This window comes from Marmota monax, unplaced genomic scaffold, assembly GCF_021218885.2.
Source record: "Marmota monax isolate L192 unplaced genomic scaffold, Marmota_monax_Labrador192_F-V1.1 WCK01_AAM20220418_F8-fsc00024, whole genome shotgun sequence".
In the NCBI taxonomy this organism is placed as follows: Eukaryota; Metazoa; Chordata; class Mammalia; order Rodentia; family Sciuridae; genus Marmota; species Marmota monax.
Genome location: NW_026695224.1, coordinates 8,162,883 through 8,234,430, shown reverse-complemented (window position 1 = coordinate 8,234,430; position 71,548 = coordinate 8,162,883). Strand labels below are relative to the sequence as shown.

General features: G+C 49.1%; 2 long non-coding RNA genes across 3 annotated transcripts; one reads left to right on the top strand and one right to left on the bottom strand.

The window, feature by feature from the left end:
• Window positions 1-21,972: 21,972 nt before the first annotated feature.
• Window positions 21,973-39,942, bottom strand: LOC124086572 (uncharacterized). Its single transcript, XR_006849837.2, has 3 exons — window positions 39,833-39,942; window positions 25,125-25,430; window positions 21,973-23,375 (listed from the first exon to the last, which is right to left on the bottom strand). It is a non-coding gene; the product is annotated as an uncharacterized LOC124086572 (long non-coding RNA).
• On the top strand, window positions 39,170-40,503 carry LOC124086571 (uncharacterized). 2 transcript variants are annotated; one of them, XR_006849836.2, is made up of 3 exons: window positions 39,170-39,311; window positions 39,810-40,024; window positions 40,369-40,503. It is a non-coding gene; the product is annotated as an uncharacterized LOC124086571 (long non-coding RNA). The 2 variants fall into 2 exon arrangements; XR_006849835.2 differs by lacking the exon at window positions 40,369-40,503 and adding an exon at window positions 40,126-40,337 and having other exon boundaries at window positions 39,171-39,311.
• Window positions 40,504-71,548: the final 31,045 nt, after the last annotated feature.

Genomic DNA, 71,548 nt, shown 5'->3' with positions numbered 1-71,548 from the left:
GTTCTGTTTCTCCCACCTGAGGGAAAAAAAAAAGGTCAGGGGTGAAGCTTTTTGGCAAAAAAATAAAATAAATTTACCAAATCATTTTTTTGGTACTATTTAATGAGACTTTGTACCAGCTGAGCATAAATCTATCAGGAGGAGAGGACTCTCTACATCCCAGGGACCCCCCTGGTCGTCCTGCGACCTGAGTGGGCATGAACGGTAGCGGTGACAGAAGACGGTGAGCAGACCAGGGGAAGGTGGCCTTTCTCTGTGCCCACCAAGGCCTCTTCTCCATCCCACGATGCATTGCGGCATCCGGTGGGCTTAATAAAAGTAAAAGAAGACAAGCCAGGAAACCAGACTTTGTGCCCCTCACGCCCCACAGAGCCGCGTGGGCATCCCTGCCGTGCACTCGGGGGCACTGCCCCCCCAGCCTCAGCCCCCCGAGTTCTCTGCACTCTCTCCTCCAGTTGGACCTGTCCATCTGTGGCTGCTGTTTGCCATGGCCCCCTTGTTGACACTGCTCCAACCACTTAGAATGAACCCCCCCATGGCCACCTTCACCTTGCAGAACCCCAGGACCCCCCTCAAGGGCTTTTCCACCACGTTAGGGATTCATCTCTTTTTCTTTGGCTGGAATCTCAGATTCATCACGTGATCATCTGCCCTGGGTCTTGGGGTCAACGCAGGCCGTAATTCAACCCACACAGCCTGGGGACTTGCACCACCCCTGGGAAGCTTAGGTTTTTCCTCTGTAAAATGGGAATATTAATAGAGGTATCTACGTCACATGGTTGTTGTCTGAGGGTGGAGTGAGATCACGCGTAGAACCTGGGTAGGACCAGGCTCGGCTTACCCAGTGCTGGCCACCATTGTTGGTAGAGGTACATGGAGACCAAGATTCCCACTAGAGCACTGGCAACTTCAAGGCAGGCTCTGAGCCGAAGGCACCCCTGAGTGAGTCCCACTGACAGATTCTCAACAGGCAACCAGTTGTTCCTCTGAACTGCACCTTATATTCTTTTGAGGGGGTTCCGGGGATTGAACTCAGGGGCCCTTGACCACACTGAGCCACAACCCCAGCCCTATTTGTATTTTATGTAGAGACAGGGTCTCCCTGAGTTGCTTAGCGCCTTGCCATTGCTGAGGCTGGTTTGGAACTTGCGATCCTCCTGACTCAGCCTCCCAAGTAGCTGGTTATTACAGGCGTGCGCCACGGCGCCCGGCACACATTATATTCTTGAATGGGGCTGACCCTATTACAATCCATGGACCCTCCCACTTACATGACTCCTCTTGCTGCCCAGGAAAGGGCTCTGCCTCTCAGCCTTCTAGTGCCTGTCCTGTCCTCCTCACTCCTGCCCTCTAGACCAGCTCTCTCCCAACGCTGTCATTGACGTGCTCCTCCCATGAGACTTGACATATCCAAATGCATACGCTGGATTTGAGTTTGTCCGGATTTAACAGATTTGAAATACCGAAGGTTCTCGAAGGAAATGGAGGTCTCCCTGGTTTCTAGAAGCCAAGAAGGGGTGCATCCGGGATACTGCATGAGCACGAGACCCAGGCCCCTTGTGTCCTGTGGCTTTGCCCTCTGTGGCTGGTGTTCCAAACCCTCAGGGCTCTGGAGCCCCTGCAGGGAGTAGGAAGGGACCTCAGCGTGCCCACACCCTGGCAGGACCCATCTCAGAATCATGCATTCTACCGTGCATCATCACGTGTTGGCCATGACTTAGAGACAGGGCCATTCTTAGCTGCCAGGGCCCCTGGCTTACCTGGGGGAGGGTTCTGAGACTGTTGCTGTTTGTTTTCCCAGACAACTGAAGTCACGGGTTCCATCTGAGAAGACGCAAAAGGGCAGGGTGACCGGGGACAAGGAGAAATTTCTATGATGAAACATCTACATTATTATCTCTTTTACTTTAAGCAGATTTTAAGTTACCCAAGTCATACAGGCACTTGATTGAAACAGCCAAATAACGCTGAAAAGGTTTTAATGGAAAAAGATAATTTTTTTTGCCGCTCCAATGCACCTCTCAAAAAGCGTCAATTTTAACTTAGTTTGTTTTTGGTTTTAGCAGTTTCTTCTGGAATTTACATCCACATTTCTAACAAATAATATGGCCATACAGCTTTCTCTTGATTTATTAATTTTAGGCTTTTTCAATTGCCTTTCCACATTGGTAAATAACCATTTTGCTTTCCTTCTCTCAAACACACACACACACACACACACACACACACACACCTGCCCTGTTCCTTTCTCCAAGATTTTCCCACGAGGGTCACATACAATTTTCTAGTTCAAGAAATAACCAGTCTTTGCACAATTGTGGCCAGGCAAATATGATTCACTCTGTGGTACCATCATTATGTTTCTCTTTCTTTCTTTCTTTTTTAATGTACTTTCCCTTGAAATTAAAAAAAAAATCTCATTATCTTTATGTTTTCTTAGTTTTTAAAAATTTCTATTTAAAGTCTTCTCATTCCCTCTTCTTAATCTAAGTATTCGTAGACTCACTATATCAGATCATCTAGGGCTTAATTTTTTTCCCTGCAGACCACACATCCAGAGCCCTGTTCTACTACTCTGGACTGGGTGCCTGTCAGAGCTGTGGTACGGCTGTGCAGAGTACCTCATTCTGGAATCATCTTTGCTTTTTCCTGTGATAGCTCTGTTTCCTGGATCCCAGCTTCCTTAGATGGCAAAGTTAAATCCGTTTCTCACTCGTGGGGAGGACCCCAGGGGAGGTATATTTTTTTTTCATCTGTAAAATGCCTTGATTTTGGCCCCAGTTTAATAAGTTGGCTGTCTATAGCATTCTAGGTTGAAAACTCATTTTCATTCATTTTGCTAAAGGTTGTATCTCCTTCTTCCTAATGTTGCTAGCTATTTGATTTCATTATCCTTCCTGGTCCTTGATGTATGGCACAATTTCATTTTTTTTTCTCTAAGAAAGGTTTTAGGTCTCTGTCTCTGGCGTACTGATGGACCTAAGGTGGGCTTTCAAAATTCAGGGTGGGGCAACCACTATAGCCGAGCCAGGGAGCCAGCAGAGGTGTCTGTCAATGGATGAGTGGATTTATAAATATGGCATATGTATACACAACGGAAATTTATTCATAAAGAAGATGGAAATTACGTCAATTGTGGGGAAATGGATGGAATTTTACGTTAAATAAAATAAGCCAAACTCCGAAAATCAAGGGTCCTCTCTTTTCTCTCGTATGTAGAAGCCAGAGAGGAAAAGGGAAAAGAGGTGAGTTTCATAAAAATCAAAGAGAGACCAAGAGAGTGGAGGAAGGGGTCCAGGGGAAGGAGAAGAAGAGACAAAGGGGAAATTCTGTGAAATGGTATCAGCCAGACTGTACGGTTATATTGTGTGCAAGTACGAATACGTAACAATGGATTCCACCGTGACATGTGACTATGGTGTCCAAATGAAAAATATGGGGGAGGGGGTTCATGGTGCGTGCGAGACTCTGCTTGGATTCTTTTAACCCACATGAGAAAATCCATGTTGTTCAGTTCTGAAGATGTTCTCGGCATTTCCTTGATGATTTCTACTCTTCCATCTTGATCCTCTCTGTTCTTTCTGTCTGGAATGCCCGACTCAGATGTCAGACCTCTCAGCCTCAAAGTTATCATTTAAAAATTTTTCTTTCCACTTTCCGGGGTTTTTTTTGTTTCATTTGCTAAGAGATTTCTCCAACCATCCCTTCCAACCCTTACGCTGAATTTCTGCAACCCTATTTTTGATTGATAGAGTTTTGTTTTTTTTCCTTGTTTAGTCTTAGATTGAATCTTAAAAGGGAGTAGCATCTTGTTCTGGTTTCATGGATGCAATACCTTTCATCTCTCTGCAAATATTGATCATGTTATTGCCATGCTTTCTCTATTCCTTATATTATATTATCTCTATCCCTTATATTATCTCTATTCCTTACATCATCTCTTACCTTAGAATTTCTTTATTTCTGATTTCTTGTTCAGGCCTTGCCTTCCATATTCAGGTTTTCTTTTAATATATGTGAATCCTTTAATCAGTTTATATTTAACAATGCAGCACTACCTTCAACCGATGAATGAATAAAGAAAATGTGGTATTTATACACAATGGAATATTACTTAGTCATAAAGAATAATGAAATTATGGCCTTTGCCAGTAAGTGGATGGATCTGGAGACTATCATGCTATGGTGAATTAAGCCAATCCAAAAAGCCAAAGGCCAAATGTTTTCTCTGATACGTGGATGCTAATACCCAATGGTGAGGGTGTCTAATCATTGGATTAGACAAAGGGGAATGAAGTGAAGGGAGGGGGATGGGAATGTGAAAGACAGTGGAGTGGATCAGACATCACTTCCCTGTTCACATGTGAACACACGACCAGTGAGACTCCACGTACAACCACAAGAATGGGGAGTCACACTCCGTGTGTGTGTGTGTGTGAGGTGTCAAAATGCATTCTACTGTCTGTGGAACTAAAACAAAAAGATGGCAGCACTAAACGATTACAATGATACTGACCGCCTAGAGGGTCCACGTACCCGGAGAGCTCGCTGACTGCTGAGTGTCTAGACGGCCACCCAGATGTTCAGTGTCTTCCCGCCCATGTCCTCTGGTTCTAGTTTCTCCAGGGGGAATCCTCAGCCGTCCACCTCCTACTTACAGGTCACAGCCCAGCGGGGCCTCGGTGACGCCTACCTGCCTTTGCTGGACCCCTTGGTGACGCCTACCTGCCTTTGCTGGACCCACCTGTTTTCTTGCACCCTCTCTGTGCTCCCTCAGTTCCTCTCCTCCAGAGGCTCCCCATTTTGATCTATCACGGCTAAACCTTACAGACTGGCTTCTAACGGCTTCTAAGTTCAGGAGACACGAGTCTGTGTTTTCGTTTTTTCCTTCTTTGGGACATCTGGGAGAAAAGGGGCAGAAAAACATCTTAATTCTGGAAGGTTCTATGTTATGGCTTAATGAACATGAGTGTTTTTATTTCGTTCATTCTCTTTCACTGAACTATGTTTATTCAAAAGGGAAATTTTATATCGTGATGGCAGGTGGGGAAAAAATCAGAAATAAAATCATGAAAATAAAGAGCAAATAGAATAACAGGAACACACGAGAGCCACAGTCATTGGCTGCAGGTCCTGAGCTTGTGGTCTGCTCCCTCTTTGCTGGAGAGACAGGTTAGCACCTAATGGAGAGATGCTGCTAATAGGAAGACCCACTAATGCCAGTTGGAGATTTTTCCCTTTGCTAACAGACTAGAAAAAGAATCCAAAATAGGAATCAGTAGCCTGTAATTCAAGATCCTTCCGCCCCGTATCCCTTACCACCTCCCCTGCAGACCTTTGCATTGCTCAGGTTTGGGCTAAAATTTCATCTTTGCGGAAAGGCCTCCCTGACCACTCCCACCCGGGGTAACTCCAAGTCACATCACACGACCTCTTCTCAGTTCATTGATTAGCACTTCCTGCCATTCAAATGACCCTATTTGTCTGGCTTTATTAGACCTCTGCTAGAATGTAACTTCATGAGACCAAAGACTTTGATCTATTCACCCAAACATCCCACACTTAAACCGAAACCAGTGCACAGTATAGATGCTCAATAAAATCCTATGAATGAATAAACGCATTATTTAAATTTTTAAAATGTCCTACTTCACTCTACCGCCAGGTTTCGCCGCCAGCCCCAGTCCCATGTGACACAAGGAACAGCAAGTCTTAACCTGCGACAGAAACCAAGTTGAAATGCGCTGACAGCCCTCACGCCCGCCTGCAGCACCTCTCTCGAGAGCCAGCCTGTCGCTATGGCAGATGCTGGTCAATTAGGCAGAAATTCTTTCATCTTTAAAAAAAAAGGATTTAAAGACCCAAAGGTACTTTTGGCTGACACAAGTGTAATTAATTTCTTCACAAGACAAAATGGACAGCAAATGAACTCCAGGAAGGTCCAGTTTTCATACCACCAAACTGACAAATGGATCCAGAGCAAACAGAAGACTGACGTATTTTCTTTCCTCCTCAACATCATTCTGCCTGCCGACGTCCTCTGATGCCAGCCCCCTGTAAGCACCTGGTTCTGTGAGTCCAAAAGACGGAACCACTTTGGGCAGGTGCCGAGTACTAAGTCTGACACCTTTCTATGCTCTCCAAGACTGAGCTCGGGAACCAGGTACACAGTGGGTGCTCAATAAATAATTACAGATAATCAGATATAAGTTCCTTCTGTTTCCCTACTTGGTAATCAATCTGCTGACTCTCACTCATTGTGCTTAATGGATTCTCTTTAATAAGGGGTCTCCCTACCCTTGCTTACAAACAGTATCTTCTTCCAGAAATGAAATAGTCATTATTAAAAAGTTGGAACTATTGTCGGGCATTTCCATAAGCAGACGAATAAACACCTTAATATACAAGAAGACGTTTCCGACAGCAGAAGGTACTTCATTTCCTCCCTCATAAACAACCTAGGCTCTTGTTTCAAATAAGGTCAGCACCGGCCTCACCCACAAGCCAGATCAAGAGGTCAGTCGGCCTTCGCGGTGAGCGGTGTGGCTCTGGGCCTCGGGGGCTTCAAGCAGGCCAACTCTTCTCTTTGTGACTAACCGAGGGTCATAGAACTTGAAGAGATACTTCAGCAGGAATATCTACGGACACTGATAGGGCTTTAAAAAAATATTAGCCAGAGCTGGATGTGGTGGTACACAGCCTGGAATCCCAGCAACTCAGGAGGCTGAGGCAGGAGGATCTCCAGTTCAAGGCCAGCCTTAGCAACTCAGCAAGGCCCTAAGCAACTTAGGGAGACCTGTCTCAAAATAAAAAAATAAATAAATAAAAAGGGCTGGGGATATGGCACAGTGTTAAGTTAAGCCCCACTGGGCTCAATCCCCCAGTACAAAAGAAAAAAAAAATAGAGAGAAAGTGAGTTATGGTCCTTCTCCAGTAGAGTGAGTTCCGGCCGTGGAGACAGGGTACAGATTTATTTAAGGTGACTCTGCAGAGCCATGACTTGGCGGACATCAGGAAACGGCGAGTGTTCTCTCTAATTAAGCACTTCCTCCTGGAAGCGAATTTGCTCCTTGCTCTTCTGCATGTGGAGTGTGTGTGTGTGTGTGGGGGGGGGGGCGGGGGTGTCTGCACTGCCTCTGGAGCGTGTGAAATAGGCAGAACAATGAAGCTAATAATAGCTGGCGAAGGTCTGCAAGTGACTGATTCATGTAACTCAGAGCCGGTTCAAAGTGATCCACAGAAGGACCAATCCAACTCTCACTCTCGGCCTCTTCCAGGGGAGAGGAAGGGGTGGGGCCACAGCACACCAGGAATTGCACAGATCCCAAAGCCCGGCTCAGCAGGCTGCCAAAAAATGTCCTGAGTAATTGTTCCCAATGTACTATTATTAGTCCTGATTTGTTCCATTACTATAGAGATTAGCTTCTCTGCCAAGTACTTTAAGGTTAGTCAAAACCTGGGCTTGTGACATTTGTGTCGGTCCCAACAGAAAGTACAATGTTAAAAACCACGTCCTTTTTCAGAGTGGCAGAGCACAGCTCAGCCCTCATTTTTGACATCTGGCAGAATGCTCTTATGACCCTATGTAAGAATCTCAGCAGTTAATTTCTTCAAGAGTTTATTGTCATGAAAAATGTTTCTCTCCAGATACACTTTTACGCCTCCTTTTGATTAGATCATGAGGCGAACCATCTTCTTGGTCTTTTTACTCCATCTACCAGGGAGCTCAGAATTTTACATCTAATATCATCCTAAGGTTCAACAGTGAAATGAACACAAAATAGCCTCAAGATCTGGTTTCCAGACCTGATTCTGTCACTTACACGTTGTGTGCCATCAAAAGTTTAGTGAACACTCTAGGTCGCCCACCTCCCAGTGATGCTTCACTTTTTCTCTCCACAACAAATGTCCTGAATTGCTCAGGTTCTCAAAGGCCATGTGCTCAGGAACGGTAGATCCAATCTAGAGAGTGGGTCAAGAATGATCAAAGTCAAATAGGATACTCCCTTTCTCCTCTGTGACTGCTTTAGAGATGGACATGTGGCCCAGTTAAGGCGACTGAGTCAATATGAGAAGTTTGCTGGTTAGTATGGGAAAAGATTTCCTCAATGAGGGAGAAAACAAAGGAGAAAAATCAGTCCTGTTCCCCAGCCCCTGGGTCTTCCTTCTTTTGGGTGAGGTTTATGGGAATGAAAGAGCTGGAGCAGTGGCAGCTATCTTGGTACCAAATGGGAATGCCAAGAATTTCCAGGGACTCCAATCCTGAAATCAATAAACTTCCTAAACATCCTCTGGAAACTTCTAGGCTTCTTGTTACATAGGACAACAAATGTCCTAAACTTGTAAGCCATTGATAGTTAATCATTCTACTTTTTATAGTCGGAACTATCTTAATGGTTTAAAAAATGTACACCAAAACACTGAAAACCTGTAAAATGCTATCATAATGATGATGTTCATTCCTCAGACAGCTATTCCCCCTTTTGTCCAAAAAGCTTCTTGACCCCTAACTTTAATCTTTGTTTTTCCCATGCTGTTTTCAATGATTTTTATTAAAAATCAGCTTTAGTAAGCCTTGTGATTGTTACACAGTACAGCCACTGTTCATAGAGTACTTACTTGAGCTTGGTCATGTCCTAAGTGCTTTGTGGGGCCTATCTCATTTAATCCAGAGATTAAATATAATTATCCCCCTTTATAGGTAAGTAGGCTGGAGCCCAGAGAGAAGAGAGAACTCGCCCAAGGTCACAAAATCGACAGGCAGAACAGTTGAAACCTGACATCTGGTCCTAGTGACACCAGAGACTGTATGTTCAGCCGGATTCTTGAATACCACTCTTTTGTCCCACAATCAGTCAACCAGTCAATTAACCAATAAAGAGCCTACTTATTAGCACCAGTCCTTTTGAAGACACCCAAACCTAGGAGTGATGTATCTGCCCAGCGATTTTAAGAAGATTCATCTTGGTGTGTGTGTGTGAGTGAGTGAGAGAGAGAGAGAGAGAGAGAGAGAGAGAGAAGTCAAATATGAGATATATATATGGCACTGGGGATTGAACCCAGAGGCACTTCACCACTGAGCTAGATCCCCAGCCTTTTTTTACCTTGTGTTTTTTTTATGAATTTTTTTAATACTTTTTTTTTTTTTTGGTGTAGATGGACACAACACAGTGCGTTTATTTTTTATGTGGTGCCCAGGATCGAACCCAGGTCCGGCCGGTGCGAGGCGAGCGCTCTGCCGCTGAGCCACAACCCCAGCCCTTTATTTTTCATTTTGAGACAGGGTCTCACCTGGTGTGATTTCATCCCTTCTCAGGGCAGGCACTAGGAATTCTTGCTGCTGTGCTTCTGCCATTGAAACGGGTGGCCAGCTGAGAAGGACAGTCAGAACCCAAGCCAGGAGGGAGGAATCCCTACTTCTTGGACAGGAGGAGGAGGAGGAGGAGGAGGAAGAAGAAGGAGAAGAGGCCCGAGTCCACGAGGCCCTTGAGTCAAGTTCACCATCTCCCACAAGCCCCGGGTGATAACTGAACAAATCTCAGAGTCGGTCAAGGTCAGCGGTCAGGGAGCGACATCGCCACGATGCTGACTTCCCCGGGGCTGCTCTGCATAGCTGATGCGCCTCCTGGATACAGGGCTGTGGAGAAGGAGCTCAGACACCCCTGACTCGGCAGGAAACCCTCATCAGCAGGCGCGGGCGTGTTCCAGAAGGTGCTGAGAGGCAGGTTTTCCTGCAGGTTCATCGTCATGCGCAACGCCTCCCCACGAAATGCTTACTTTTCAGCATGTCAGCCTCCATTTCAACCGGGGTGGAGGCCAACCCCGGGATCTGGAGGCCCGACGACGGCGCTGCCTACTGTACCAGGACCACGCCCACACCGTGACGTCACCGCTCCTCGGCCAATCGGCAGCCTGGGAGAAGTGGGAGGGTAGAGACTGCAGGGAGGTCGGACTGAGAGGCTCTAAGTAAGCAAAGGCCACGGGTGAGATCCGGCCTCCTGCCTCCAAAGCTAAGGTCGGGGTCTGTGCCGGGCCAGTCCCCAAAGCAAGGCAAGTGCAAAGAGGGTCTCAAAGCAAAATGAGAGCAGTGGCCTCTCCAGACATGGCCAGAGAAAAACACGGTCAAGGATTTGTGCTGACAATGTAGCAGAGGCACCAAGCCTAAGTGTCATGTATCTGACCAGTGACTTTAGCGAGACTCACCCTATGTGGTTTGTTTCTTTTCTTTTTTCTTCTTCTTTTTTTTAACCACTGAGCTAAAGTTGCCCATGGGGGAGAAATTTCTAGAAGCAGAAGTGCCCGCCCCGAGGATGCTCTCCTAACATGATCTGGTAGACCCGCAGTGTGTGGGTGGAATGGTGACCAGGAAAAAAAGAGGGCCCTGGATAGCTTGCAGGGACACGCCCTGAAATGACGTGTCCCTGCAAAAATAAAATCTCCCACCTGCTTGCTGGATGGGGTCGGTCCAGCCACACCACAGTCTGCTAAAAGGCCCTTCCTCTTTTGAGATGATAAGTCCCTGCCCGGTCCCAGACACCCACCCGGGCTTTTGAACAATGTCCACCCCAACCTTTCCAGCTCTGGTCACCTCTAAAAACTGGGAAAGAGTGCTGGCAGGTCACCTTTCCACCCCCAGGCTGGCCATTTACTGCCTTGGTCCAAAGCATTGCAGGGCACCAGGACCCATCAGGTTCAAAGCCAAGCCTGTTATTCTCTGTTTAGGCCCAGCAAAGGAGTTCTTGTGAGTAATTCATAAAGTGCCTATACTCGGAGGTATTGCACAATCTCATTACCATTAATTTTTGCATATTTAACTGCAGTTTTTAATTAGATGGTATTTTATTATTCATGCACATAATTTGAGTCCAAGTCAGGCTGCTCTCTTGGAGGAGGAAAAAAAAAAAAAAGAAGGTGATTGGGGTGGGGGGAGCTCCTCCTGAATTCAAAGTTGGTGCTGGTGTTCTTTCTTCGCTGGTGAACAGAGCAGCCTCTAAGTCTATAATGGTTCTCTTTTAATTTTGCTAATAGCTATCATGTTATGTACCTTTATAAATTTGTTAGCTCCAGAGTGCTGGGAGTTGGCTCTGTATGCAGTAACTGTAAATAGTTTGCTCTGTTTGGTTTGCACATACAAACTGTTTGCTCAGACTCCTTGATGTATTATTAAAATGGGTAATGGGCCCCTGGGAAACCATCTAGCTATATGCCTTCATTTGCAAAATAAGCCATGCGTTGTTTTCATCTTTCCTCATGATTGTTAATGGCACTGATGATGAGATGGGTGGATTTTTTTTTTCCTGACTGCCTTTATCAGCACTGTTTTATTATGCAGGCAAAATGGCCAGGCTGCTGATTTTGTCTAAGGTTTTCAATTAGTCATTTGACTGAACACATCTGTGCTGGCATCCACCCAGAGCTGGACGGCAGCTATTACCGGTTTACACCTGCTGAACCATGGCCATAAACGCGGATGGGAATAAACCTAAATTGGCCTTTTAGATATGGTTGAAAAGTTGTAATGTTGCAGTGTTTTTATAGCAGTGTCAGGAAGGTGTGAACTTTTCCGCCTTTGGGCCTAAGAACTTACCACGATATCCCACTCCATTCAAATGACTCACTGAGAGGCTGGTTATTAATATCTGTTTACCCTTTTGCAGCCCGATGACTTAATCGGCTGACGTTAAGGAGATAAGATTCTGTTTGTGCTGCACTGGGGACAGCAGAGGGCTAATTGTGTTGGTAAACAGGGCACAGTGGCTGCTTAGGAATCTCTGCAGATGCCTCACAATTATTCAGTAGCAGTTTGGAACAGGAGTCCAACGTCTTCCGCTGAAATGAAAATGACTTCATGGCAAAGCCAAGGAACTGGAGGTGCAGGATGGCTTTAATACTCAGGAGAATCTGGCATTTATCACCAAGGAGGAAAACTGGGCAGATTTCTGCAAGATCGGCTCAGTCTCCTTAATGTTAAGAGCTTATGCGCTTTATGAAAGAGAGTCTTAATTGCTAAATATCAAGCCATCCCCCTTGCTGGTTCTGGGGATCCCCAAGGGGCAGTAGGTGAGGTGCAGAGAGCAGCAGCCAGGTCACTGCAGAAGAGCTGACATTTGGATACTGGAGTTCAAGGACGTTTACAAAGCAGCAACATTTCTGTTGGATTTGCCCCATTCAAAACATTTCCTTCATTGTGGGAAAACCCTGAACCATGTTTCAGACTCTTGGGTGGACAAAATATATTGGCCTAATGGCCAGAATGGAGGTGGTTGCCACAATACCATCTCTGTCTCCAGGGATGAAGCATTTGTTGGCTTCACCATGGCTGTGAGAATGTGTATGGCCACCATATTGATTCCTAGTAGATACATCAATGCCTCCATGCTAAGCCCTGCCAATCTGTCTCCTATGAAAGGACCTCATTTCATTAGGATTCATTTCCCTCTTTCAGACACCACCTCCAATGACTTTCTGACCGATTTTCTGAAAACAAGATGAGCTTATCAAATTTGTGACTAAGGATCAACTTTTGCCTGAGTTCATACCCACCAACGTCCTTTCTCTGAACTCTATTCTTTGCTGTTTGCATGGTGTTACTATCTGAGACACGTGGACACCATTTGCCAGTCATCATCACCACCGTTACTATCACCCCGTCCCATCTCACCTCCATGGAGGCTATGCAGCAATACACAACAAACACCATGTGACATGGACCAGTCTAGGGGAGTGATTTGCATGATGTCTTTGATTTGCACAATCATAAGGCATACACATTTGAAATTTTCTAGAGAGTCACCCTCCAAGATGGTTAGGATGCATGGGAATAGCTGTTTGCCTACACCCTTCCCAATTTTAACATGATTCAACCCTTTAAGTTTCGCCAATCCAAATGTGTTTTCCAAAAGTCAAGATCTCCAGCTGAATGTGAGATGAAACCTTTACACTTGCTATCTGTGAGTGAAGCCTTCTGTCTCTCGGCCCCACCCTCTCACTCCCACCTCGGAACCCGAGAAGATGAAGATGCTTCGTGTTCTGTAAGATGCGAGTAGTTTTCTTTTCACAACAGAATGACCACTTGCTCAGCAGGATTTTGCATCCTCAAAACTGCTGGACCTCGTAAGCTAGTTACCAGGTGTTTACCATGTGTTTCTGCCTCTCATTTTTGATTTTTGTCAGGGACTGACAGTCAGTGAACCAAACTCTTTCCAACAGCAGCCAGTGACTTGAGGGCAAGGGAGGATGCCTTCTTGCAATCCCCAGAGCCTTCTCCAGCGCCTGGTATGCAGTGAGTGCTCAGGAAATGGGAGCTAGGTGGATGGACAAGCAGCAAATCAGGCCCATCGACCTCAAATGCAAATGCCTAGTCCTCCGGCTCAACTCGGTGGGTCCAGATCTCTTTGTTGGAGCCCTGGAATCTGCATTTTGAACAGATTTGGGTATGTTTAAATGGTTTTTGGCATAAAAAGCCGCCGTGCGTGTGAGGCTGCAGGTCATTCTGGCTCTAGGGAAAATCCCCTCTAGCTCTTGGCACAGTCTCTTGGTATTCAGTAAGTGTTGAGTGAATGTATTCATCATGCCACAGGGTAGTTGTAGCATTTCCATCCTCACCAGGTCCTGAGAGACAGATGTGCACCCTCCAGTCACAGTTCCTGAGCTGTGGATCCCTGAACCTACTCTCTGATGCCACACTGGGCTCCCAAGAGGAGGAGCAGAGTCCCCTGTGGCAATCTCACGCCTACTCTTCCTCCAGCAGGCTCAGGCCACCTGCTGTCACCCAACACTCTGCACGGACTTCCTGCAAACCCCTGGGACCTCCAGATTTCACAGATGCCACAAAGCACCCTGGACGGTGCGTCCCAGGGAGCCAGAGGTCAAGCCCATCCCAGCCGCTTCCCCTCCCTGTCCTCAGCCGCGTGGCCTCCCTGGCCTCCCGATCTCAGGGCTCCTTCTATCCCCCTGATGTTCTTCTCTGACCATCACTTTCCCCTTGGACCCAAGTCCCCGGCTTGATTGTCCGCGTTGCATACGTCCCACCCTCTCTTCCTTCATGTCCAGTTTGCCCCCACTTGCCCCTCCCCCAGACCCTGCCATACTCAGGCCATTTTAAGCTCCCAAGAACTGAGTCCCAGCGCAGGGTCATTCCAATAAGAGGGGCCTGTCACTCAGAGCTACAGAGCGCTCCGTGCTCATGTGGGAGTGGGTGGTTAGCTAAACTACATTTTTTCTTTCTTTCTTTTTTTGCCTTATAAACATTATTTCCCCTTCACGTCATCTCTGGTAGGTGCTTTTAAGATATTGAGGGTTTCTGGACTGCATTCAAATGAATATGAAACGATAGCTGATGTTTGTGGCGGCCTTTCTCGGGCCAAGCAGAGCCGCATGCATTGCGCAAATATTAATTGCTTAAGGTCTTCTCAGGTCACTCCGATGGACCCGAATCCCAAGTCCATCTGCAGATGAGGAAAGCAGGCAAGAGAAGAAGGAAGGACGTCGCTCAGGGGGGGGACAGCTAAGAGAGGCAGAGCGTGGATTTGAACCCGGGACCTCGGCTTCAGGGCAGTGCAGGTCACCATGCCCTGGTGCCCTTCCTGCGTGGCTTTGGGCCCGGTCTTCCCTTCCTGGGAAGGTAGACACGCCTTCAGCAACAGGCACACAAAGAGGCCTGTCCGTGTTGGAAGGGAGGCCAGACCGGTTAGACTGGCCAGGGCTGAAAAATCCCCCCACGGATCCCCAGGGTGATGGTGACAGGCCCCGGGGACAGGCTGGCTCAGGCCCATGGCAGGCGGGTCCCAGCCTCCTCCGCCCAGAAGGCCTCGAGCGCCCAGGTGGGCACCTGCTCCCGCGCGGGTCCCACCTGGGCTGTGCTCTCGGGGGTCCAGCCAGCCTGCTTCTCCCGGGTGGTAGCTGCAGTGTACACCCCACAGATGAAAGCAGGTCCCCGACAAAGGGAAACGAGATTTCCCTTGAGCTACTTGCCCTGGCTGACTACCCCGAACCTCCCTTCTCAGGATGAAGAACCGCTCTGATGTTCTGATGTTGAAAGCATCAAAGGCTGATCCCCTCAGCTGAGTAGTGACACACAGTCACTTGGCAGTCAGGTCCCTGGAGCCCCCACCCCCACCGTTGCCAGAGCCCAGACCCTCCCCAGGGACCCTGCCTTATTAGCAGCCCGTATTCCACCAGCCTGGCCACAGCCACCTGGGCGGTTCCTGCTCTTGCATTTATTCCCCCTCCTCCTGGGTCTACGATGCCACCCTCTGACCCTGCGCCTCTGCTGGGGACACGGACTTGCCCTTGTCAGGCCCCTCTCTGGCTCGGCTGCAAAGTTCAAAGTCTGAGGAAGGAGAGCCCCCAAGAAATACAGATCAGCTTCCAAGAGGACAGAAACACAGTTTCTAGAAAAATGTTCTTCTAGACAGTTTCATCTTTTTTTTTTTTTTTAAACAATTTCTGGTTGCAAAAGCCATCTGTGGTCACCGTTGACATTTCAACAGCAGAGAAGAGTGTAAGAGGGTAGTGGAGATGGCTGAAGACCCCCCCTGCTTTGGAGAGGTTCCCCGGGCATTGATATTCTGCGGGTGAGCCCATGTCTAAATATCCAAGCTGCCCGGCTGCAAACGCTCGGCCTAACTCGGACCCCCCTCTCTTTATGCCACCCTGTCACCTGCTGTCCCCTCACTACAGGACCGTGGTCACCTTCCTCTCTTAGAGACTTTTTAAAGCGTCTTGCTGAATTAAACATGAATTCTCGAGTGCTTCCAGTGCTTCCCCTAAAACACCGGGGCTTCACGCAGGTGACCGCGCGGGGCTCCATCCAAACTCTGCTTTTAAGCGGACACTTAAAAAGAAGACGGCTGGGCAGCAATTCAGAGGGACGCAGAGGCTTGGCGGATCCAGGGCCCCTCTTTGCGATCTGGATAGAGGGAAAAACATGCTCTCGCCGATTGCTTTGTTTTTAGAAATTAATAAAGCGTTTCCGACGCACCGCCGCCCGCCCCTCGTGGTGAACAGTCAAATCACGGCCTTTATTCCCTCGCTCACGGTGGCGAGTAAATAGAAGCTTCCAGGAGAGACCGGGGGGATGATAAGCAATTCCCACGGCAGCGAATTCTTAATATATAAATTCATCCAGCAGCAGTTTAGTATCAACTGGTAAAACGAGAAACAATGGAAGGCAGCCAGGCCCGGCTCCTGCGGGGTCAACCACCAAGGTTATCTATATTCAATTACTGGTATCTACAAACTTGCATAGCTGTCAGCTGGTCAGAGCCCAGATGAAAAGTCACCATGCACTCGGAAAGCAAATATAGTTTCTGAGCAGAGCCTCAAATTAGCTCCGTGAATGACTTGGCTTCCAGCGCGCACCAGCCGTGCGCCTTTGGGGACAGTTGCTGCTGCCGGCAGCTCCTGCAATATCTAAATTTGGGCATCATCTTATAAATCTCTGTTCCTGAAGTAGGAAAGAACCGGGATTGCTCCTTAACCCTGGGCGACGATAAATTATATCACTTAACAATAGATAAACTTAAGACACTTTTCCTGTACCCGGGACCCATTGTGAGGTAGCGGCTAATCTCCAGCATCACCTCTCTCCGGCCGGCACCACTAAAGACCTGTCCGGCGGGGAAGGGACACTGTAATTTGTTTTCTGACTCCTCCTCCGGAACCATATATCATGTGTGGAAACAAAGCTTCGCAACAGCAGATGCATATCTGTTTCCTTTATCTCAGTTCCTCTGCCTATCAGGGGGGGAGGCAAAGGGGACGTGTTCTCCGGGCGATGCTTCCAGAGCCTGGAAAGGGGTCACATCTCTTTCCTAGGCCAGCCTGCGAGTAGGGAAGAGATTGGGCTCTCCAGGAGAGAGGACAGGCCACACTGTGTGGGAGAGGAAAGCTGTCTGTTCACTGTCACATCCCACCAGCTATGGCTTACACAGAGGCAGTGTCCCTCCAGAGGTCCATGTGCGTTAAAGGCTGGTCCCAGGAGCCACTCTAGGAGGTGGAGGGACCTCTAGGGGGTGGGATCTGGTGGGAGGGCTGTAGGTCGTTGAGGACATGCCCTTGGAGGGACTGTAGGATCCTAGTTTTTTCTTCTTTTCTGTTTGTTTCTTTGTTTCTTCGATTTGCTTCCTGGTTGGTGAGGTGAGCGGGTTTGTTCCACCGCATAGTCCCTCCATGATGTGTGGCCTCACCAGCGGCCCAGAGCAACTAAGCCCTGGGGTCATGGACTGGAACCTTGAAACCACAAGATAAAAGAACCCTTTTCTCTTTAGAATTCATTGCCTCAGGCGTTTCATTATAGCCTGGAAAGCTGACTTAGAGAGCTTCAGCTTAAATTACACCTTGGCTGTTCCTGGCAGGCGTCTTTCAACTGAGGCCCCTTTTGGGGGCCCCATGGAGATGTACCAACCGTGCAAGTCAGAGTTAATCAATGATGAGGTAATTTGTAGATTAGCTTGGGGAAGCCATGCATTGCGGGCCTGTTAAGAATAGATGTCCTTGATTTTCCCCTTGGGCCTCTGAGCTGTTACTTTCCCTATCCATGCTTCCTGTCTTCTTCTCAGTCCTTATAGTCTTTTCCTTATGAGATCCTTCCAATTCTCTCCCAAGCTTGATATGCCAGCCATGGGCTCACAGAACCCATCTGAGCTACGAAATCAGAGACTGTGCATTCATAACTGTTTAATCAGACCAGACTCTGGGGTGCAGATTATGATTATTTCATAAGAAACTATGAGTTCATATAGGGAGGGGAAGGCCCAACGGAGCCATGTGAATCCCAACTTTCAACTAGGCCAGGACCTGCTCCCACCTCCAACCCTGGCCTTGCTCCCACTTTAAAGTCACCATAGGTACAGCTGTGCAGGTTGTATCCTGAACAAGAGGCCAGGTCTAAGGGCCTGCCATGCACATCATAGCTTTTGTAGGTTTCTAAATTGATCATGACACTTTTGTCATAGAAGACTATGACACCTTCAGTCCTCCGTAGGTTCTGCATTCACACCTTCAACTGACCAGTCATGTTTTAAACATCATTTTTAAAAAGTTCCAGAAAGTTCCAAAAAAGTGACTCTTGAATTTTCTACACGCCAAGCACTACGTGGAATCCAGGTGTATGAAGTGATGCACTGGAACGTGCACTGTGGGCTCCGGCCCTGGCACAGTCCCCCGTCTGTCCAGCACTCGTTTGGACAGTGTTCTTGAGTGCCCCATTCAGACTCTAGGTGGTTAGGGCTGCAATGGGGCCATCTGCGCTGGACGCGTACAGAGGTTCCCTCTGTCACTCTTCCCTAAACCATGTAGCAGTGCTTGTGACGACGGTGGTGATGGTTGACGCCTGTGTTGACGTTGGGGGGTGTTGGTTATGGCTGGTGATGGAGATGACTGTGGAGGTAGCCGTGAAATAAATGGAATAAAGGTACCGTGTCCACGGCCTTATGCAGCACGATATTGCACTAGGAACTGTACCCAGTGAGGAGCCACAGTGCCTGGGGGCACGCACACGCCCCGTGTGAACACAGCTCTCACAAGGGACCTGAGCCTCTTCAGATTCTGATGTCCAGAGGACGATGTCCTGCAGGAGGGTTACAATGAATTTTCAACCAGAGCAGATACTGCCTGGAGGAGGGGACCTTTGCTTTCACCCACACGAGGACACGGTATGGGCTGGGTGGCCCTGCACCAAGGAGCCCACCCCTTTCCCCTGAAGTGCACCCTGACACCTGCTCAGCAGATCCCTTCCCGGGTCAGGGAGAAAGGTCATTATCACGAGTCGGTCTGCCCACGGGTCTGACCCCTCTTGTTGGGACCTCCTTGTCCGTCCCTTTATCCCCAGTAAAGAGCCGGGTGCCTGGCTCTGAGGGTGTCCAAGACAGGTTAGTGAGGGAGGGTGGGAGGGAGGGAAGGAAGGGAGGGAGGGAGGGAGGAAGGAAGTCTGTCTGCCTGACTCTTCAGCTGCCGCAGGGCACACATGGATGTCGGGATGAGCCTGCCTGATCTGAGCTGCACTTTGGAAACCTATTTGCCAAATAGAACCCAGGGACTATGGAGATGTAAGGGCATTGGAAATTTCCCGTACAATCTGAAATTAAGAATTAATTCCAAAGATGAACATGCCTCGTCCATCTGTGTGTCAGGGGTCAGCGGGGACAGAAGCGACTGCCCCTGCCAGGAGGTCGCAGGCACCTCTCTGTAGGGATGGTGGGCTCAGCTGCAGGAAAACGTCTCCCATTCTCATATTAGGACACCGCACGTCTTCAAGTGCGGGAGGCGTTAGGGCCGCTAAGTGACGTGCTGAAAAAGTGTAAGGTCAGCGGCCCTGTGGACACTCCCTGAGGAGGACTCTGAGGTCGGCCCTCTTCAGTCAGCAGAGGACCAACAACTCCCATGCCCCATACTCCTCCTGTCTGGAAAGTCCCAAGATTGCCTGGCCCTCCCTGGCCCTCTGAAGGTCCCCAGGAACTCTCCCGGAGGACTCCGCTGCTGTGTCATTCCTAGAAGCAGAGTAACAGCACTGCGGCGGCACCGCAGGACAGCACAACGAGGCTCAGTGTTTGTTGGCGATTATGAAATGATCACCTCGTTCACTGATAAAACTAATCCAAAGACAACAGAAAAATATAATGAGGAGCCAGGCATGATGGAGCACACCTGTAACCCCAGCCACCTGGGAGGCTGAGGCAGGAGGATCTCCAGGTAGAGGACAACCTTGACAATTTAGTAAGATCCTGTCTTAAAATAAAAAAATATGAAGTATCTCAGGGGTAGAGTGTCCCTAGGTTCAATCCTCAGTATTGAAGAAAAGGTAGATAAATAGATAGACAGATAGATATAAATTACCTGCAACCCTAGTACATCTCTAGGAAGGTCAGCATGCTGACCCCTTGGTCTGTGTTCCCCAGACCGTGGTTTGTGCTTAGAGAGACTGTGTGTACCTAGACATGATCCATTAAAGAGCAGAAAAAAGGGGAGGGGGGTCCATATCATATTGCTGTTTTTGCGACTTCCTTTTAAATTTATAATATAGTATAAGCAATTTTGTCAAGAAATGTATTTTACATTATTTTTTAAAATAGCTGAGTGGTATTTAGTAATAAGAATGAAGAGTAAAGCACTTAGTGAATTCCGGATTTGAGGGGCATTTAGGCTATTTCTTTTTCCCCTTTTGGCTATTATGGACGATGCTCTCATGAACTTCTTTATATGCTTATCTTTGAGTATTTGTTGCTTATGAAATTATCTTTTAGTAGGAAGAGATAAGATCTGCCTTCAGGCCCAATATAAGTCAAAGCCATGGGTGTGCACACGTGTGTGCCTGCTGTATACACGGGCCTATTGAAGGGCAGCCGGGGTTTGAAGACCCGACCGGGAGCAGCACTGTGAAGAGGAGGTGTGGGAGGACAGAGCCCTTCTCCGGGACACGCCACTTAGATGAGGTAATGGCAAACCTGGTGGGTGAGAGGGTTTTACCAAAGAAGCAGCCACAGAAGGAAGGCATCCAGAGAGAGGGAGGAAGGAGGGAGGGAGGGAAACCCCAAGTCCGTGACCCACCCTGAGGGAGAGGAGTCCGCACTGGAGGCAGAATGGCTCAGAACTCCTAGAGTCTCCTCCGAGGCTCACACGCCGCCCCCACCTCCTGCGCCTGCCCCGGCCTAGTGCTCCTTGGTGGCCGTTCACTCAGACCTCGTCACAGCCCTCTGGTGCGCATGGCAGTGAGGGAGACAGCGGAGAGCCAGCTTCTGACCAGGGCTGTCGGACGCCTGAGCCACCTGCTCCTTCGTGGGTGACCCGGAGACAGTGTTGGTGCTAATTGTGCCGATCTCCATGGTGATAATGTCGGTAATGCTTGTGACAATGGTGGTGACGGTTGACACCTGTATTGATGTTGGAGGGTGTTGGTCACAGTTGGTGATAGAGATGACTGTGGAGGTAGCCGTGGCAGTGAGACGGTTGGGACAGTGGTAATGGTGGTGATGGTGGTGATGGTGGTGATGATGGTGGTGGTGGTGGCGATGGTGATATTGATGATGATGGTGGTGGTGATGGTGGTGGTGAATGTGGTGGATGTGGTGATGGTGGTGAATGTGGTAGTGATAGGGCTGGTTGTGGTGGTGGTGAATGTGGTGACAGTGGTGATGGTGGTGATGTGCTGATATTGATGGTGGTGATGGTGGTGAATGTGATAGTGATGGGGCTGATAGTGGTGGTGGCTGTGGTGGTGGTGAATGTGGTGACAGTGGTGTGGTAATGTGCTAGTGGTGATGGTGGTAGTGATGGGGCTGGCGGTGGTAGTGATGATGGTATTGGTGGTGGTGGTGGTGGTGGTGATGGTGGCAATGGTGTGGGTGGTGATGGTGATGGTGGTATGGTGGTGGTGGTGGTGGTGGTAGCAATGGTGAAAGTTATGGTGGTGATGGTGATGATGGTAGTGGTGGTGGTGGTCATGGTGATCATGGTGGTCATGGTGGTGGTGGTCATGATGGTGGCGGTGGTGTGGGTGGTGGTGGTGGTGGTGGTGGTGGTGGTGGTAATCATGGCCCCAGTTGGGGAGACCAGAGATAAGGATTGAAGATAGAATGTGAGTGCATAGCCCAGCTGCAAACCATTCCAAGAGACTGCCAGGGAACACAGGCATCTGGACTGCAGAAGGCACCGAGCTGCATTACTAAGTACTGATGAGGACGGGGCAAGACCGGAGCAGAGCCCGGAGAACCCCCCTGGCTCTGAGCTCTGGCCAACATTGTCTCTCTTGATTGCTCTCTCTCCACTCTGTAGAAGAACCACCTCACCTTCTGCCCCACCCAATAAAACAGCTTGGTAAATATAATTACTTGCACCATCTAATCAATAGCGGATTGCTCCTGGCCCCTGCTTGTTCAATATCAGTGTCTGGGATCACAGAATCTTGATACTCCCCTCAAGATGTCAATTTCTGCTTAATGTTAGATAAACCACATCTATCAACCCCATCCGCTAATGAGATTTTATTGTGTCATTAATAATACACATCTTAAAAAATATGTTTTCGACTAATATAACATGAACTATGAGGTTGAAAATATTCGACGCTTCCCAGTCGTAGAACTCCCTGTTGCCGATTGAACAACCCAAATCAATGTTGTCTTAAGCAATCTTAGAAAGTGATTGTGGAATTTGAGAGACAACCCACGGGTAGGCGAAGAGGAACTAGTCTCCCATTGATTTTCCTAAGAAAGAGAGACAGAATTAAAAAGTGGTCTCCAACCATATTAAGAGACCTGCTGGTGGGACTTACTTGACTCGGAGCATTCGACACCCCCAAAACAGGGTAGTTTCTTTGCCTTACATTCGGGTCACATGTTGCAAAGGACAGCAGTGCTCTGGGGTGCCCTAGACTCACTGATGTGAAATCCAGAGCTCAGCCTTATTAGAGACATGTTGCCAATAACATGTGGCCCCAATGCCAGCCACCAAGGTTCACCCGAGCACAGAACAAACACTGCATGATCCCACTTCTGAGAGGGGCTGTCTCCACGTCAAGCCCCAGGACAGAAATGTCCAGGGATGCCACACTGCAACCAGGACAAAAACAGCTTCACCAAGATAGGCAACAAGAGTCCCCCGGAGGGATCCACAGGCCCACACGTGCCACCAGGAGACTCGCTGTTTGTACATCCTCCCGAGAACTGGCCCCCCTCCTCTCTCTCCTTAGTAGAAGTTTTCCTTCATGTTGAGACCAGTCAATCATAGGTCCCTCTCAGGGTCCCTGGTCCTTATCGGCAGAGGACAGCAGAAGCCGTCTGTGAATATTGTGTCAGTCACTGCCCATCATTTTCCGCTGAGTATTTTAGTTAGTGACCATGAACGCCTACCCGTGGGTTGTCTCTCAAATTAGTGACCATCCTCTCAGCAGAGGGGAGCTTCCATTTGGGGGTCACATATGCTGAAATGGAAGGATGAATGCTCCGAGCCAGCACAGGGATGGACCCCTACCCGGACCCCAGGGAAGCCGCGTCTGCACATCGGCGTGTTTGGGGCCGAGTGCTCTGACCTGGGTCCCCATTTGAGTTGAAGCTCTAGGTGCACAAACCCCCTTCCACACGCTGACTGCTCTAAAAAGTCCCATCCTGGGGCCACAGCAGTCCCCTTTATGTGCGGTGGTGAGCAGACGTCGGGGTTTCCATCTCCAGGATCGCGAGGGGGTGGACTCGCCGCTGCGGGTTCGAAGGTCCTCTCCTCAGGGTCTGGTGGACACGGTCACCTGCACGTGGAGGCATCAGCAGGAGCCCCTCCACCCCGGCCAAGCCTGGACTTGCTCTTTCTCACCCTCTCTCTCCTCTTTCTCTCTCCGTCTCTCTATTCCTCTCCTCTTCCCCTCGGGTCACCTTCTATCTTACTTTCTAAAGAAAAAAGAAATCAGTGAGGAGATATTTCATCATTACCATGGGTCTCCTCTCGAAGGTCACAATCACTCTCAGAGATGGCTTAATATAATCCCAAGGTCCTTCCAATTTTGAATTGCTATTATTCGAGAATTTTCCAGCCCCCCAATTTTTTGACTTTTTAAAATGTATGTATGACAACGGAAAGCATCACAATTCTTGTTACACATATACAACACAATTTTTCATATTTCTGGTTGTACACATAGTATATTCATGCCAATTCGTGTCTTCATACCTGTACTTTGGATAGTAAAGATCATCACATGCCACCATCATTAATTACCCCATGTCCCGTCCCTTCCCCTCCCACCCCTCTGCCCTATCTAGGGTTCGTCAATTCCTCCCATTGCTCCCCCTCCCTACCCCACTATGAATCAGCCTCCTTATGTCAGAGAAAACATTCAGCATTTGGTTTTTGGGATTGGCCAACTTCGCTTAGCATTATCTTCTCTAACTATCCATTTACCTGCAAATGCCATGATTTTACTCTCTTTTATTGCTGAGTAATATTCCATTGTGTGTATATGCCACATTTTTTTGATCCATTTATCTATTGAAGGGCATCTAGGTTGGCTCCGCAGTTTAGCTATTGTGAATTGTGCTGCTGTAAACGTTGATGTGGCTGTGTCCCTGTAGAATGCTGTTTTTAAGTCCTTTGGGTATAGACCGAGGAGAGGGACAGCTGGGTCAAATGGTGGCTCCATTCCCAATACCCCCCTCCCCCGACACTTTTTGTAGGCCTGGGGATTGAGCCCAGGGCCTTGTGCATGCAAGGCAAGCCCTCTACCAACTGAGCTATAGCCCTGGCCCCTCCTTTCCCTTTTAATACATAAGTATTCCATTTTTAAAGACTTGCCAAATGAAGCCTAGGGCCACCCTCTACCTTCTTCTCCGGGGTGTGTGTGGCTTCCTTCACCAGGTTTCCAAATCCTTTCCTCCTAACTGTTTCTTGGGATGGTGTAAAGAGCGGTGGCAGCCTGGTGGGCGGAAGTGCGCCCCAGAGCCACTCCCCCCTGGCAGGGGCACGGAGGTGAGCATCCTGCCCTGCACAGAGGGGGACTGAATGCCTGGAGTGTGTATCTGCACCTGTGCAGGGGGACCCTCTGGGGAGTGTGACAGCCTGGGAGGGAGGCCTGGGACAGGGCTTAGCACTCAGCACTCGGCGTTGTTGGATTATATGGCATCTACCCACAAAGTCAAGATGGAAAATTTAAAAAATGAAAAGCCACCATTTCAGGCTGTTCAACTGACCTTGGGAAGTTGGATGACCACAACCCATAGAAAATTTTCCACCAAAAATTTGGTACATTTGTAAAAAAAAAAAACGAGTCTGTTAAACGTGGCCTGCGGAACTCACAAATCAGCTCACGGATCATCCAGGACACGGGCCTGCAGGTCTGGGGTGTGTGGGTGGAGGAAGGGTGTGTGCAGCCTGCAGAGGACCCCACAGGACCCCACAGGACACCTCAGGACACCACAGGACACCAGAACCCGGAAGTGGCACGCACGACTGAAAATTTGGTCAACTGAGGTGAGGCGCCCTGCAGAGGGCGTTTCAAGGGGTCTCCTTCTTTGACCCTCCATCATGACAGCAGGGTCTGAGAAGGCACAGCCAATGGTGGATGCTCCCTTTCCACACCAGCCTGCAGCCCAGTGGGCCACCGTCCTGGGTCCCCCCGGGAGTGGGTCCTGTCAGTGACCTACCTGGACTCCAGCTGCAGGCCACGCAGCCCTAAGCCAAAGGCGGTGTCCCCTGGCTCTTCGTTTCCCACGGCTCTTTCTGCAGTGTCCCCAAACACCATCCCGCACTCTCCTGCTCTTCCTCCGGGATCCCACGTGGACAAAATGGACAAGACACTAGAGGCCTGAAGCCCCACGACAAGCATTTTTCTTTCTTCTTTCTTAAAGCAAAGTTTCAAACGCGAGTCTTGGAGGGTTGGAAAGCAGCACTCTGGTGGCCCACTCCGTGTTTGAGGGCCGTAGCCAACGCCTGGGCACGGAGGGGGGAGGCTGAGAAGGTAAATAATAATAAATCAATAAAATAACCCCCTGAATCACTGGCTGGAGATGATGGCACTTACGTGACAGTCAGTGACAGTGAGACCAGGCTGAGTAACTCAAGACTAAAAGGGGGAGGGTTTAGGACAGTTGCCACTAAGAAAATAACACTAACAAGAGACACATGTGGGTGCGGCCAGGACACGTACCCAGGGCTCCTGAGCGGGCCAAGCTGGGGATCAAGACCGAGAGCGCAATTCTAGCTCCAAAGCTTTGCTGTGATCCCAGGTCAGAATCCGGGAGAATCACGTGTTCCTAGCGACCGATCCGGAGGTTTGCTTTGATCTGTTAGATTTGGGAATTAGTGACATTGAATGTTCTGACATCTTTATGCTTTATCTGGTCCTTTTTCTAAGAAGCAGCCAAGAACAGTCAAGGGACTTCCCCAAGGTCACACAGTGAATTCCTCACAAAGCCCCGGCCTGCACCTAGATACCAATACCTGTTTTGCAGTCAATGTCGTGAAAGAAATAAGGGGAACGGAGCTTGGTTTGGGTGCCCTTCTGAGAGACTGTTATGACCATGGACTCTCATGTGTCTTTGTGATTTCTCAATTTGGGATCACCTGCTCCTTTTGGAAGACTTTTCTCTTTCTCTTGCCCATGTTTTGGGTCTAGGCCTAGAGATCCCCACCCCGCAGGGAAACCCAATCCAAAGTCTTCTCCTGGTTTTTCCGCAGTGTCTTTTGATCAACTTCCTTGTCTCCTTCAGTTTCTGAACAGGAGTGTGTTCGATCATCTGCTTATTTATTGATGGTCTCTCTCCCCTTCTAGAATGTGAGACCCACGACCACTTTGCTCAGTGCCAAACTCCCAGTTCCAAGCACACAGTAGGTGCTTGATTTTACATATAAATTTATGTGTGCATGCAAAATGTATCTCGTGTCCACTATGGATACCCTGTTCACGTCCCCTCCGCCTCTGTCACACACCTGCTTGAAAGCCCCACCCCATGGTGCCCCTTCATCCAGGTCAGAGGGCCTCTGATAGTCCCAGCGGTCCTCAGCCCCACGTCTTGCCCACGTGGACTCTTAGATTTAAGAGACGCGCACATAGACGAAGGGGTCTGGGAGCCTGTCCAAAATAAAAGTTGATTTGCCATTTCTGGACCCCTGAGCTTAAAGAAGGAGCTTCCATTAGGACTAATTAATATGTTTTGGTCTCTCTCTCTGCCAGCCCTGAAGCTGGGCACCGCCGAAACACCGTGCGGGGCACAGGTACGTCGGGCCAGCGCTTGTTTGTGTCTCCCTCGGGCTCTGTTGAAGTGATCACAGGACAGAGTTTCATCACCATCCCCAGCGAACGTGACAAAAGACGGCTTCATCTCTCCTCTCCAGGCCTGGAGCTCAGAGGTCCCTTGGCCCAGGAAGGGACATAAGATGCAGAGCGAGCCAACAACCCCGCCCTCGGGCAGCCAGAACACAAGGCTGGCCGGCAGCCGGGGGAGAGGGAGGGCTGAGTGGGAACCTTAGCTCAGCTGGCTTGTTCACGGGCTGGGTGACTGGGGGCCATGAGACGGCAGTTTCCTCGTCTGGATCTTCAGGAGGGTCAATGCTTATAAAATACCTAGAGCAGAGTAGCCGCTTAACACAGGGTGGTTGTCACTACGCCTACCTACGGGTCCTTCCCCACGCTACGAACTTTGGATTTAAGATCCACACTCAGAGGCTGGGGATGTGGCTCGTGGGAGAGCCCTTCCCTAATATGCATGAGGCCCTGGGTTTGATCCTCAGCACTGAAGCAAATGAACAGATAAATTAATAATCCACTCCTACAGGTCCCCCCTTCACCCCGGCCTGTCCCTACAGCTTTCACCAAGAGGACCTCAGGTCCAATGTCATTTCTCAGAGGTCCCTGCCGTGGCTCATCGGAAGGCTCCCCGTCTCAACCCTTTCCACTGCGCCCCTGATCCACATCCTCGGGCATCTCTGTTCTCTCCAGGGGCCCCCTTTGCTCACCTGGTGGTTGGTGCTCTTTGTCTTGGGCTCCTGCTGCCTGGGGTCCCCCCCCAGAGCTGGTACCTACTAAGCTTTGCTCACTGTTACCTCTCGAGACCTGACACACAGTAGGTGTGCGAAGAGGTCAGACAGAAACAAACCCTTCCTCATGCAAACCGTGCCCCCAAAGGCTGGCAAGGGCTGAGAACAGAGCCATATAATCTGCAGAGCACCGTGTCCAGGAGGACTGGGAATTCCCGGTCAGGGCCAGCCCAGGGCTTGAGCCCGGAGGAAATGCAGCCTGCTCGCCCAGAAGGTGCCCAGAGGTAGCGGGAGGCGCGCTCTGGAGAATGGGCAGCCCCTGTGGGCCACCCCAGCAGAAATCCAGCCCAGCCCCCGCGTCTCCCACCTCTTCCTGCCCTTGCCTCTCTCCTCTCTGTGCACCCTGGAGAAGGCTGGTGCCAAGGGGATCCCATTCCTGCCCCCAAGTTCCTCCACAGGACTTGTCTCATTTCCAGGCCCCCTCCTTGGGCGACACGATTTCAAAGTGGAGTCACATTATAACGAGCTCAGGAAGAATAATGAGGGACAAAACCACCACACCAGAGAGAACAATAGTTTCAAAGCCACCAGGATGGCAGAGGAGGAGAGAGGCCCAGGGACAGAGCCGCCATTGACAGATGTGCAGGTTGCACACTACGCAAGACTCTCGGGATGCGTGAGTGGGGACTGACATCCGGGCTGGGCAGCAGTTAGGAAGCAGGGCCCTCGGGGTAACACTGCAGCTTCTCAGGGGAAAGGGAGCCATTTTCCACTGTCCACTTGAGAAGCCATGTGCCTGCCTGAAGGGGGCATCGTTTTCTAACTTGCACAAAAGCACCCTGGACTTTTAGAGTTTAGCAAGGTCCTGCCTGAGACCAAAGAAAGTTTCCAAACAGCTGAGGAAAGTTAAAAGTCAGAGAGGGGAGGGAGGGAGGGTGGGGGGGGGGTGAGAAAAATGAAGAAGGGGGGGTGAGAAAAGACAAAAGAAAAGAGGAAAAGAAGCCAAGGGGACAAGTCACTTCCACTCCTACCGTTAGATGGGCCTCCTTGCCCCCAGAGAGGCAGCTGGAGACCCCGAGGGCTGTCGGCGGAATCCCTGGGCAGCAGCTATTCGGACTGGAAATGGGCAGCTCGTTTCCCCACTGGCCGCAGGAGACTACGGGCTCCTTCCAACCTCAGCAGAGGGCCCGGTGGGGGCCATTTTCTGGGAGGCCCTTGGAGGTGGAGATCGGGTTGGCGCTGGCACCGACTGAGACCAGGCCAGCTGCTGACCCCCTGTCCTCACCTCTGTGACCCTGAAGGATTCCCTAAGCCCCGGGGGCACTGGCTGGAGGAACTCTGTCCATTCTTCTTGACTGGGACCCTCCTAGGACCAGGAGTAAGTCCTCCCTCTTTTCACCCTGGAGGCCAGAGACCATGCAGACAGGGGGCAGCTGGTGCCTGGTGAACTTGAAGGAGTCCGGGCACCTGAGGGTGGATCTGGCCTCCCACGGAGGCCTTGGGGAGTCTCACCAATGCCCTTGGAAGGCCACCCTTCCTTTCTGTAACAGCCTTTAAAAATTCCCCGGTTTTTCAGTGGGATTTTAGCTCGGATGGCAGAGCCGTGGGAGAAGGGACGTGGATGTTGGTATCTGAGTTCAGTTTTAAGCCACCAGTCCCTGAGGCTGGGTGAGGGGCAGGGGCGGGCTAGTGGCCGAGTGAGGACCCTACCAGCTGGTATTGAAGAATTGTCACAGCAGCTCTATCAGGAGGAAAATGAGCCTCCCCCCTTCTTACAGATTTGGAAACTGAGACCCAGGAAGGGATGGTCACGAGTGTCAACTCCCCTGGGGATGATTCCATCAACGCTGGTCTCCTGGGCTCCGGAAGCTCCTTTTAAAAGGACATTGTGATCAATGCCCATTGTACAGATGGGGAAAGCAGAGCTGGGGGCAGTCACAGAACAGGCTCCCAGGTCTTCATCACCAAGAGCTGGTCTTCCTGAAAGCAGCTGCCCCCCCACACCCCCCGGGGATCAGATTCTTTCTGTTCTTCTTCCTTTCCAACAGGAGGATATCAGGAAGAGTTTGTTCTGGGCTTATCCTTGGTGACCTGGTTCCACGCTGAAGGCTGGGGATGCCGCCCTCCACCCCAGAGGAGCACGTACGTGCTGGGGAAGTTCTTCGGTTGCATGCTTCAAAAGTCAAGTGGAAAGACATCCCCGCCACCATCTGGGTGGGAAGAGCCGGGTCCTCCCGTGACATCCATGGCAATCGGAACTGAGCGAAGCCGACAAGTCGATGACAAACATGTCCTCAAGCCCCTGTAAACCCACACACACCCCAGTCATGAGATTAACAACTGCCGAGGGCCTCGCCTTGGACAGAGACCAGCCCCAGCGTCCCGATGCAGGTCTTGGGGGCTGACCCCCCCTGGGCCGGGAACCATCCTGCCCTTTCTGAGTCGGTCCCTCTCTCTATTTCATTAAAGAAGGCTGAGCGCGGCCTGTGGGTCTGCAGTACCAGTTACCAGCTGGTGGAATCACGGAGCTAAAGCCTTGCTCCTAGAACCAGCCCGAAGACCATGCCAAGCCTCCAGATGGGCAGGAAAATCTTTTAAACAGCTGTTGTCTGCAGGCGCTACTGCCTGGGCTGTAAGTTTATTTTATAGGGATCACGGGGGAGCAGAGTCCTGCAGCCTGGAAATTAAAAATCCCATGTTACAAAGGCTGCTTCCTCTGCCCAGCACCTTAGGATCCTGTCTGCTTCCCAGAGGTTGACTGGGGGAATTCTACGATCATTCAGATGCTGACCCCAGAATGACAACCAGTGACCAGTAAGAATGACCTTCCAGCCACCTCCACTGACGGCACATCTGCCACGGGCTTGGCAGGTGGTGACTCATTTCATCCTCATGACCATCCCACGATGGGCACGGCTGTGCAGTCCATTCGGTAGATGTGCATTTGGAGGAGCAGAGATGTTAAGGATTTGCCCAGAATCACACAGAAATTGGCAGAGGTAGGACTTGAATCCAGGTCTCTGTAATCACAAAGCCTCGGCTTTAGCTGGGTGCCTGCCAGCGGATCCCAGCAGCTCAGGAGGCTGAGGCAGGAGGATTGTGGGTTCAAAGCAGCCTGGGCAACTTTGCGAGGTTCTGAGCAACTTCATGAGACCCCCATATGAGATAACTCAAAATTAAAAAAAAATAAATCAAAAGGGATGGGGATACAGCTCCATGGTTAAGCACCCCTGGGTTCAATCCCTGGTACCAAAAAAAAGGGGGTCTTATGGCAAGAACGTCCCCTTCATAGGTCTCCATTGACAAGTGACAAGAAAAAGAACACAAAGCGCTTAGCGCAACATTTGACATAGAGTCATGCAATAAATGACGATCACTGTTATTTCCATATTATAACAATCTGTAAAAGGGTATGTGTTAGCCCTTTGTTCTGTTCCCTTAAGAACATTTTAGTGCATGGATCCTGTCTGTCTTTGGAAGAAAAATACCTACAGTTCTGCCCCACTTTGTGTCTAGGAGCCAAACTAGTCCCCTCTTTTTTTTCTTTTTGGCCATTTTTGTAGAAAGTTCTTAACATGCAGACCAGACCCTGTTTAACCTTTGCCCAACACAGCTTTACCTACTTCAAACCCCTTTGGCTCTCCGAGGCCTGGCTTCCTTCAGACGCAAGCTGTAAATGTTTGACTTTGATTTGAGATACATGACAATAAATTAGGGGACATTTATCAAAGCTGCGTTTTGCATAAATTACTGCATTATACAAATACACTTAGCAGGATCCTGCTTCTTTGATGTTGGGAGCCAAGATTTATGTGCGATGGAGTTTTTATTTATCTGCCCTGTTCACCTCTGCAAGAACTGGACATACTCCTCAATTAGTTCCATGCTTCTCGAAATGACATGTATCTCTGGCAACTTGAATCGAGGGAACAAAGACACTTAAACCCCATCCCAGTGGCCTTTTTTTATTTTTAAGGAGAGGAGCAGCTTTATCAGACCCAGGGTGTCTCTGGATTCTTTCTGCTGAAAGGAGATTGAAAGGTATTTAAGTCTGTTGTGCCGGAACTTTCTAGAACAACCATTTTTAAAAATTGAATAGAGGAAAGGGTTGGATGGTTAAGGTGATGATGGTGATGATGATGAAGAGCAGAAATGAAGTATCTATTCTCCAAATTCTAGAAGATGAAAGGAGACCCGTATCTCCTCGCCTGAGCCTCTGATCTCTCGAGTTGGCCCCAGTGAGTATAAGTTCTGGGTGACCCGGGGGAGGGGGGTACAGATATTTAGATTCATCCACTGTTGCAAATTTGCATGCACTCCTTGAGTTGAATATTCTAAAGGTTTTTTTTTTTTCTTTTCTTTTCTTGAAATAACACTTCAAGAAGGAAAATTACCAACTACAGTTCCAATTATTTCAGAGTAGAGGATGCAGTTGTCAAAATACAGGATGTGGGGTGGCGAGCCGCAGCTCAACTCAGGGTTCAGAGAAGCCAAGTCTGCGAGGAGCAGGAAGCCCCTTCGGAGCTCCGTCCCATCTCCGCACCGAGGGCTCAGGGACTGCTCCTCCTTGGATTCTCAGATTGTCACGTAGGCTACCCTGTGCCCCCATGGCAGCAGCATCTGCAGTGAGACGGAGAGCTGGGGCGGGAGGCTGGTGGGGGCTGCCTAGGCAGCAGGAGCGAGCTCCTGAGCCGCGGTGCGAGGCAGTGCTCGGGCAGGGAGAGAGGGGACCCACCAGTGACCAGGTCGGGGAAGCAGCCTCCTCGGCTCCCCTGCCACAGCCACGCCCAGGCTCAAGGCAGTTCCCACCAGGGACCCTCCTGGAAACCAGGAGAAGCAGCTCCCAAGCCAGCAGCAAAGCCACCCCTCCACCCCTCCCTGAGGACCTGGGGACCTGAGCCCCTCCTCCACCTCCACCCAGCAGAGTCTTTGCACTAAGTACAGGAAAAGAGAAAGTGCAGATCAGGAAAAGGCACAAGGGAGGGAAGGATTGGATCCAGCCAAGGTTGACAGGAAGGGGCACTTCATGTTGCAAAAAGACGAGCATAAAACAAGCAGGCGTATTTAGGACAGTCGTGATCATAGAGCGATGTTGGCCTTCCTCCGCACCTGTCCTGGCCCAGCGCTAAGCACGCCATCATTTACCCTTCACATAACCTATGAGCTGGAACTGTCGTTTGTCCCATTTTACAGACCAGCAAACTGAGGCTTGGAATGATCACCCAGATTTCCCTTCCTCGCTCGGCTCAGAAGCTGCAGCCCTGGGGTACAAACCCTGTCTGAGCGCAGGCACCCACTGCTGGCCAGCCAGCAAGGCCAGAGTGAGCACTGGCACCCGGGTTGGCTGCAGGGAGCCCTTGGCCCTAGATGGTCGCAGCAGACCTGGCACAGGGAACCCCAGAGGAGTAACCTTAGTCATCAGGCAGGATCCAGCGCCTAGAGGGAGAAATGACATCAAAGAGTAGGGTCAAGGTTTCTGACTGGGAAGCCTCACACTTTAGGGAAGAGTTTGTGGAATTCGTGATCCAGAACAACAGAGCAAGAGGGACCTGAGACCAGAGCCATACCTCTCTGCTGGTGGCACCTGAATGATCTCCCCACAGAGAGCTGTTAGGCAGGCCCTTCTTCCAACCAGAGAGAAACACTGAGCTAGGGAAGGACCCTTTCTGCTGTGGTCTGAAACACAGTCGCCAACCTGACGGTGTTGAGAGGTAGCAGCCCTTGAGGGGTCACTGGCCCTGGGGACGAAGTCCTCATGAAGAGATTAATGGCTTTCTCTCAGGGATGGGTCAGCTGTCAGTGCAGTTTGAGTCCCTTTCCTCTGTTTGCATGCAACCTCTTCCTCCTTCCACCAGGCATGGAAGAGCCAGGTGAGGCTGAGCAGATGGTGACTCCACACTCTTGTTCTTCCAGAACTGTGAACCAAAATCAACCTCTTTTCTTTATAAATCACCGAGTCCCAAGTATTTTGTCATAGCAACAGAAAACAGACAAAAATACCAGATACCCAGGAAGCTCCCCAATCTTAGTTGTTCTCCTTAAGCCGAGGGCTCCACACCACTCTGTCTCCAACCACAAAGGCTTCAGACTCTGCACAGAAATACCCTCCAATCCCAGGCCCCCAACACAATTGATAAAGGAGGTTCAATTCAGAGGATCCTTGACAATTTCCTGTGCATTTTGATGCAGAGGAGAAAAGCCTATAGTTGTGCAGGATTTCACTCTTCCCCACTAGAGCTATTTGACCTTCCTAGTTCTTTCCTATCTTCCCTCACATTCCTAGTTCTGTGCACACCTAGAAAATCTGATCATAATTTATTTCTCACAGAGCTGTTGAAAAGATTAAAAAGCTCATTTGCTCAGGGCAAAGGGAGTCTAGGACAGAGCCTGACACATTTAGGTGCTCACGTTAAGCTAATTCCATTCTTCCCAATTCAGTTCCAACTGAAGATGATTGTGTGTGTGTGTGTGTGTGTGAGAGAGAGAGAGAGAGAGAGAGAGAGAGAGAGAGAGAGAGAGATGATGAATTTTTGAATAAACTTGGATTTGTAGCTGCTCAAAGTTGTGGTGAAGACAGTACAGAGAGTGTACACTCCACACTCTTTGCACCTTAATATCAGTCTGGCACAGTGGTCACAGATCACCACTGATAGGGAGACATTATTATTAACTAAAGTTGATACTTTATTGGGATCCTCCCAGTTGTCCCCAGGTGACCTTCCTTGGTCCCAGGATCCCATCAGGATACACCAGATCATCCTCTCTCCCTAGGCTTCTAGGCTGTGACCATTTTTCAACCTTTTCTCCTTGGCCGTGACCTTGACAGTTTTGAGGTGCGCTGATCAGGATTTTGCAGAATGTCCCTCAGATGGGATTTGTCTGAGGACCTTCCCGTGGTTAGGATGCTCCTGGGTGATGGGTTTTAAGGAGGATGAGCACAGAGGTGGGGTTTGACCTCTCACATCCCACCCACAGACGTGTCACTGCTGACGTTGACCTCCATCACCTGGCGCGATGCCTGGCGGCCAGGCTTCTCCACCGTGAAGGTCCTCGTCTGTCTCCTTCTCTCTGCTGAGCTCCTGGGAAGACAGCTGCTCTTGTGGTCTGGATGAGAGGTGCCCCCAAGTGCCCAGAGGTGAAGTGACTGGACTGTCATTTCCATCCTGTGTTGAACAGACCCCGGGGGTAACTGTGGGCAGGGGGGTCGTGGCTGGAGGAGGTGGGTCGCTGGGGGCAGCCCTGGAAGGGGGCATCTTCCCTGCAGCCCCATCTCTAGCTCTGCTCCTTGGCTGCCGGAAACGGAGCAGCCGCCCCCACCACGCCCTTCCTCCATGACGCCCTGCCGCACCTCGACCCAAGCAATGGGGTCAGCCGACCATGCACTGAATCTCTCAAACCAGCAGCCAAAATGAACTTCCTCCTCTGAGTTGTTCTTTTTGGGTATTTTGGTCACAGAAACAAACAAACAAACAAAAAACTGACTAAAAGAGTTACGATGAGCTGGGCACAGTGACACACACCAGTAACTCCAGCGGCTCCGGAGGCTGAGGCAGGAGGATCGTGTGGTCAAAGCCAGCCTCAGCAACAGTGAGGTGCTCAGCAACTCAGTGAGACCCTGTCTCTTAAAAAATACAAAATAGGGCAGGGGATGTGGCTCAGTGGTCAAGTGCCCCTGAGTTCAATCCCTGTCACCTCTGCTCCCCCAAAAATAGTTACTATGTGCCGTCCACAATGAAGTGGTGGGGAGCTTTATGGACTTTTTTTTTTTTTTGTACCAGAGATTGAACCCAGGTGCTCAACACTGAGCCACATCCCCAGCCCTTTTTTTTTTTGTATTTTATTTTATTTTATTTTTAATTTTAATTTTTATTTATTTATTTATTTTGTATTTTATTTAGAGACAGGGTCCTGCTATGTTGCTTAGGGCCTCACTAAATTGCGGAGGCTGACTTTGAACTTGCGGAGGCTGACTTTGAACTTGCGATCCTCCAGCCTCAGCCACCCAAGCCATTATAGGCGTGAGCCATTGCGCCCAGCTTTATAGGTCTCTTTAAATGCACAGCATCCACATAATCATTCTAACTCTTCTATATGGAACATTGCTCTACTCCTCCTTGTTGACTTATGTATTCAATCACATAACAGCAAGGACTCGGGGATATTTATTCTTCAGGGGACAATCCAGGGCTTTACTTGTGGCTCATATTGTTCTCTCTCTCTCTCACCCTCTCCGTTCCTCCCCTTGGCTCCTACGACCCTTCCCTGTCCCTGTCATGGAGGGCTTTGGTTCTTTGTGTTTGTATTTTTGTTTGGCTTTTAGCCCTTCCTCACTCACTCTCTGCAACCCCAGGATGCTCCAGCCACCCGTGTATGTTTTCTGCCCTCAGGAGAGTGTCCCGGGTCAGCCACTTCTTCCAGCCCTCGTTCCATTCTTTGAGGGATGGTAATAGGAGCGAAGATCGGGCCACGAGGTGTGGACATCACAACTAGAAGCGGGTGTCAGCCCTTTGGCTGAAAAAGCAAAGGAGATGTCTATATAAAAATGTCCACATGCAGCACTCGGTACCTGTGCTGGGCTAGATGTGAGCTCAGGTGGGCCTCTTGCACCTCGCAACACAGTTGGTGAGTGGAACGGCTGTCCCAGAGCTGGTCTGTTCTTTGTCCTGTGAAGAACAACTTGGTTGTTTCCATTTGGGGCGATGATTGATAAAGGCACTATGAACCCTCCTGTGCAGGATTTGGAACAGATGTGTTTCCAGATCAATTAGGCAGACACCTAGGGGTTCGGTTGGTGGGTCACATGGTGAGACTAGGTTCAGCTCTGTAAAATCACTACCACGCTGACTTCCACGGTGACCATGCCATTCTGAATCCCCACCAGGGATGGACGAGGGCTCCAGTTGCAGTGCGGTCAGGATGTTGTCATTTGGGGGATTTGGGTCATTCTAATAGATGTGCAGTGACATCTCATTGTTATTTTAAGTTGCAGTGTCTTCATGACAGATGACGTTGAGTATCTTTTCATTTGCTCATTTGTCACCTGTTTATCTTTTGGGGGAGGTATCCGTTCAAATCTTTGCCCTTAATTATTTACTTGGTACCAGGGACTGAACCCAAGGGTGCTTATCCATTGAGCCACATCCCCAGCCATTTTTTTTATATTTTATTTAGAGACAGGGTCTCACTGAGTTACTTAGAGCCTTGCTAAGTTGCTGAGGCTGGCTTTGAACTCATGATCCTCCTGCCTCAGCTTCCCAAGCCGCTGAGATTACAGGTGTGCTCGACAGCGCCCGGCTCTTTTGCCCATTTTTAAATTGGGCAGTTCTGTTTTGTTACTGTTGAATTATAAGAGTTTTTCGTATACATTTCTCTCCTGTCATACCCAGGGTATCCACGCCACCCCTGACCCCTGCACCTGTATCATCTTGAATCCGTGAAATGTCACATCACCCCACCTTCATGCTCAGGCTCAGAGAAACAGGGAGGGGCAGTTTCTCAATGTCACCAGCTGCCTCCCAGGAGTCTTGACTGAACCTGAAAAAGTTCAGTCAGACCGAGAGCACCCCCTCCATCAATGCTCCATGCACCCCAGTGAGTTTCAGTAATTACCAGGCAGCTCCTAAGATCACCTGCAGGGGGAGAGCCTCCCCCCAATCCCAGAGATGACTCCGCAACAATATCACAGTGACACATCACAGACAGATGTTTCACACCACAAGGACCCTTAGAGAGCCTTTAGACTATGTGGCAGATGAACAAACTGAGTCTCAGCTCATAGGTGTTACCTGGTGGAGCACCAGAGAGGGGTAAAGAGAGTTCAATCCATTTAGGGTTCAACATAGCAGAGCTCTCTAGCCGTGGCTATTCAAAATCAGCCTCCACGAGAGCATCTTAGACATGCAGAACCAGGCCCCACTCCAGACCAACTGAATTAGTACCTGCATTTTTACAAGATCCCCTACCCCACCCCAGTTGGTATGAATGTTCATGAATACTTTTTCAATTCTTCAAGTTTTCAAATCTTTATTAAGCATCTATTATGTGCCAGGTATTGGACTAAGCAGCAGGGATTCATCAGAAGACAGGATCCACCATCTGGACTTAGTCTTGAGTGGACGCTGAGATCATGAAACTCCTTCACAAGTAACTGGCTCATCCACTGCACTTGTGACTCATACTATAAAGTACCTCTGAGCCGGGCACAGTGTCACATAGCCATAATCCCAGAGAATCAGGAGGCTGAGGCAGGAGGATGGTGAGTTCAAAGCCAGCCTCAGCAAAAGTGAGGCACTAAGCAACTCAGTGAGACCCTGTCTCTAAATAAAATACAAAATAGGAATGAGGATGTGGCTCAGTGGTCGAGTGCCCCTGAATTCAATCCCTGGCACTGATAGGTAGGTAGGTAGGTAGATAGATAGATAGATAGATAGATAGATAGATAGATAGATAGAGTACATTTGAGACCTAGAGACAGATGGGCTTGAGCTGGGCTCAGGATAACCTGGAAGAAGAACCCATGTGCGTGGTGGATCATGCCAAAGAGAACAGAGCTGCAGAATCTCCCCAATTTTGTTGACCCTGGCCTCCTGCAGAGCGTTTGTAGTACTGGCGTTCTGCAGAACAACACCCTTGAGAATATGCTGTCCTGGGCTCCACGTGTCCACCCAAGACCCACCAGGACAGCCGAGGAAGGAGGTCAGCCTCAGCTCTCCTGCCTGCCCTCACTCAGACCTGTCCAGGATGCCAAGCGCCCTGGTCCCAGTCACCGGGAGCATCCCTGGGTGACCAGGAGATTTGAGGTCCTGGGCATCGAACTGGCTGCCAGCCAGGCTGGACACGCACACAGGCCGAGCTATTTTCATGGGGCAGCCATTTCTGGAAAATATGTGGTTTAGAAGTAACATAATTATCATCCTCTAGAATTAGGCGCATAGTCTAAACAACCCCAAGTCTTCCTTGGGCAAGAAAACAAACAATGGCAGGCAGGAAGCCTGGAGTGATGTGGATCGCGCTGGCCCAGAGGCCTGCGAGTCTCCCCGCTGAGCTCCAAGGGCAAACAGCATACAAAAAATGTAAATATCCTATTCTCTTTTTTTTTCAAATACCACCTATTCCCTTCCCACCCCATCAGGCTCTGGGTACCCTGATCCCCTCTGGACACCCCCCACCCGCCCACCCCCTGGCTTTGGCCGCGAAGGCCGTCCATCCGTGTATTATTTTCAGCGACCATTATCTAAACTGCTGATGTAATAAGGCTCTGGTATATGAAATTCACTTAATAACTCACGCTTAGTTATTTATTGTGAACTCGGTGCACGGTCCTTGATTCCATTTCCCAGCGAAATATAAGTGCGGCTTTCATCGTGAGCACCTGAATTTATGGCAAACAGACCAAGTGACATTAAGAAAGCCGCACAATCCCTTCATTCAGTCTTTAATAAGGAAGCCAAGGAAAAATTATCCTAGCTGGTTTGCGGGTGACAGCACCAGAACTTTCCAGAGTCAGAGAGTTAGCACCGTGCCTTCTTGTCAGCCCATTAAAAAAGCAAAACTGGCATGGCGTGATATTAGAACCATGTGTGAGAAAGAATTTCTCCTCTGGTAAGACATTCCAAATACTGTCTCCAAGCCAAAGACTTTGGTGTTAGACTAATTTAAGCAGCATGTTGAAATCAGCGTTCAGGACTTTGATCATACGGGGATCGTTTGTTACAAATTGAACTAACCCAGTCTCTATTTCTGGCGGATCAGAACTTTGGATTTGTTGAATTAAATGCCTCATTTAGTACCGTTTGCACATGAAAAGAAACCCTGCGCTCAGGAATCTGATAGTGAATTTTTCACCTAACCAACAGGTCTACTTTTTTATTACTTTTAAACCTAATCCATACTCCGTCCTCAGTTCCTAATAACCCCGGGGGCTGCTCAGAGTGAAGTTTTAAATCAAGTCCCATGTTATTGGGGGCTGGGGAGGAGGAGGTGGTGGCAGGGTGGTGGTGGGGGGTGACGGAGAGCCATCCTTGAATTATCAAACCATGTAATAAAGAACATATTGGAACCCGGGACCGAAAGAATCTTAAGAGAGAAAGAAAAAGCAAAATAAATTAGTCCTCCGTTGTTATTTACTGTCTAAATAACCCAGTTTCCTTTCATGACAACCGTGAGCTAAAATAGCAAAATGGTTTTGCAGACCTATGATTTTTGTGCCGTTGCCTGTCTGGTCCGCTTGAAACTTCGAGGGGGGTCAAAAGGGCACAAAATAGACCATTTCCACATATGGCTGCACTTTCTTTTCAGTTTTGAAGTTATAATATCTTTAACTGTAGATAATGATATTATAAACTCTCATTTAGTGCATTTTAAGTATATTACATACATGAAACAAAGATCTCGAAGGAGCAGCTGCTGAATCCTTAACGAAAAACATCGTGACTCAAATCCACCGAGCAGGAGGCAGGTATTGGGTTTGCTGAGAATGTCGCAGCGGATAATCACAAACATAGCCCGGGACCTGACTCCTGAGTGTCAATCGAGATCCCGGCCAAGACTGGGCAACGATGATTTAATGGTAATTAACTGTTAATTATTAACATTCGGAGGTCAATAAGCTACTTTGGGGCAAGGTTTAACTTTTGCATTCTGTGGCTCATCTGTAACTTTGTTTCCCAGGGGTGGGTGCGAGGGAGCCACCATCTCCCTATGACCTTGAGTCCCCAGGGCTCCTCCTCTGGACACACAAACAAAAAAGAAAAAGAAACCATCAAGATTCAGGAAGATGATTCTCTCCCCCAGACCTGTGTGCTGCTAATTCACAAGTAGTGCACTTGCAGATTAAAATAAATAAATAAATAAAATCCTCTTGAATGAGGACTGCTTCCATTGACAAGGAAAATAGTTATTATTTCTTTTTAGCATGTGACTCCTCTCGAGTGCCAGGAAAATCAACAGATGACGGACTGCTCTGTCTTATGGGCATGAAGATGAGGTTGACTTCCCCCACCTTTCCCACCCCTTCGGAGAAAGAAAATGGTTACGAAACAGATAACGATAATAAATGTTTTATTGGTGAAAAAAGAAAGATCAAATCTTTAATGAAATCGGAATGGGCTTAGAGATGAACTCCGTCTGAACTCGCCAGGATTCGGGGAACTTCAATTAAAACAATTTCAGAGGGGCAGCTGACAGCGAGGTGCTGGGAGAGTAATTAAAATTGAGCAATGTTTTAGCACCAGGTTTTCTAGCTGGATCCCGAGAATGGTAGGTAGCCCAGGGGAGGCGCGTGCCATGGGGATGGGGTCTGGGAGGAGGGGTGAAGGTTCTGGACAACACAGGTTAAGAAATCCCACAGATGCTAGAATCCCCAGGTGCTAGCCAACGTGTATTTTTTTAATCAACAATTTTCACCTCCATATGGATGCTTGTAGAAAACTGGCTTCTTAAACTAAAGACTGGCATTTTCAACATGCAAGATTCGCTTGTAAAGTCACACAGGAACTCCAGTAAGAAGATCAAGGACAAATCACATTGGATACCTGGGTCCCAGGCTTGCATTTTCATGTACCAGCTGTGTGACCTTAGTTAAGTAACTTCACCTCTCTGGGTCTTATGGTCCCAGATGTAAAATGGGATGTCAACAGTATCTAGTTCCTTGAGTTGTCAAAAAGCTTTAATAAGATATTTCATATAAAGTACTTCAGGACACAGAGCCTGGGACAGACCTAGTTAGTACCCAGTAGCTGTGGGTAAATATCATCATTTATTAGGGGTGGAAATGAAGGGGTAACTCTAGATGCTCGGCTTCTCTTTTTAAGACTTCTACCCCATGTGGCGGCTGCACAGAACAGACAAAATGGAAGGTCGATGTGGTGACACGTGGGGCCCCTTCTCCAAGGCTGAGGAGGTTTTTCTTTGCACGAGGACCATCCTGGCTTCAGGGTTGAGGGCTGAAGCCCACCCCTTAAAGAAGCCGCAGTGGGTCGATGTGCAGCAGAGCCTGGGGACTTGGAGACCCTCTGGTCCCCTGCACTCTGGCGACAGCCCTGCTCCACGCCTTAGACCTCACGAGAGCCCGGTCCCTGCAGCAGAGCCTTCCCTGACTTGAGCCAGTCAGCAGGAGCCGGTTCCTGGCCTGGGCCACCAAGAGCTCTCTGCACCACTCGGATGGCACATGGTGAATGTCAGAGGGGACATTCCCTGCAGGGTCAAGACCAAGAGCTTGTGTTCTTGGACACCAAGTGCCAGGGGAGCACAGAGGAAAACTGAGTTTGCACATGGTACCCCCAGATTTCTGAGGATCACCCAGAGCAAATCAACACTTAGTAACTGGTCGACCCAATCAGGCAGCCCCTGGCCCCTGTCTGCCCAGGCTCTCAGGTTCTTCTGGTCTAGGCACCCCCAGCCTCCTGGGGGGGAACCTCCCTTCCAACTCCCTCCAACAGGGCACTGTGCTGACTCAGCAGTGTCCCCAAGTTTTACACAACACTCCTGCAGCCCTGGCAGGAGGTCCATCTTGGCTTTGGGGATCTGGCTCCTGATTTTATGTTAAGTCAACTTTCTAATGGTATAGAGAATCCCAACCTGTGGATAATGGAGGAAAAAATTAATTACATATCCTCCTGGCCTGCCTTCCGCAATTTAATTTTTTTAATTTTTTTTTTTTTTTTTGTATGGCTGCAGCAGCAGAATTACCCTCCAAATTATATTGGTCCAGTTTTTCAAATGACTTTCAGTTCCCTGAGTCCACAGGAGAGACAGCCAGGCAGGGAGCCGGAACCCTGGGATTCTTTCCTTTCCCTTTCTTTTTCTTAAACTTCCCTGCGGATAAGCCACAGGCAGATAACTGAGAGTGGACTCTCTCCATTTCCAAGGATTCTGTCTCCTCTTGTATCTGGTATTTACTCCTAGACTTCCCCTGGTTTCCAGAACAGACCCACACTCTTTAATACTCCAAATCCATTAGACACTTTGCTTTTCCCTCGTGAACAAAGGAGAAATGTTTTCGTGCAACTTTACGGAAGCCATCCATCTCCCTGAAAGCTTGCCACGCTCAACAGAATTCACATTATAACTTATGCAAAGCAGAGGGGAAATCCCGGTTTCTGGGAGCAGTAACATTGCATTAAAGAAAACATGCATTTCTGCTGAAATTCATATTGGTAAATGGATTTCCCATCTGAAACATTGTTTTTCACTAAGAGAAGCTTTTAATCCCCTTAAGTTCCTTTCTAATCTGCCTTGGAAGTGCTTGTCTCAGGAATAGAACAGTGATGATAAAACAGATTTAATTTATTAGAACGAGGCAGCAGCCAGCCAGCAGAGTACACAAGAGTTCATGCCTGCCGGCTGAGGGGGACTGTCACTCCTGTGTGGATAAAGCTGGTCCCACCTTCTCTGGAGACAGCAGCAAGTTCAGACGGCAGCCTCCCTCGGTCACTCTGGAGCTTTGTGGGGTTCGGCTTCTTCTTCTCCAAGGGCCAGAGAGCAGGCACTCAAGTGATCGGCACTGCCCCCTGCTCAGTCCTGTGGAGAATGGGAAGCAGGGGGGAACAGAGACCACCCAACCTGTGTCCAGGGGACCCCAAGGTGAGGGGATGTCTTTCCCCCTGCCGGGTCTGATGGGCCACCTTGGGTAGCAGGAGTTAGAAGGTCAGGAGATGTAAATGCCACCATTTTGTCACACTCAATCCCACTTCCAAAGAAGATAGAGAAGAAAATAATGCACACGTCCACCAGGCCTGGTCCATCCAAAGCCGTTTGATTTGTGGAGGTGGCAGAAAGTCAATTCTTAGGATTGGGTCTATTCATTCTCCATCTCAACCTCTTTAGTGGTTGAACTTGGATAGCCCAGAATGTGGGGGTGGCTAAGACCACCTGCCTGGCATGTGTCCCAACCATCATGATGGCACCAGACACATACATCTGTTTTCTCTTTTTCTGGACAGAAAGATGTTCATTGGTTCATTCGGTTTCTGCTTAATGATGTTCTCAGGGGCCGGGCTTAAACTCTTGGGAACAATACTCTTGCAACCCCAAGAGGATGCATCTGTTTTTAGCATAGAACATGAGTGTCACTTTCTAAGTTGTCACACTGCAGTGGTCAAGAACACAGCCTCTGAAAGCAGGGCTCTGTTCAAATCTCAGCTCTTGCACTTACCTGGTAGGAACATTGAGTCGGTAACGCAACCTTGCTCAGTGGCTATTTTCTCATCTGCAAAATTCGAACATGAGGGCTGGGTTGTAGCTCAGGGATAGAGCACTTGCCTAGCACGTGTGAGGCACTGGGTTCCATCCTCAGCACCAAATAAAAATTAATAAATAAAATAAAGGCATATTGTGTCCATCTACAACTAAAGTATATATTTTTTAAAAAAATGGAAACATGATTATTTACTATCAGTGTATAAATGACATCATTTGGTTAAAATCCTAGCACATGACCTGGCACATGGTAATCACTGATTCACTGATGCTAGGATCACACATGTAGGCTTACCTGCGTGCATTTCTCACCTATCTATTCATTCATTAATTCCCTGGATGTTTATTGAGCATCTACCTTGTGCCTGGCTCTGAGCTTAGGCATGAGGTACAGATGGCAGGGGACAGGGAGTGGCCCGACAAAATCAATCTCTCGTGGGAGTACAATTTTGTGGTCCACCTTTTATTTGGATTTCATGCCCCAACCAAAAAATAATAATAAATTCAAACAAAACCCTCCAAACATTGTAGCTCTTTAGGGTCGATATGATCAGTGTCATTTTAGAGGAGCAGAGACAGACTTTGCCAATACCAAAGTTGCAGACAGGGAGGTGAGCGAGGAGTGTACTCCAGAAAGCAAGGACCCTGACTCTAGGCAACGCAGGACACAGTAATCCAAAACCCTCGTGGACATGACCGCGGTGGCCCCAGGACATACCCCATCCCGGGAAACCGTATCCCACGCCCAGCGGGGGCGGAGGTCTGCCGTCTTGAGACGCTGAGGAGGCTGGGAAGGAAAGGGAGGCTGGGAACCTGACGCTGATTAAAAGCACTTGCTGGAAGCCATGCTCGGCCCACGTGGTGCCCAAGCCCCAGGAAGCCGGGCCGCGGCAGGGGTCACCGCCCCGACGTGACAGGCGGGAGCTGGGGCGTCTGGCTAAGATGGATGGGGGCGCCGGGCCCGCCCGTGACAGCGGTAATCCGTGCGACCCAGCAGCGCGGCCGGGGTTCCGGCCACCTCCCTGACACTTTTTATGGGCCCCGGAGTGGAAGAGTGGGGCAGGGGGTGGATTTTCATCATTGGAGACATAAATAACTCCACCGACAGCCCCGAGATCGGACCCCTGAAAATTAACCTCCCTGCAACCCAAAGCCTGCCCCGCGCAGCGGGATCCACTCCCCGCGGAGCGCAGCCCCGGGCTAGGCAGGGCTTCAACCGGCCAAGCCACCGGGAGGTCCTGTCGCAGGTCCCTGGGCACCGCGATGCCTGCCCCCGGAGAGAAGCCCCCTTCACGCCTCCTCTGTCACAGCCCAAACCCTAACTTGCCTACATCGTGCCCCACTTTCCTTCATCCTTCTGGATATGGGGGAAGCCAGGTCCTTCCCCCCATCTGAGGCCATCTTCCACTCCTGGCCTGGCCTGGCCTGCTCCCCAGTGGCTCCTCCACCTTCCAATCACCCCCTCTCCTGGACCCTCCTGGCCAGCAGTCACACAGGTCAGTAGCTCCCATCTCATAAAAACCATCCCAGCTAAAACAAAACAGCTCCCTGGTCCCTCATCTTTCTCCAACTCTGTCTGATTTTTCTCACTCCCATCTAGGCAAAATATTCTGGCAAAGGTCACCTCCAAGTTCCGTGTCTGTTTCTTTAGCCAAGACCAACTTGACTTCGTTACCTCTCCACGAAACTATGCCTGCCAAGTTGGTCAGGGAGCTGCATGCCCCTCAAACCCAAGAGGACCTCTCTTCTCTCAGTTCTCCACGAGTCCCTTACTCCTTCTCAGGCATCTCCACTCTCAGCTCCTGCGCTCTCAACCCCTCCACTCCCCAGTGACCGTCTCTCAAGCTCTGGCTGCCTCTCTGTTACGGTTTAGCTGTGAGGTGGCCCCCAAATGCTCATTGGTGAGACCATGTAAGAAGGTTTAGAGGTGAGATGATTGGGTTATGAGAGCCTTCACCTAAGCAGCACTTGAGTTCACTCGAATAGATGAGCTGAGTGGTAACTATAGGGTGTGGTTACAGGAGGCAGGTCACTGGGGGTGTGACTCTGGGGGTTATATTTTGTTCCTGGTGAGCAGAACTCTCTCTCAGCTTCCCAGTTGCCATTCCTGATCTGCTTTCCTCCATCAGGCCCTTCCGCCATGATGGTCTGCCTCACCTTGGCCCCAGAACAATGGAGCTGGTCATCTATGGACTGAGACCTCTGAAACCATGAGACGCAATGAACCTTTCCCTCCTCTAATTGTTCTTGTCCAGATTTTTTATTGCAACAACAACAACAACAAAAAAAAAAAAACTAACATATCCTGCTCCATAAATTTCTGGGAGTTGGGTTGACCCTAGGTTTAGTCCTCAGTCCCCTCATTCATTCCTGTGGTTTCCAGCACCACCCCAGGACTGCTGACCTTCAACTTCCAATCCCAGACTAGAAAGTGCCCCAGACCTCTGGCTCTTGACATCTCCACATGGAAATCTAATAGGCTCCCCAACTTAGCATTTGCATGACCAGGCAGTGTACAGGGCAAGAAATACGACGACAAGCTTTGTAGATGCGTCAAAGATGTTCAACCTCATTGAGAGTTCATAAAATGCAAATTAAAACAGAAGTGAGTTGTTTTTTTTTTTTCACCAATGGGTTTGGCAAAGCAAGATCAAAACATGTAATAACATACTGTTGATAAGGATTTGAGGGGAGGGACACCTTTGTAAATTAGCAGGGAATATAAATTGGCATAATCCCTTTGTAGGGCAAATTGTCAATAACTTTCAAAATGAAAAAACACACATCCTCTTCGACCCAGCAATTTGACTTCTAGTTATTTATCCAATATGTATATTTAATTAATGCATTCACTACATGCATTTATTTCCTTTCATATTTGTCCGATAGTCATTTATCTGCAAATGAATGTTGAAAGTATCCAGGAAGCCATTTAACACCAATAGCAAGAGACTGGTTGCATATGTGAAAATACAGTTTCAGAGAAGAATATTCTTCACTGTCAAAATAACGGACACTATCTTTATCACATAATACAAAGCTAGGTGCGGTGGCACATGCCTGTAATCCCAGTAGCTCAGGAGGCTGAGGCAGGAGGATTGTGAGTTGAAAGCCAGCCTCAGCATCTTAGTGAGGCCCTAAGCAACTTAGTGAGACCCTGTCTCTAAATAAAATATACAAAATAGGGCAGGGGATGTGGCTCAGTGGTGGAGTGCCTCTGAGTTCAATTCCTGGTACCACCCCACACCAAAAAAAAAAAAAAAAAAAAAAGATAATACCAAAAAGTTTCCAAGGTATAATGTTAAAAAAAAATTTAAGAAGATTTATATAGCATGCTACTCGTAGTATTTTAAAAGGGTGATAGAGACTGAGATGCATATAAGTGCTTTGTAAATACAAAATATAGAGGGAGACACACAACAACACTTCTCTTGGGGACTGACAGCCTTCGGGGCCATGAACTAGCGGACCTTTCTGCGGGAATTATGATACCTTCGTTGTATATTTTTTGAACTGTTTGGATTTGTTTTACATGTTCATTTGTTACATTTTTCAATGCTAAAATAAAGGGAGGTTTCATACCCTGGTTCTGTCTCACCTTTCAATTCTCCACTAAAATGCTACCCCTCCAGTCAGGCCTGCTTGGACCACCCCAGGCATGTCAGTCTCCCCTGTTTTGTTCTGTCCCCCAGCAGAGCAGCAATATTTTAAAATGATTTTTAAATATTGGGGTTTCAAGAAAGATTTCATTCAAAAAAGATCTTGCTGGGGAGGCTGAGGCAGGAGGATCGAAAGTTCAAAGCCAGACTCAGGAGTTAGCGAGGCCCTGTCTCAAAATAAAAAATAAAAAAAGGGCCAGGGATGTGCCACAGTGGTTGAGGGACCCTGTGTTCAGTCCCTAGTACCAAAAAAAAGTGTGTGTGGGAGTCTCTCATAAGAGCATCAGAGGGGCTTCCTTGTATACCTCCCTGAAGTATCATATCCTCCTCACCTGCGTCACTCTGACCCTTTGTCCTGCCTGCTTTTTTCCCAATGCACCTGACATACCTTTTTCGGTTGTGTATTGCTGGCTTTCTCCCACTGGCACATGAGCTCCCAAAGAGCAGGGGTCTCACCTATTTTGTTCGCAGCTCTGTCCTCTGTGGCTAGAATAGGGTTTGGCCCGTTGCAGACACTTCGTAGGTATTGGTTGAATTTATGAATGATTCTATGGCTAGGAGGACAAAAATTTTTAAAGATATTTATTTAAAGGCCACAAACCTGGAAAAGAAAATATCTAAAGTCACCACTTTAGTGCTATATCTGACATCTACAGTGGAGTCCTCTCCAGCACCCCGGCCCAGTTGCTGTTAATGTCAGCTGGCTTAGCAAAGGGCCTGGGGTTAGCATCGCCATGGCGCCAAGAGGCAGAGACATGAAGGAGGCAAGAAAAAGCTCCACAATGGAGAGCAGAAGAAGAAACAGTGCTTCAGAAAACAAGGGCCAGAGAGTCCTTAGTGACCTCCAGGGGAAGTGCCCATCAAGGTCAAGGTTAAGGGGAGGTCAGAGATGGAGGGATAAAGAAAAGAAAGACAAGACCGAGGGAGTCCATGGGCCTTAGATTTCTAGCTTCCAATGAACGGGTGATACCCAGGTGTCAGAGCAGACAGCTGCCAAGAGATGGAGGAAATTACTCATTCAATTACTCCAACCCCATCATATGGTCTCAAGATGGGCAAGCAGTGAGTCAGCAGGGCACTGGGAACCCGGGACAAACACAGAGCAGCCGAGTGGGTGTGCCAGGAGTGCCCAAGTCCACGCGCCTCTCCAGACTGCCCGCCCCAGGAAGACCGGGCCCCCCACCCTCTCCGCTGGGGAAGGGTTGAGGTCAACACCACGGCTGGAGCCTCTCACCAATTGCAGAAGTCTGTTCTCGGTCCTGCCAGCAACCGTCCTGCCGGGCCCTCCCGGAACCTCAGGAAACCTCATGTTTTCTAAATTGGACTTTTATGCTTAGCAAGCCCTGAGGCTACCTGGTTAAAAGTTGACATGAAAAAAATCCTCCATAATTGGTTCATATGAATGGTGTCCTCTGCAGAGTCATCAAGGTGGCTGCATTAGCAGCAGCTCACATAAAATCTGAGAAGCAAAATGTCAATCATTCTCAGGCTTCAAAAACTTGGGCTGGGATTGTGGCTCAGCGGTAGAGCGCTCCCCTAGCAAGGGCGGGATCCGGGTTCGATTCTCAGCACCACATAAAAATAAAGGCACTGTGTTGTGTCCATCTACAAAAAGGAAAAAAGAAAGAAAGAAAGAAAGATTCATTATCTCTCTCTCTCTTAAAAAAAAAAAACAAAAAAAACTTCTCGGGGCTTCTTCCAGCCCAACCAAATGCCAACACGAATGACGCCCGGCAGGATAAACTTGGTGCTGCACCCTGTTAGCTGAGATTTTTCCACGTGGGTACTATTGCCATTTGATGCTAGAGAATTTGGGGAGGTGGGATGGTCCTGTGCATTGGAGGGTATTCAGCAGTGCCCCTGGCCTCTACCCACTAAATACCAGTAGCACCCTCTGTATGACAGCCAAAAATGTCCCCAGATAATCACCAAATGTCCCTTGGAGAGCAAAATCACCCAGGGTTGAAAATCACCCTTCTAGAAGCTTCTATTTATTTGGACAGTTGAAATTTGAGAAGGTCATCTATTCAGAAACCACATTTCTGCTGAGTCTGGTGCTGGACATTAGACCTGGTCCAAAAGCAAGGGGCTACACGTGGTCCCTAGCAGCTGTCTTAGAAGGAGCAGGGACCAAGCTCCTAGTGCCTTCTTGAAGGTATGTCCTCAGGTGCAAGGCTTCCCTCAAGAAACCAGGGCAGGGGGAGTCCACAGCACCTCATTAGGAGAGAATGGGTGCAGGAGACCTTTAGAAACTTGTTCAGTGGAAGACCTAGGCAATACTTGTTTCTAGTTCCTCATATAAAAACAGATATTGCAGTCCTTAAAAAGAACAATGAAGGGACAGCGGTGAATCACCTAAGTCAATTACAGAGATCACCCAGGAGCCGCGCAAAACCTGGCTGCACTTACTGCCATACCAGGCAGCAGGAAAAGCCCGGATGATGATGTTCACGTTAATAACTGGCACTGACCCGGCCACAGAGCCCTCCCCACTCCAGGCCTATGCCAGGAAAAATAAAGAAGCAATCAAAAAAAAACCCCAGTGGCATTTATCACCCCCTCCAGTGAAAGGCGGCCACCACTTTCCTCCATGGTGGTCTTTGAGACTGACTGGTGGGCCCGGGTGGGGGGTGTTGCTAGGACTGGGAGATGTATTTGCTGTGGAGGCAGGTGAGTGGGGAGGGGGAGGGGAGCTGGAAGGAGAGATGGAGGTCCAGGCGTATGTAGTTGCATACATTAAGTGTCCATCCAGCAAGAGTGAAATGATCCCAAGGACTTGGGCCTGACAAAGGCAAGGTCCCCAGAGAGTTCAATGAGTAAAGTCTATTGGTGGCAGGCATGGGCGGGACTGTCTCTGGATAAACCTAAGACTATCAGCGTGCGACCAGAAAGGAGTGTGGCTACCTGGTAGGGATTTCAGGCCGTCAGGCTAAGGGAGTGATGGAAATTCAGTAAGTGGGTGGCAAACACGGGACCATCAGCTTAGCAGTGTATTTCCCAAAACATGGCACCATTGTCCCAGATAGTACTGGGATGTGAGGATGCTGCTTTCCTAACACTGAGTGGCAAGGGGAGACAGGTGCTGCTGTCAAGTCTCGTTGGGTCCATCTGATAAAGATGAAGTCTTGGCTAAGGGCTACATTGCCAGTGCTCATCGTCTCCCTTTTGAACCAAGCAATAGACCTGAGGCTCACACCTTGGGCAAGCAAGAGTATCTAGCCAGACTGAAGTCAAGTTTATCAAGGTAAAATTCACACGTAGTAAAATTCACCTTTTTTAGTTACAGATCTACGAGTTTTAACAAAGACATGTGGTTATAAAACCACAGTCACAATGGGGATATAGACTTCTACCACCTAAAAAACTCTCTTGGGCTCCTTGAGGTCAACTCTCCCCCATATCCAGTCATGGGCAACCAGTGATTGGTTTTCAGTCCCTATAGTTTTGTCTTTTCCAGAACACCATAGAAATGGATTCCTACACTATGTACCCTGCTGGGTTTTTATCTTGTGTTTATCTTTACCTTAGACGTATGAGGTAGCAACTGGTATTGCATTTGAGGTAGCTCTTGTAAAGTATTCTTTTAAAATAAACCAATAGTTTAAAAAAGAGAGATCTGGTTGATAGACCAGGTATTGTGCATATATGTCAAAATTCAGGAAGATTAGATAGGAATTGTTGAGAACTGAGAAGGAGGGGGCTGGGGTCATGGCTCAGTGGTAGAGCGCTTGCCTAGCATGTGTGAGGCACTGGGTTTGATTCTCAGCACCGCATATAAATAAATAAAGGTTCACTGACAACTAAAAAATATTTTTAAAAAAGAGAGAGAACTGCGAAGGAGCAGAAATTTTATCCAACTTACAAGTTAAAATAACTTGCCAATTTCACAGATGCTGGCAGAAGATTTGGATCAGAAACAAAGAATTTGATTATTCAAGGCACAATAAGCAGTGTGAGCATCAGCATATTTGCAAAAGTTCCCGTTGTCCCTAATCCCACAGGGATGATGTAGCTTGGCCAGGTGGATGCCTGAATTGTGGGAGAGAAGCCCAAGCCTAGGGAACCAGAACCTTTTATAATGGGCAATATGCATGCCTGCCCTTTTCTCTGGAGGGAGACACTATCTATATCTTCCTAAACTCTTTGCTATACAAACATCCTTGCAAAGATAACAAAGGCCACTTAGCAACTCCCTTGCAAGACACACACAGATGGGAGGAGCCCATGGAGAATTATCTTCCAATAGGAATGACTGAAATCTGGGAACGGGAAAGCCTAGGCAGTCACCAGTTGGGAGATCCAAGATGTCCTAGCCTGGCAGACTTGAGCACTGCATTTTCCTCTAGAAGTTTCTCTCTGGAGCAGTAAGAGGTTGGCTGAGATCTGATCCTAAAACCATTTCCTTTCACCGTGTATTCTCCCAAACCTCCCATTAGAATTTGGTCTTCCACAAGTGAGAGGAGTGAGACCCTTTGCCCACGTGACCACCGTGATCCTGGATAGCTGTGTTTTGGGTTGTCATTTAACTCATACACATTTATATATCAGGTTCCAGGCTGGCTTCTGTGAGTCTGTGCCAACTTCAGTTTGTCTATACAATGGAGATTTTAATCCCAAAAGGCTGAGAACCAGATCCTTAGATTCCGTCTAGTGATATTGTTCAGCATTGTTATGTGTTCTGATCTCTTTTGTATTCATGATCTAATTTGGTTCCCCAGCCAGCCATGTCCTTGGAGGGCACATCAATGAGTCTTTATAGATGAGGAAAGCAGAGCACAGCCCTGGACCCACAAGTATATATGGCAGGGCTGGAATGTGAACTTGGTCTGGCTGAAGTGAAAGTGAGCCATTTAGCTACTAGTCACTGTCTCCTTGCCAGAGAATTACTGCCTCGTCAGGCCATCAGAAGACCTGATAATAAAAAATAAATAATATTTTTATTTTAATAAATAATAAATCTTGCCATTTTCTCTCCAAACCAAGGACTCTCCCACGTGTCCTGATGGCATCTTCCTGGTATCCAGGAACCCAAACTCTGTGATCTTACGATGCATGGGGATCCGCTGAGGCCTGTTTTAAAAATGGACTTGACCTAGTCCCTGTCACCACATGTGCATGGCTCACGTCACACCAGTTCACCAGTTCCTGTCCAGCCCAGCCCTCGCGCCGTGGTCTGGGCCTCCACTTGCTGTGAATCAGCCCGTGGCCGGATTCCCCGCTCCTTGCAGGTGGGAAGTTAAGTGCTAGCGTGGGGACAGCTCTATCCCAGGATGGGCAGCCTCATGTCCCATCAAATGTTCACTGACGGTGACACATTGAAAGCGGGTAGGAGGTGGTTCAGTGTGTAGAGAAAGGACTGAGCCGGAGGTGAATCGCAGGGTTGACCAGAGTGGGGCAGGAGGACAGGTGGGTCTGAGGCCACCTGAAGGCCATACTGAGGAGCGTGGGCGGCACATTTTACTTAAGCCTCTTGGTTGAAAGAAACCCACAAATTCACCTCAAACTGATTTAAATTAAAAAAGAGAATTCACGTGTTCATAAAAATCTTGAGGTTTTAGGGTTTGGGGGCTGGATCCACTGGGTGATGTCAACTAAAGTCCCTCTTGCCCTTTCCCCCTCAGCCCTGCTTCCCCCTGTCATCGTCATCTCAGGCATGCGTCCCCCTCAGACCCCCACCTGACACACTCTCCTCTGGTAACCCCTATGGAAAAGCTATGTCACTTTCCTAGTTATCCCCACAAAGAGCTCAGGGATCGAATCTCTGGACCACCATCAAACGAATGCCCCTCTCTAAAACAGAGACAGTGGCCAAAGGATTGAATATTCCGATTGGCCAGACCTGGGTTCCACCCCTTACCCAATCATGGGCTGGCAGGGGACTACTTCTGGACCAGTTACTAGGGCAGCAGCCTTGGGTGCTCTGATTGGCTAATCCTAGGTCACATGCCCAGACCTGGAAGCAGGAAGTCTAGAGCCAGCCTCTTCCACCCGTGGTCTCTGTGTATGAGAGGGGAAGGTGGGTCTCTCCAGGGTGGGGCAGGCCGCCTAGCATGCCCTTATACAATGGGCAGCCATGGAAAGAAGATTCTGGAACAGGCACTGACATGCTGAGGACAGTATTTTAGAGAGGTGCATCAGACAACCACCCTACACCTTCTGGTCTTTAAAGAGCGAAGCCCCTTTCTGCTCCACTTGGAGCTTGCGACTCTCCCCTCTGCAGGCCACAGCCAGCTTGGTCTCACTGTCCTGGTCCAGGCACAGTGGCCTCCACACTGTGCACACCAGGAGAACTCTGGGTACCCTGCCATCCCTGAAGAATGCCTGCCCACAGCTGAGGAGCACCTCCCCACCCCGTCAAGCCGGGAGCCTGACCCCTGCCCCTTCACCCTCACCCCAGCACCTCCTCGAGGCAGCCTAATCTTTGGAACAGGTGGGAGGCCTGGGCCTGGCTCTCAGCTTTCACAACCAGCAGCACAGCAAGGGGAAACTCATTACATGGGTTTAACAGGGTTTAAAGGACGTTAAAGAGTCCTGTGGGCCAAATTAGAAGGCCTCAACTTGCAAGCCGAGCTGTGGAGAGGTCCACGGCACGTTTAGGTAGAGAACAAGAGCCCAGCGCTTGGTCCCCGCAGTTGCAGTGAGAGAATGTGCTCCCCAGGGAACCGCCAAACAGAGAAGAAATAACAGGTGCTGAGCCTCGGCAGTGGCCTGGGGTCCCGGGCTGCTGAGGGCTGAGGGGCTTGGCTTCCCCTCTCTCCTCCAGGGAGGTCACTCAAAGGTATTATTCATCAAGAGACACCTAATTTGATAGATTAAGACATACCTTCATGCTGAGGTGATGCTTGACCATTCAAAAGAACAGGATATGTGTGTCAAAATAACGTGGAATCGTCTCTGAAACATGACATTAAGTTAAAAAATAAGCAAGGTAGCTGGGCACAATGGCATGTGTACTCTGCTCCCAGCTACTTGGGAGACTGAGGCAGGAGGATCACTTTAACCAGGAGTTGGAGGTCAGCCTGGGAGACATAGTAAGACTCCATCTCAAAAACAGACAAAGAAACAATGTATAGCATGGATGGATGGCAGGTTACCATTGGTTATGCAAACATACTTAATGTGATACAAACACACTTAATATGACATCCCCATCTCAATAGCTCAAAATGGTAACATACGTGTATCTGTTTATGTATGCGTGATTCCACGTGGAATATGTGGGGATAGCTTCGGCACCTTACTTGATGGGCACATAACCATGGTCTTCCTCCACACCTAAATGGCAGAGAAGACTATGAAATGTAGTCTAGAAAGAGTGCCGTTTCCAAACAGCAGACCCATCTCTGAAGCAGCCTCCAAAGGTCTTAATCAGACACCAAGGGGGAAGCTGGTTCATCCCAACTCTAAGCAAGATGACAGAAAGGGGCAAATGGAACCATGTTGCCAGTCTCCTGCAGAGAACCCGGGCAAAGTAGCTTTCCAATAAAGAATGAAATTACTCTAAACAACCCTTCTCCTTTACATGTAATATGTTGACTTAATAAGAGAAGAAAGAACTACCAAAGCATGAACTTAGTTACATAGGAAGGGATTTTTCACATCAGAATCCTTTCATTTAAGAGGTATTTAACTTAGTTCCTACTATGAAGCGGGCACATAGCTGCTCTGCAGGAAGACAAGCTTCTGTTCTCAAGGAGCTTCCAGCCTGGGGAGGGGGGCTCACCTTAGTCATTCATTGCACAGAGGGGCACTCCTTGTTTTGGCTTGGTCTCCACTGAAGCAGCTTTGGGGGCAAGGATTCTAATATGGTATCAGGAAGGTAATCCCAGGAAACACCAGTAGGTTAGTGAGGAAGGAAGAGGAAGAGGAGGAAGCCACCAAGTGTCCATTTTCAAGCCAATGACCACTCTAGGCATCTGGAGATCAGCTGCATTGGGTAGGTGCAGAACGCCCATCTCTGAGTTTTTTCTGGGGTATTTATCACCACCTGCCATCCATCTTGGAGTAGGCAGTGTTAATATCCTGGCAGGCACTTTTGGCCTGCGGCTCAAAAGGGCAGAGCAGACTCTCACAGCCAAAGCAAGCCCTCAAGCAAAAAGCTAAAGATACTGGGAGTTGGAAGTTGGGCCACCAGTTGAATCTGACATTATAGGGACAAGGGCTTCTGGGCAGGGTCCTGATGTCATCTGGGACACCACACCAGTGCTATGAGTAACAGTCTCAGGAAGGAAAAAAAAATAATGAGAATAAGAGGCTCCAGCCACGGGAGAAAGCGTAGGCTCTGGCTTTAGATCCTGGCTCCGCCATCCTGCCAGCAACCTGACCTTGGCAGGTCTACTGCTCTCGACCTCAGTCTCCTCATCTGTAAAAGGGGCAAATAAGAATACCTGCATCAGAGGGTGGCTGGGAAGAGGAACGGAGGCCATGCATTTTGAAGAACTCCAAAGAGGTCCCCTCTGGAGCTCCACAAAGCCAGCCCCCTGCCCCAGCCTTTGGGTTCTCCTCTGTCCCTCACAAGCAGGTGGCTTCCTCTCAGTGTCAATCATCATGCCACCACAAGTCAGGTGGCCCTTTCCACCTCTCCCGTGGAAACCTAACTTACCATGACCCAGGCACCAGCAGGACCTGAGCCCGGCCACGCTCTGTGCTCCCCTGATCTCGCAGGACACCCGTGGCGTCCATTTGTAGGCGATGGCATTTACTTCTCCTTTTGTGGGCTTCCAGTGGCGGGCCAGTTCTGTGGAGCACCCGGCCATGGGGAGAACAATGCCCCTCTGTTCCCCCAGCCATTCATGTGGACTTTTGTCTCAGCCTAAAATAACACCAGGCTAGAGGGTATTTTCTTAACACCGCCAAACCCTGTGGAAAATGTAGCAGGCTCTGGCTGCTTGGGGTCCCCTGGCTGATAACGATGTCATGATGTATAGGTGAACTCTGCTCCTCCAGGGTCGGGGTGACCCTGGGATTAGGGCCGCACTTATCTCCCAAGACATCTCGGAGCATCTGGGATTCCATTTCACGTCGGAGGCCCTGGGGGCTGAAGTTATGTTATGTGCTTATGAACAAAGTGGCCTATTCCCAGGCAGGGCTGGAGTGGATTAGGGCTGATCACCCGGCCTAAACCGGGGACATCTGAGAATGTTGAAGAAAGGAAGGGGATTCCACAAACCCAAACAAACACGGACTTCAAGCGAAGATGTGAGCAACTCAACTTCTTAAAAGGCTGCCAGAGAGAACACGGGTCCCGTGAGCCCTGGGCTCCCAGAGTGAGAAACTTGGTCACAGTCTGGCCAACCTGCTGGGAAGGGCTCTCAGCACAAGCTCTCCGCAGCCCCATAAATCATACACCGGCAGCTTTCTGCCAAAAGGTGCTATTAAAAAAATTAAAAATTGACTTGTCCAAAGGACCTTTAAAAAAAAAGTCCCCAACCCACCACTTTCTTTATTAAAGTTCACAGAAAATAAATATCAGATTTCTTTCAACCCGAATTTTCTCTCCAAGTATAATCACAGAAACTAGAGATGAAGGGGATCAATGTGGCGGGGGCAGGGGTGGCAGGGAGGACCCTACTGGGTAACTTTTTCCATAATCTGGGTAGTGATGTTGTTGCCGCAGTCTCCGCAAATTAGCCCTCCCATCTGCTGTCCAAAAAATTCACACAGAACCCCATAAACCGATTCTCGAGAGCAACCTGGGTGCTAGATATTTCTAAAAATATCACAGGGGAAAAAATTGTTTTTAAGCTTCCCTTTAATTACAGAAGAGCTTTCCCCCTTCTATTTAGTTCAGCTCAGTCCTGAAATGGAATTGAACTTCCTTTCTGATTCATTCTTCAAAACCTCAACGTGGGTTTTATCAGAAACAGATCTGACACTCTGACGGTGCCTCCTTGGTCAGCCTCCACCCCAGACCCGTGTCCTCATTAAAGCGCTCTCTGTTTGGTTTGCTTAAGGAGAAATCATAACAGAGAGGGTTCGATTTCTTCTGTGCTCATGAAAAAAATGTACTGACCTTGCCCTCGCCTTATTAGGGTAACTGGAGGTGACGAAAGTCACAGAACACAGTATTTTCCTAAGAGGGCCTCAGACCTGCAGCGGAAACTCATGGCCCTGAAACCTCTCTGTTTTCTGGATCATAGAGCCCTGGCCCCTGACCGATGAGGCTGACTACCACCAAAGTTTGCTCCTTGCCATTGGGAGACACTCAGGCGGCGGCAGATGTCCCTGAGAGTCCATCCAAACAATTCAGCTCCCTTCTCTGTACCCCAGGAGCCTAGGCAGGGTTGTCATCTTTTCTTACTAACCTTAACTAAGCCACTTAAAAAGAAAATAGAGGGGGGGACCCGGGGAGATCTTTACAGATCGCCGTCCAAACCTGACCACAAATGGTTCCAATTTGCTGCAGTGATTAAATCTATGTGAGTTTAAGGGTTTTCATTGGGGTCATTTGCTACTTTGGAATTCTGCTTGCTGTCTTGCTGGGAAAATGAACTCAGGAGTCACCAGCAAGCGTGAAGAAGGGAGAGAGTTCCTAAGCAAACTCCTAGCAGCACCTACAGGGATACAGAAAGACAGACTCCGAATTCTAAACATGGCTTGGAGAGGAATGGAGAGGAACATAGCAAGGACTAGGTCTGTCATTGTGCCTGCTGAGGCAGCCTTTCAGAACTGGCTGGCGGGGATCAAAGTCACAGCCACCAGTTTGTCAAATATGCTAAGCTGGGTGTTTACACAAAAGTGTCAACACCAGCTTTGCACCACAAAGGGACTCATACAGTTGAAGATTAATTACTTCCAAAACAGAGATTATGGGTAAATACTGGTTTCTTGGGGGTATTTGCTTCAAGGGGGTATTTGCTTGGCCCTAGGCTAAGATGTCCTGCCAGAGGCAGAGAGTTGGGGACAGCAGAAGCTAAGGTCCATCGTGACCCCAGGCCTCTCATTTTAGCACACGTAGTTTCTTGGTACTTCACCCTCCTGTGTGACATTCCTCTCCTCTCCGTCTGTTTATCTTTTCTTTCTCCTTTACCTCGTCCATTGTGGGGCAAATTTTCTGAGTTGCTCCCTTCCTGCTCCTTCCCCAGCTCTCTCACCAGCGGAAGTCTAGGATAAATTGGTGGATACAAAGTCCATGGTGAAAGGATCCTAACCTCAGAACTCAGCGTCCTCCTGTGTTGAACAGGGAAACATGCTCACCCTATCTGCTGCAACCCTATTGGAAGATGTAAAGGACAGGAAAGCCATCATGACTGAAAGTGATAAGGTGAGTTAAAGATGGCAGATTTATAGACCAGGGTTCTGATAGAATCTTGTTTGTCACATTGAAAATCTGCCTGAATATAGACTGGATGTGTGTGCGTGTGTGTGTGCGCACACACACACACACACACACATTCTCACACCAAAAACCAAGCCAGAATAATGTCCTTAGAGTAGGGTCCTCAGACCAAGTACGGTTAAAGCCACTTGGAATACTGTTCTAAAGGCAGGTGCCTATCCCTCCCCAACTTATACCAAATCCCCAGCTTTGTGTTGGCTAAATGATACACACTTCTACCGCAGTTGGTACAAGGTCAGCATTGAGGGGGCAGCAAGGACTGTCCTTGTTAACAACTTTCTGTGTATTTTAAAGAATGTTAGAACAAATGGTGGCAGCAGCAAACAGGTGACTTGCACAATAGGTGTGTGCAAAACTAGGCATGTCAGAACCAATGAGCTGTTTTTTAAAAAATTAATTTAGATTGTGGGAGGGCAAACACCATAAAAGGGATCCATGGGTGTTTGAATCAAAGAGCGCCCTCTCTGGAGGAAAGAGAATCTGTATTTCTCAAAATTCTCCAGGTTGACACAGCTGCAGGCTCTAGAAGCAGGTGGTTTCCTGCTTATTCCTTCATTTGTTCAAAGGAAAGACAGCTGGGCTGAGGGTGGGGTGTGGCAGGGAATTCTTCAGCGTGCCTAATCTTGCTGGGTCTCCCAGGGCTCCCCCCAGGGTTCTGGGATTTCCTGGCATTAGGGAAAAACTGCACAAAAGGGATTCTTGAAGGAAAGGTGGGGCAGGTTCAGGAGAAATCTTTGCCAACCCTCCCTGGGATCCTTACAGCTCGGCCCTTCTCCCTGATGACAGTGTGGATATTGAGGAGGTTCTTCCCTTCAAGAAGTTCCCCCCAGGGGTCAGGGGAGACATACAGTAACTTGGCAGTCAAACATATAATCCAGGTAATGGGAAAGGATGTCAAGTATGGAAGAATGGGTGTGTGGTGTGGGGAAAGTGGGGTAGCAGCACAGATGGGGAGACAATGGAGATGTTGTCTGGCCCTGGAACTAAATTCTACCCGGGCTGTGTGAGCAATACTGCTGGCTGGTCTTTTATGTATGTGGCTCATGTATCTAGGAGTCAGTAGTAGAACACAGTAGGTGCCACATTATTCCTTTACTCAATATCGATTCAATCTAATAAGTGAGGGTTTTGGAATTTTTTTTCTAGTTGTAGATGGACAGCATGCCTTTATTTTATTTGCTTATTTTTGTATGTGGTGCTGAGGATGGAACCCAGTGCCTCACATGTGCTAGACAAGCACTCTACCACTGAGCTACAACCCATCCCTAATAATCGGATATTAATTAGCTATTTTGATGTATCCCTCATTGAATTCCAGCATTGTAACTGGCATGGAGAAGATGCTCAATGAATATTTCTTAAATAAATATTTCTCCCTCCCCATGAGACTGCCCCCATAGACAGCAGGTCTGGGTTTCCATGCTTTCCACGGCTCCCAACTCACCAGCAGGAGGCCCTAAGAGAGGATGGAGAAGAAGAGTGTCTCTCCCTGCTTTGGGCTGTGTTTTCTGGCAGTGACCCATGCCCCTCCAAGGCTACAGATCCTGGTGCACGGTGCTCCTCAATGGTCCACATCCTTTTAGAGCTCTGATGTGACCCTCTCTCCCCTGCCCTTCCAGTCCTAGAGGTAGCAACAAACCCATGATTGTTAGTTCCTGGGATTCCGTCATCCCCTGGTCATGCTCTTAATATCTGGGAAACTAAGTCCTTCCTTAGTTGCATCTTTTTTCTTTTTTAGCATTACTGGGGATCAAACCCAGAGGTGCTCTATCACTGAGCTGCAGCCCCAGCCCTTTTTATTTTTTTTATTTTGAGGCAGGGTCTCACTAAGCTGCTCAGGCTGGCTTAGAACTTGTGATCCTCTTGCCTCAGCCTCCCAAGTAGCAGGGATCATAGGTGTGCACCCCTGTGCCTGGCTCGCCAAGTCCTTCCTCTGGACCTCTTAAGGATTAGACTCTATTTCCTGGAGGGATTCTGACCAGTAGACTAATCATATCAATTAAAAGTTCAAAACATAGCCATGCATATTAAATACAATATATATGGATATAGAGAGACATATACACACATGTGTGCACATTATTTTACATCTACTCCCCAACCTCTCCCTCCTAGTATTTGGAAATACTACCCTGGCTGAACTTGAGCCATGACTCTGAACCATCTCCTTACCTGCAGCCCACCCTGCAGCGCGCCCCCTCCCACCTCCCACCCACACCATAGCCCCTACGACTCTGTGGAAGGGCTGGCTGACCTCAGTTCGTGAAGAACACCCATGTGCAGCAGAGCTTTCTGGAGACATCCACAGCCTTGTGTCCCCCACCCACAGCCCCAACTGTCCCCACACCCGGGATCAAACCGTTCAGTTCCCGCTTTACAGACGGCAACTTGTCCTTAGACCTGGGAAGAGAGGGAAAGCGAACTTGTAGAACGAACTGTCAGCCCCTGTGGGGGGATGGAAGGGCTAGGGCGTGTCTGTTCCTCTGGATTCATTCATTCAGCATTTGTCGCAAGCCAAGAATATGCCACGCACGATGTCAGGCTCTGGGGACCCAGAGCTGAATTGGACAGACACACGGAGTGTGGCTTTGAGAAGCTCTGTTGGGGAGAGAGAGACGGGCAAAAGCAAAATGCAAACCAGTTGGCCGGGCCCACATTTCTTGGCAGGAAGAGAAATTGCTAGAAGGGGAACAGCAAGTTCTCTTCACTGCGGGATGTGCAAGTTCCATCCGTGGGAAGTTCTGCAACCTGGGGAAGGGTGGGGGATGGTCTCTAAGGCCCATCACCACCAGCCAGGACAGCTTCATCACCTCGTTGGCTGCTCCTGCAGGGCTTTGTTCCTGAGGGGTCAGAGGAGCACACAGAGGACCCTCAAACGCTGTTAGCATGGTTAATTACAGGAGGGCTGGCCAGACGACGAGTGGAGATTCACCATGTCCAACAAGAAGAATGGGTTGCCTGGCCTCCCCGGTGTCCAGAGAGCTGGTTCAAGGTTGCTCCACACCCCTCTCTTGCCTTGTCCTGATCATGTCCACAATTGCAAAACAGAGAAGGTATTATCAGCCTCATCTGCCTGTGGCACCTGATCACAGATAAAATGGAACAGATCAGTCTGCTGAGGGCAGCCCAGGGCCTGGAAGCTCACTTCTGGGTACAAGATGCCCAGTATCAGGGCGTTGCCCAAAAGACTCATCAGGGCAGCGATGGGGAGAGAAGATAAGAGGCTTGGATCTGTAGTCACAGTCTGTTCAGAAACTCCTGGGTGGTCACAGATTTCCGGAAAATTCTCACCCTCCCACATCAGTCAGGCCAATGCCTCCAGGCAGAGCTAGGGAGGAAAACTTTGAAATAAAAATTAAAAATGTGAAACAGGTACGGAGGGAGCCCGCCCGCAGCACCATGAGCTACGGGGCTAAGCCACGAGAAGGGAGGGACTCAGTGTTGGGCAGGAGCAAGCACCCTGGCCTGGACAATGGCTCTCCTGCACTCTCCTGGCCTCTGTCATTGAATTCCGTGTGCAGGGGAAATTTAAAAGTTCACAAAGAGGTTCTGTCAGGTAGGTTCCGTGAAGCTGCTGCCTTTTTAAGCCAAGAGGCAGAAAGAGGGGAAGCAGAATGACATTGACCCAGCCACCAAAGGCTGTCAGTCAACGCATCCGGGGTAAATAAGGAAACCCGGAAAGAGTCACTTCACACCCAATGGTGGGCATCCCCAGGACTGCAATGGGGACAATAAGAGGAACATAACCCACTGAGAGCATCTGTCCCTTTCACACTCCATCTATCTTTAGGATTTTTTAGCCTGGCATGAAGAAGGGAATGGAGACCGTGGTTGAACTTCCCACCCCAAAATCATCTGCAAATTTTGTGCGCGCGTCTGATTTTTGCAAGAGTTCGGGACCCTCCCCACTAAGGTCTCTAAGATCCAGTCTTCAAGGGCCTTTTAAACATGAGCAACCCAGAACCAGGGAAAACAGGCATTTGGGTCCGTGAAGGCTAGCAGTGTGTGGACTTGTCCAGAGGAGGGGCTCCCTGGACATGAGACGGAAAAGTGAACAGACAGACACTCACCCTGGCCTCGATGTCCCCAGCAGCATCAAACAACATTTCTTAGGCACCTCCTGGGGACCAAACTCTTCATATTGACCTGTCCCACCCTCCCTGCAATGCTGCAAAGCAAGTCCTGGTGCGCCCACTCTACAGATGAGGACACTGACCTGCAACAAGGCTTAATGACCAGCCCAGGCCTTCCCCTCCCACTCCCTCCGGGTTAGGAGCAGCAGCAGGATTTGACCCGGAGCCACCTGCCCAAAAGATTATAATTATACACAGCAGAGGGCAGAGGGTTGGGTCATTTTTGTAGAGGACCCATGAGTCCAGGCTTTCACGCACTCAGGGCCTGAGGCCCAGCCTGTCGGTCAGGTGGGTGACCAGGTGCCACAATTTGGAGGAGAGGCCCATTCTTTCTCCATCTGACCTGCCACTTTCAGAAGAAGACTAAGCCCGTTCTAACGTGAGCTGAAGGTTGAGGAATTGGAATGCACCCCAGGTTTTCCCAAAGAGTGCCCAGTTCTCCCCCAAGCTGTCCCAAGGCTATTGTGGCCGTGTCGATAATGTTGTGACTTCTAATTGAAACCACAAAACAAGCTGTAAATCTCTCTGCCAGGTGCTAAAGGTCACGCTCTCCACGCCGTGTGGGAGGCTTGGAAGCCGACCTTGAACTTGCTCTTTGCTGACTTGATGAAGAAGCAAGCCCTCTGGAGCAAACAGGACAAGGTGCTTCATGGATAGTCAGATGACAGGAAAGTGGCCCCAACAGAACTGATCCATTGTGCATCCCAAACCCTGGGCAGCGACCCCCTGGAACCTTCCGGGGGGGTCTCCTGCCAGCCTCCTACCCAACAGGGTCAGATCAAATCCTGCAGGGGCTTGGAGGTGGCACCTGGGTTTAAACACACAAATTGAAGGTGTCAGGAGGAGGTGGTCTCAGTGGTCTCACCATCCAGGGGAAGGAACTTGTTAGAGCTGGAAGGGTATGGGTGCCCTCATTGAATCTCCTGGCCCAGTAGTGCCTAAGTGAGTGTCCACAAAAGGTTTGCAGAAAGAACCAGGTGGCAGGTGGCACCCAGACAGACAGGTACTTTTACATATGTGTGAGTGTGTAAAAGTGTATATAAAATATATGCATATATTATACGTACACACACACATATATGCATATATACACACATACACATATATATGTATGACCAAATAACATATATGTATTATTTGGTATTTATTAATGTGACTATAGGAAAATGTTCACATGAGCCCATATTTGACCTATTATTGACAGGCAGCCTGTGACAGGGACTGCAGCCAGACAGCCCGGGTTTCCATCAGTGTGACTCAGGGTAGATGACATGGGCTCTCTGTACCTCAGTTGCCTCAGGGGTTAAATGGGGAGAAATAGCAGCATGAAACTACCCTCAAGGAGTTGGTTTTGACTCGGTGGATACATTGTAAATGCCTTCCATGGTGCCTGCCATGTCCTACCTATTCCTCACCATTGCTTACTATATTACAGGTGTAGGATTGCTCATTAAGAAAGCTTAATTTAGGGGCTGGGGTGGGGGCTCCGTGGTAGAGTGCTTGCCTAGCATGCATGAGGCACTGGGTTTGAGCCTCGGCACCGCATAAAAACAAACTAATGTATCCACCTAAAAATCTAAAAGATACATAAATAAATAAATATTTTTTAAAAGAAAGCTTAATTTATATGGAAAATGTGGTTTTGAGTGCACATGCATGCTTAGGTGTGTGTGTGTATGTAAAAGGTAGAAACCGCAGGAGACAGGGAACATGCAAAGTGATAAATGAGTGATGTGACTTGGGAAACGCTGACAGCCACCCTCCTGGGACTCTCTGCCCACAGTCCCAGGGCGCTTCTCCTCGAACGGCAGGTCCCCCTATGACACACTGACCCAAAGGGCCTCTGCCAAACTGCCAGGTTCCCCAGGTGGCCTCCCTGTGACTTGGTGGCCTGCAGGGGCGGGGAGGAAGCTGCCATGGTTCTCTAACAGGTGTCCAGCTTATCTCAGCTCCATCTGGGTCCACCTTATCTCTCCTGCTCCTACTAGAAACCTAGGGGGAGCTACGGTGGCATGACTCATGTGACATCGGACGACAAGAGCTTTGTGGAAACCTCAGCCCTTCCCACCTGCCCACACCTCTGGCCCTGAGAGACAGCCTCAGACCCCAGGGGATTCCAGGTCCCGCGCTCAGCAGAGCATGGTCAGGCCTCAGACCTGCCCACCAGCCTGCCCTGCTGATGCCTGCCATGTTCCCTCAGTGCCATGTCACAACCTTCTAGGGTGTGGGCAGATGTGGCTGCAGCCATGCTGTATGCACCTAGTGTGAGAAGACCGAGGGACTCTCCACTACTGCCCGGGGGGCTGGGGCAGGGGTTCCTGCTGAACCGAATGAACAAACTTCGAGAGGATTCTGTTTTGTATGTCAGTACTAAATGTCCTTGGAGGGGGACCAAGATTAACTTGCCTTATCTTGAATCCTGCCTCACAATCAACTGGGTGATGGCAAATTTCCATGGCAGGCAGAGAAGCTCAAACCGTCCCAGAGCACCCCTGCTCCCACCAAAGCCTTTGGCAGAGAGGGCAGCCTACTGACCTCCAAAAGCCCCAGCGAGGCCGTGGGAGGTGGGGTCTGTGCAATCTGACAAGGGGGGGGGCCTCACCTGCCCCCAGGCTGAGACACCTGCATTCCCAGCTCCTGGCCCCTCCCACCCCTGACCAGGATCACCAGGGAGCTGACTGCCTGCAGGCTGCAGGGCCTAGCTACAGAGCAACATGGTGGAGCCGGCATAGGGCAGATGGGAGGGACAGAGGAAGGACCCCATGCATCTATGTGTGGTGTGCAGGTGGGGACAGGGGGTTGGGGGACAAAGTTTCAGTTTTACAAGATATAAAGCTTCTGGAGATGGGGGTGTGGAGATGGCTGCCTTCCAAAGTGAACCAACTTAATGCCACCGAACTGTGCCCTGGAGAATAACAGCAATGGTAAATGTCAGGGTGTACGTATATGTATTTTACTACATATTAAAAATAATTTGAATGACCTATTTTTTAAGTATATCAGTATTAGAGAATGATATCATAATTTTCATAGTCTTCGGGTGGGGGAATAGTTCTTCCTGGTTTCAAGCAAGGTATGCAGCACAGAATCCACAGGAGAAAAAGTTGGTGGCATCAAAGTCGCAGCTGCATTAAGATACAGAGCGTGTCCTGGAGTCCCTGCCACTCAGGAGGCTGAGGCAGGAGGATCCCCAGAGGGTCCCTTGAGCTCCAGAGATTCCGGCCAGCCTGGGCAACACAGCCCGCCTCACATAAAAAAGGTTTGCTAAGAAAGACATTTAATAACAATCAGGAGAAGAACAAGAGAATGGGGACAGGTGCCCGGCAGGGGGTTGTGGGTCTCCAGGCCAGCACTATGGACTCCATACCATGGTTATTTTCTTGTTACCATCCCAGATTTTTGGCCTTGAATTCAACACCTATTTTATTTTTATATTTTCTCTTTAAATTCTTTAATCAATTTAATTGAGCTATACTCTACATGCAGGAAAACGTCACAAGTTTTTTTTAGATACCAGGGATTAAGCCCAGGGTTGTTTAATCACTGAGCCACATCCCCACCCCTATTTGGTATTTTATTTAGAGACAGGGTCTCACTGAGTTGCTTAGAGCCTCGCTAAGTTGCTGAGGCTGGCTTAGAACTCGTGATCCTCCTGCCTCAGCCTCCCCAGTTGCTGACAGGCGAGCCACATGCCTTAAGTGTGCATGCCCGATCTTAAGTATGCATGCCCCTGAGTTTAGAGAAACTCATGCCATCAAGATACAGGTCTTTCCCATCATCCCCCAGAGGGCTTTGGGCTTTCTGCCACAATCCTCCTGCCTAGCAACCTGTTTACCATTGCTCCAATTTGCCTTTTCTAGGAAAGCCCCCTCAGTCGAATCACGGAGCACACGGTCATTGGCTTCCGATTTCTCTCAATGGACCTGAGCTTTTGAAGTTCATCTCTATCCTTGTGCATCTTATTTTCTGGTTTTTCTTCTCTAATAATTCTCCATGGTGTGACGGCCACCCTTTCTTTATCCAGCTGTGGATGGACATTCAGGGGGGTTCCAATGCAGGGTCTTATAAGCAACCCCTCTGTGACCACGGGCATGTAAGTCTCCATGTGGTTCTATGGTTCCACTGGGTAGGTACCTAGGAGGGGCATGGCCGGATCATGTGATACCTGTGTGTTTTGAACTAATTTTTCATTTAAAGAAATTTATTTGGAAAGAAAACATCATGACACTTGGAAGGCACTATCATTTGCCATAAATAAAAGTTCACCATAAAATTGAAAACCATGGCTATTTAAATACCCATGAGGGCTCAGGTTCTGCCAGCCAGTGCTGTGGGCGTGGAGACCTGGGGTAAAGCAACGTTCTTACATGCCTGAGATGCTCCTGCCTGCCAGAGGCCTTGAGCCTTAGGTGAGTTCCAGGAACTCTCTCTGCTAAAAAGGGAGATAAGCAGGTGTCAGGGAGGTGTTAAGGACTGGGCCAAACTCTTTGATGCAGAAGGATATCTCTAAGTCAATGTTACTTAATGTCAGCCCAGGTGCCACCTATAATCAGCTAATCGATCCTCCTTGAGAGAGCAGGAAGAAAGGCTTACTCAGTCCAGCTCAGCCACCTTCTTCTTTCTCTCTCAAGGAGAAAGCCCTTCCAGCCAAGTTGAATTATGAAACAAAACAAAAGAAAACAAAATCATGGAGTACTTGCAATGAGCCAGTAAGTGCCTTCCAAATATTAGCTCACCTATTAATAGAGAGGGCAGAGCCACTTTTTAGGAGAGGTAAGAGGCTGTAAAAAGCACACTTGCTTGTTTCAAATGAGAACAAGGTTTACAAGCCAATGAGGCCATATTCCAAGTTGGGTGCATGGGAGAGAGGTCAGCCGCAGTGGGAGGTGAGTCCCGCCTGAGGCCTCCGGCCACCAGCCTGACCCCCAGAGGCTCAGGTGCGGAGCCTCCTCATAGCCAGAGGCCGGTGCTGCCCAGTCGTGGATCTGGAATCAGACCTGGCAGATGTTCAGGACCCACCACATACCAGGTGTCCCATTGTGGGCAAGCAGCTGGGCCTCCCAGAGTCTCAGTGTGATGGGCTGACCAGTGGTGTCCCCCCAAATTCTTGTGTTGAGGTCCTAACCCCTCAATGTGCTGGAACGAGGAGACGGAGCTTTGGGGAGGAGATTAGGCCAAGAAGGTGGAGCCCTTTGAATGGGATGAGGGCCCCCTTTGAAAGAGACCCCAGAGTGGTTTCCAAAGGACTTAGGAACCCATTTGAAGGTGCTCTTTCTTACCATATATGACAATTCTTGTCTGTGTTAGCTTTTTGGTATTTTTGACCAAAATACTAGATGAGAAATACTTAGAGGAGGAAAGACTCATTTGGAATCATGGTTTCTGAGACTTGAGTCGATGATCATCCAGCTCCATTGCTTTGGGCCTGAGGTGAAGCCCAACATGGCGGAAGGATGTGGGGAAGAAAAGGCGCTGGGGTCATGGCAGCCAGGAAGGAGGGCGGGGCTGTGGGGAGGTTAAACCCTTCCAGGGCACACACTCAGGGGATCTGCTTCCTCCCGCTAAGTCCCTCCTCCCAACAGTCTATTCAGCTACCAACTGATGAATCCATGCTGTGGTCAGAGCCCGCCTGTGCCAGTCACGTGCTAAAAGCCTCTCCTCTGGACACTGCTGCATTAGGGACCAGGTGTTCAACGTTGGTGCTTCTGAGGGACGCTCCAGTTCCAAACCACAACATTGTCTATCAAAACAGTAATTGCAGCTGGATGCAGTGGTGCAGGCCTGTAATCCCAGCAGCTCAGGAGGCTGAAGCAGGAGGATCTCCAGTTCAAGGTCAGACTCAGTGACTTAGAGAAGCCCTAAGCAACTTAGACCCTGACTCAAACTAAAAAACAAAAAGGGCTGAAGATATAGTTCAGTGATAAAGCAGCCCTGGGTTGAATCCCCAGTATCCTGCCCCCATACAAAAAAATTAAAAGTACTACTACTAATAATAATTGTGATAAATTAGGACTCATTAAAAAGAAAGGGAGACTCCAGTGAGCTCCCTTCAACCACATGAGGACTCAGGGAGAAAACAGCCCTCTATGGACCAGGAGGCTGGTCTCCATAGCCAGCCAATCCCCTGCTACATGGATCTTGAGCTTTGCAGCCCCCAAAACTGTAAGAAACCTACGTTTCTGGTTTACCCAGTGTAGGGTCACTTGTTACAGCAGCTTCCATGGACTGAGACACTCAGTTTCCTCGCCCATGTAATGGGAATAGAGTACCTGCTCATAGGCTCCACGGTTGGCTGGAAGAATTAAGTGTGATATTGAAGGAAAAGCACTTTGACAAGGAGTCCTCCGAGAAGGTCACGTGCTGCCCCCATGGTGATCACCACAAAGACTTACAGTGCAAGGACACAGGATGCTTTGTGGACAAAGGAGCTAAGGAGTCGTCGCCTGGCAACAAGTGGCTATTGTCAGAAAGCCCCTGTGTACCTGCACCCAGGCTCCCAATGCCTGGTGGTGAAGAAGACCTGGGCCTTCCCCTCAGGAGGCTTGGACTCAGTGGGCGAGACACACATAAGCATGAAAACAAGATGACCTCGGGTTTCAACAAGGTTTACAAAGATAATTAAGTAGAATAATTTCATGCAAAGAAATTGGGTGTCCCAGTCTGGTCAGCAAGGGTATCCCTGAGGTTTTATGGAGAAGGGATATAAATGATCATGAAGGGTCCTTGAAAAGAGGGGGTCAAGGGAAGGAGGATGGTATAATACTGAACTTTCCCAGATGGAAAGATGAGCATGTGCAAAGGCCCAGGGCTAGTGGATTCGAGGGGCAGAATAGGCCGGGGTGAGACGTAGTGAAGGCCTGAAAGCTACCCAAGAAGTTGGTTTTTATTCTGATTGGAGTAGAAATATTTTCCTGAACTTGTTTGAAGCCAGAGTGCAATAGTTTAGCTCTAGAATTTTCCCCAAAGGCTCATGGGTTTTAAGGCTTGGTCCCAGCTGGTGGCGCTATTGGGAGGCGATGGGAACTCTAGGAGGTGTGGCCTGGTTGAAGGAAGTCAGTCACAGGGGATGTGTCCTTGAAGGATATAGCCTGTCCCCTTTCCTTCCCTTTTCTCTCTCTCTCTCTCTCTCTCTCTCTCTCTCTCTCTCTCTCTCTCTCTCCCTCTCTCTCTCTCTCTCCCTCTCTCTCTCCCTCCCTCTTTTCTAACCGCCATAGAGTGAGCAGCTTTTCATTGCCAGGTCCCTCTGCAGGATGTTGTGCCTCACCACACTTCAGAAACAACAGAGCCCAGAGAAATCTCTCCTCCTCTAGTTCATTTTCTCAGGCATTTTGTCACAGCAAGGGAAAGCTGACGGTTAGGGTTTGAAGATGAGGCGTTCCCTAAAGGCTGCTGGTTCATGCAGGGGTAGTCAGAGGTGAAATGATGACAGCTGGTGAGACCTTTAAGCTAATCAAGCCATCCTAATTTGAATGGATGAATGGATGGTGACCGTAGGCCAAGGCTGGAGGAGGTGGGTCACAGGGGGCTGAGCCCCAAAAAGGATTCCTCTTCCCCACAGCCCCTCCCCCTCTTCCCCTTCCCTCTCTCTGCTTCCTGGCCACCATGAACAGAGCCCACCCCCCCACTAAGTCCTACCACCATGATGTTCTGCCTCACCCTGGGCCCAGAGCAAGGAGTCGGCCAACCATGGACTGAACCTCTGACACTGTGACCCCAATAAGCTTTCCCTCCTCTAAGTTGTTCTTGTCAGGTTTTTTAGTCACAGTGACGAAAAAGCTAACAGACTGACAAACATACAGAGAAAGAGCCAGAAAGATCACCCGGCCGCCATGCAGAGCACGAGTAGGGAGCCCAGCTGGGAAGGCGTCTCAGGGGTCCAGGTAAGGGGCGCGTGGCTTACGGCGGGCTGAACAGTGCAGATGGTGAGAGGCGGCTGTGTACAGGAGGCGGGTTGCAGGCAGAGAAGACAGACGCACAGACGGATGGAATACGGAGTAGAGGGGGTTAGACACGGGGCATGAGGAAGTCAAGATGAGCTTTAGGTTTTTAATCGCAGCAACTGGAAAAGTCCTGCCTCTTCTCATCCTGGACCATGATGGAAGAGGAGCAGGTGGTGAGAAGCATATTTGGTTTGAGATGTCTCTAGAGGGTTGTAAAGAGAGGGTAGTGCCCAGCGCCCAGGAGAGAATTCCAGGCTGTTAGGGTCTGTAAACAAGTCTGGATGGCGCCTGGCATTTTGCCAGAGGGAGTGGTTTGTGAAGTAACACCAGCCAGCCATTGAGTGTGGAGATTCCTGATTGGTTGACTGCTGTATCTAGTTTATGTTAATTAGATAAGCTGTGTGGAATGTATAAATACCCTTCCTGTCCTACAATCAACGGCTCCCACTCCTGCTGTATCAATGTGCACAAGTTGCTCGTCACCCCCGCCCCCCCCGGTTATTTTGCTGCAGCCAGACTGCAGCACCAGGCTGGAAATTAAATTTGGGGATTAAAAATGTCATGTCTGTCTAAGCCGTGACAGCAGATGACACTGCCCAGAACAGGGGTAGTTAGATAAGAGGAGTCCTGTCCTCAACACTGGGGTCCAGCCGTGCCATGAATCTGAGGAATGTGCGCATCAAGATCCCCTGCTGGAGATTCTGGGCGTACAACAGCATGTTAAAGGCTCCTGATAAGTCCTGCAACCGGTTAAAAAAAAAAAAACTGATTAAGTTGGTTTCAATCAGGATTTCCCAAAGTTAACTGATCACAGAAACCCTTATA